Source organism: Moschus berezovskii, chromosome 19 (assembly GCF_049115385.1).
Source record: "Moschus berezovskii isolate FMDL1 chromosome 19, NW_MosBer_1.0, whole genome shotgun sequence".
In the NCBI taxonomy this organism is placed as follows: domain Eukaryota; kingdom Metazoa; phylum Chordata; class Mammalia; order Artiodactyla; family Moschidae; genus Moschus; species Moschus berezovskii.
Window position 1 is genome coordinate 25,318,772 of NC_142478.1, and position 72,089 is coordinate 25,390,860.

The window sequence follows — 72,089 nt, forward strand, 5'->3', positions numbered from 1 at the left end:
ACTTATTGTACTCAGTGTACTTAAAATTCCCTTCAGTTCAGTTCAGTCGCTCAGTCCTGTCCGACTCTCTGTGACCCCATGAATCACAGCACACCAGGCCTCTGTGTCCATCACCAACTCCCGGAGTTCACTCAAACTCATGTCCACAGAGTCGGTGATTCCATACAGCCATCTCATTCTCTGTCTTCCCCTTCTCCTTCTGCCCCCAATCCTTCCCAGCATCAGAGTCTTTTCCAGTGAGTCAACTCGTCGCGTGAGGTGGCCAAAGTATTGCAGTTTCAGCTTTAACATCAGACCTTCCAATGAGCACCCAGGATTGATCTCCTTTAGAATGGACTGGTTGGATCTCCTTGCAGTCCAAGGACTCTCAAGAGTCTTCTCCAACACCACAGTTCAAAAGCATCAATTCTTTGGCGATCAGCTTTCTTCACAGTCCAACTCTCACATCCATACATGACCACGGGAAAAACCATAGCCTTGACTAGACGGACTTTGGTTGGCAAAGTAATGCTCTGCTTTTTGATATACTATCAAGGTTGGTCATAACTTTCCTTCCAAGGAGCAAGCGTCTTTTAATTTCCTGGCTGCAATCAGCATCTGCAGTGATTTTGGAGCCCCCAAAAATAAAGTCTGACACTGTTTCCACTGTTTTTCCATCTATTTCCCATGAAGTGATGAGACCAGATGCCATGATCTTTGTTTTCTGAATGTTGAGCTTCAAGCCAACCTTTTCACTCTCCTCTTTCACTTTCATCAAGAGGCTTTTGAGTTCCTCTTCACTTTCTGCCATAAGGGTGGTGTCATCTGCATATCTGAGGTTATTGATATTTCTCCCAGCAATCTTGATTCCAGCTTAGCCAGGCACTTTCAAAATTCTAGAAATCTGAATAATGCTTGGTATTTTTAACGTGAAGTAAATATACTAGGCTATCTCAAATAAAGGCAAGATAAAGCATTAATATAGTCAGAAACATCATTTATTCTTTGCAACACAGTTTATATTATTCTGTTTGCTTTAATAAGAAGTATTCTTTAGACAGATTAGAAATCCAATGACCATTAAGGACAATTTTATTAGACTATCTTTTATTTGTTACTTTAAGTTAAACTTCTCCCTTGTATATTAAATGTAAGATGGTCTACCACTTTGCTGTTCTAATTTAGCCCCAGGTCATCTAATAATGTTTAAAGAAAGAAAATTATGGCATAATTTACATTTCATACAATTATACCCTAGATATTAAAAAGTAAATAGCTTTTACTTTTAGACCTGAAAATTTTAAAGTCAAGTGCAGTGTAAATTGCAGGAAAGTTCAAAGGATAAATCACTATTGATGGTAAAATATGCATGGATAAGAAAACCCTTCTGTAACTTAAAATTTTTTCATCACCCAACACCACTTAATCATTGCTTGGTGTTATTTATGTAAAGTGAAATTTAACATGATAGATATATAAAAGTTTTGTTAATACTTCCAACATTCAGTGCAAATCATAGAATAATAAAAGTATAAAACATAATTACCCTCATTACTAATTTAAAATAGTAAAATATTTTAAGATATTCTGTGTTCATTATCTGTATTTCTATAAAGTACCACCTTTTATCTGTAATGGCCAAAAACATGGTAGTTTCTATGAAATGAAATGAGTACTAAATTTGAGCATCAGTTGTAATATTGTATATATCTAATTTCTCTTGGATATTACTGGTCTGCATAACAAGTGAAGATATCTGTGTTCCAAGAAATAAGTATTTTTAACTAAATATATTTTAGCAACACAAATTCATTTGCCATGATTTCTCCTTTTTGTTTAACCCAGAGACAGTACTATTAACATATTAATCATCTCCTGTTATGACTGTGATTAATAAATTTACCTGATAAGAGTAATTATATACTTAAATGTTTCCAGAGTGTGTGTGTGCACATGTGTGTTTCTGAATGTACAAAAGACTATTTAATAACTATCTTAAAATCAAATGAGCATCAATAGCCCTTTCTAGGGAATGTAAACTGCACCCTATGCTACAATAATCAAATGTTCATTTTGAAAGTATTCTGCTCTATCTAGAACAATGATCTACTGCCAAATAGAGTTAAATACAGTGATTACATCATTTAAAAAAAAATTTAACACTTCAGAGCGGTTTTAGATTCACAGCAAAGTTAAGCGGAAGTTGCAGAGATTTCCCATAGACTTTATGCCTCCACATATGCATAGTCTCCCCCATTACTGAAATTTACCCACCAGAATGGTACATTTCTTATAATTGATGAATCTACTTGGCTCATTATTATCACCCAAAGTCCATAGTTTATGTTGAGGTTCACTCTTGGTGTTGCATATTCAGCGGATTTGAACAAATGTGTAATGACATGTTCCCATCATTGTGGCATGATGCAGAGTATTTTCGCTGACCTAAGAATTTTCTAAGCTCCACTTATTCATTTCCCCATCATGAACTCTGGCAACCACTGACCTTTTGTTCTTATAGTTTTGATTTTTCTAGTATGCTACATAGTTGGAATCATAGTGTATGTAGCCTTTTCAAATTGATATGTTTAACTGTGAAATATACATTTAAGTGTCCACTGTGTCTTTTCACAAATTCATAAAGTTATTCTATCATTCGAATGCTATTTATTCATTCACCTACTGAAGAATATCTTGGTTGCTTTCAAATTTAGGCCATTATGAATAATGCTGCTGTAAATATCCATGAGCAATATTTTTGGTATTTGTAAGTTTTGATTCATTGTGTAAATCCTAAGGAGTGCGGATACTGGATCGTGTGGTAAGAGTATGTTTAGACTTGTGAGAAACTGCTAAACTGGGTTCCAAAGTAGTTATGACATTTTTCATTCCCACCAGCAATGTACGGAGAGTTCCTGTTGCTTCACATCCTCTCCAGAATTTGGTGTTATGAGTATTATAGGTTTTGACATTTCAAGGACTGATGCTAAAGCTGAAACTGCAATACTTGGGCCACCTCATGTGATGAGTTGACTCACTGGAAAACACTCTGATGCTGGGAAAGGTTGGGGGTGGGAGGAGAAGGGGATGACAGAGAATGAGATGGCTGGATGGCATCACCGACTCTGTGGACATGAGTTTGAGTGAACTCCGGGAGTTGGTGATGGACAGGGAGGCCTGGTGTGCTGTGATTCATGGGGTCACGGAGAGTCGGACATGACTGAGCGACTGAACTGAACTGAACTGAATACATGTGTAGTGATATGCAAGTGTGACTTTAATTTGCAATTCTCTAATGAAATATGACATGGAGCATCATTTCATATGCTTATTTGTCATCTGAATGTCTTCTTTGGTGAGGTGTCTATTAAGATCTTTGGCCAAGTTTTAATTAGGTTGTTTTCTTACTGATGAGTTTAAAGCATTTCTTGTACATTTTGGATAATGATACTTTGTCAGATGTATCTTTTGCAGATATTTTCACCCAGATATGGATTGCTTTCTAATTTTGTTGAGAGTATCTTTCATAGCAAACATTTTTAATTTTAATGGAGTCTAGTTTATCAATTATTTCTTTCATGATGTTGCATCTCAGAAGTCATTGCCATACCCAAGGTCATCTATGCTTTCTTCTGGAAGTTTTATTGTTTTGTGTTTTATGATGAGGTCTATGATCCACTTCAAGTTAATGTTAGTGTGTAATGTCTGAGTGTAGACTTACTGTTTTGAATATGAAAGTTGTTCCAGCAGCATTGTGGAAAAGATTTCACTTCAGTTGCTCAGTCATGTCCAACTCTTTGCAATCCCAGGAACTGCAGCATGCTAGACTTCCCTGTCCATCACCAGCTTCCCAAGCTTGCTCAAATTCAAGCCCATAGAGTTGGTGATGCCATCCAACCATCTCATTTTCTGTTGTCCCCTTCTCTTCCTGCCTTCAATCTTTCCCAGCATCAAGGTCTTTTTCAATGAGTTGGTCTTTCATATCAGTTGGCCAAAGTACTGGAGTTTCAGCTTCAGCATCTGTCCTTCCAATGAATATTCAGGACTGATTTCCTTTAGGATGGACAGGTTGGATAGCCTTGAAGTCCAAGGGACTCTCAAGAGTCTTCTCCAACACTATAGTTCAAAAGCATCAATTCTTTGGCATTCAGCTCTCTTTATAGTCCAACTCTCACATCCATATATGACTACTGGAAAAACCAAAGCTTTGACTAGATGGCCCTTTGTTGGCAAAGTAATGTCTCTGCTTTATAATAAGCTGTCTAGGTTTGTCATAGCTTTTCTTTCAAGGAGCAAGCATCTTTTAATTTGATGGCTGCAGCCACCATCTGCAGTGATTTTGGATTTCAAAAAAATCATCTCTCACTGTTTCCATCGTTTACAGCCTTATAGTAAGTCTTAAAGTCTAGATGTGTCAGTCATCAATTTTTTCTTCTCCTTCAGTATTGCATTAATTCTTTTAGTACTGGACCTTTTGCTTCTCAACATATATTTTAAAATTAGTTTGTTGATACAAAACAACTTGCTGGAATTTTGATTAGGATTTCATTGGACAATTGATAGAGTTTGGAAGAAATGAGAGTTTAACATCATTGAGTATTCCCATCAATAAACATGAGTGGTCTCTCCATTTTATTTATTTTTGATTTATTTTATCAGTTTTATAGTTTATCTTATGTAGAGACTGTACTTATTTTGTTAATTTATACCTAAATATTTATTTGGGGGGATGCTAATGTAAATAGTTATGCAGCAGTAGTCACAGTACTAAAGAAGGTCAATTTTCATTCCAATTCCAAAGAAGGGCAATGCCAAAGAATATTCCAACTATGGTACTATTGTATTGATTCCACATGCTAGCAAGGTTATCCTCAAAATTGTTCAAGTTAGCCTTCAGAGGTATGTGAATCCAGAACTTTCAGATGTACCAGTTGGGTTTAAAAAAGGCAGAAGAACCAGAGATCAAATTGCCAACATTCACTAGATGATGGAGAAAACAAGGGAGTTCTAGAAAAATTTCTACTTCAAAAGCGATTGATTGTATAAATCATAACAAGCTATTGAAAATTCTTACAGAGAAGGGAAAACAAGAAGACCTTACCTATTTCATGAGAAATCTGTATGTAAGTCAAGAAGCAACAGTTAGAACTAGGCATGGAACAATGGACTGGTTCAAAATTTGGAAAGGAGTACAAAAAAGCTGTATATTATCACCCTACTTATTTAACTTCAGTGCAGAGTGCATCATGTGAAATGCTGTGCTAGATGACTCACAAGCTGAGGTCAAGATTGGTGTGTACTGGGATGACCCAGAGGGATGGGATGGGGAGGGAGGTGAGAGGGAGGTTCAGGATGGGGAACACATGTAAACCCATGGCTAATTCATATCAATATATGGCAAAAAACACTACAATATTGTAAAGTAATTAACCTCCAACTAAAAAAATAAATTAAAAAATAAAAAATTTTAAAAAAAGATTGGTGGAAGAAATATCAGCAACCTCAAATATGCAGATGATATCACTTTAATGGCAGAAAGTGAAGAGAGATGAAAGAGCCTGTTGATGAGGGTGAAGGAGGGGAGTGAAAGAGAAATCTTGAAACTCAACATTCAAAAAACTAAGATCATGGCATCTGGTCCCATCACTTTATGACAAGTGGAAAGGGAAAAAGTGGAAGCAGTGACAGATTTTCTTTTCTTGGACTCAAAAATCACTGTGAATGGTGACTGCAGCCTTGAAATTAAAAGATGCTTGCTCCTTGGATGGAAAGCTATAACAAACCTAGACAGAGTATTAAAAAGCAGAGACATTGCTTTGCCAACAAAGGTCTCTCTGGTCAAAGCTATGGTTAGTCTAGTAGTCATGGATGGATGTGAGAGTTGGATCATGAAGGCAAGGCTGAGCACAAAAGAATTGATGCTTTTGAACTGTGGTATTGGAGAAGACTCTTGAGAGTCCCTTGGACTGCAAGGAGATCAAACCAGTCCTAAAGAAAATAAACCCTGAATATTCATTGGAAGGACTCATGCTGAAACTGAAGGTCTAATACTTAGGCCACCTAATGCAGAGAGCTGACTTGTTGAAAAAGACCCTGATGCTGGGAAAGATTGAAGATAAAAGAAGGGAGCAGCAGAGGATGAGATGGTTAGATGGCATAATGGATTTAATGGACATGAATTTGAACAAATTCTGGGAGATAGTGTAGGACAGAGGAGCCTGGAGGACCCAAGTCTATGACCCCATGCACTACATCATGCCAGGCTTCCCTGTCCATCACCAATCCCAGAGCATCTAGGGTTCACTAAATTTACAGAGAACTTTAAAGTTCCTTTAAAATACTTATTTTTAGCCAGATTTTACTTAAGCCAACTATAGAGCCAGTTCAACTGTACATTTCTTAGATGGTTTCACATATATCACTGTAAGTATTATATAGTCAGTGAAACAATTGTAATGAATGAAATAAGTAATGAAGTCCTAAAGTTAAAAAATAATATTACAAACCAATCAAAATATAATGAAGTAAAGAAATTGATCACATTTCAATGAATAACTTTCCGTTTTTTCCACAATTCTCAAAAAGTAATAATACTTTTTTTATTCTGATTCCAAGTAAGTACATTTAAAGCAGAATGACTCAAAAGAGAGATTCAAGGATCTTTTGGGGAAAGATATGAACTGAAGATTTATCATTACTTCCATTTAGTTTCTCTATTGTCCTTTCTTTGTGGTTTAGTTGCTAAGTTGTGTGCAACCCTATTTGTGCCCCATGGACTATAATCCAGCAAGGTTCTCTGTCCTTGGGATTTCTCAAGCAAGAATATTGGAGTGGGTTACCATTTACTTTTTCCAAGGGATCTTCCTGACCCAGAGACAGAATCTGGGTCTTATGTGTTGGCAGATGGATTTTTTCCGGCGGCACAGACACCGGCTCTGGCGCAACCGACCACGTGCAGAATCATGGCCAAGAGGAGCTACCCCACGCCCAAGGTTAGGGCGGTGGCCAAGAGGAGCTGTCCCACGTCCAAGAGGCGGTGGCTGCTTGGGCACAAGAGGGCCGAGAGGAGCTACTCCACATTCAAGGTCAGGAGGGGCGGCCTTGAGGAGATACCCCCTCGTCCAAGGTAAGGTACAGCAGCTGCACTTTGCTGGAACAGCTGTGAAGAGATACTCCACGACCAAGGTAAGTGAAACCCAAATAAGACTGTAGGTATTGGGAGGCGGCATTAGAGGGAAGACACATTGAAATCATAATCACAAAAAACTAGTTGATCTGATCATATGGACCACAGTCCAGTCTAACTCAATGAAGCTAAGCCATGCTGTGTGGGGCCACCCAAGACAGACGGGTCATGGTGGAGAGGTCTGACAGAATGTGGTCCACTGGAGAAGAGAATGGAAAACCACTTCAGTATATTTGCCTTGAGAACCCCATGAACAGTATCAAAAGGCAAAATGATAGGATAGTGAATGAGGAATTCCCTAGGTCGGAAGGTGCCCAGTATGCTACTGGAGATCAGTGGAGAAATAATTCCAGAAAGAATGAAGGGATGGAGCCAAAGCAAAACAAATACCCAGTTGTGGATGTGACTGATGCTAGAAGCAAGGTCCGATGCTGTAAAGAGCAATATTGCATAGAACCTGGAATGTTAGGTCTGTGAATCAAGGCAAATTGGAAGTGGTCAAACAGGAGATGGCAAGAGTGAACATAGACATTCTAGGAGTCAGTGAACTAAAATGGACTGGAATGGGTGCATTTAACTCAGTTGACCATTATATCTACTACTGTGGGTAGGAATCCCTTAGAAGAAATGGAGTAGCCATCATGGTTGACAAAAGAGTCTGAAATGCAGTACTTGGATGCAATCTTAAAAATGACAGAATGATTTCTGTTCGTTTCCAAGGCAAACCATTCAATATTACAGTAATCCAAGTCTATGCCCCAACCAGTAATGCTGAAGAAGCCAAAGTTGAACAGTTCTATGAAGACCTACAAGACCTTTTAGAACTAACACCCAAAAAAGATGCCCTTTTCATTATAGGGGACTGGAATGCAAAAGTAGGAAGTCAAGAAACACCTGGAGTAACAGGCAAATTTGGCCTTGGAGCACGAAATGAAGCAGGGCAAAGGCTAATAGAGTTTTGCCAAGAGAACACACTGGTCATAGCAAACACCCTCTTCCAACAACACAAGAGAAGACTCTACACATGGACATCACCAGATGGTCAACACCGAAATCAGATTGATTATATTCTTTGTAGCCAAAGATGGAGAAGCTCTATACAGTTAGCAAAAACAAGACCAGGAGCTGACTGTGGCTCAGATCATGAACTCCTTATTGCGAAATTCAGACTTAAATTGAAGAAAGTAGGGAAAACCACTAGACCATTCAGATATGACCTCAATCAAATCCCTTATGATTATACAGTGGAAGTAAGAAATAGATTTAAGGGTCTAGATCTGATAGATAGAGTGCCTGATGAACTCTGGACGGAGGTTCGTGACATTGTACAGGAGACAGGGATCAAGACCATCCCCATGGAAAAGAAATGCAAAAAAGCAAAATGGCTGTCTGAGGAGGCCTTACAAATAGCTGTGAAAAGAAGAGAAGTGAAAAGTAAAGGAGGAAAGGAAAGATATAAGCATCTGAATGCAGAGTTCCAAAGAATAACAAGGAGAGATAAGAAAGCCTTCCTCAGCGATCAATACAAAGAAATAGAGGAAAACAATGGAATAGGAAAAACAAGAGATCTTTTCAAGAAACTTAGAGATATCAAGGGAACATTTCATGCAAGATGGGCTCGATAAAGGACAGAAATGGTATGGACCTAACATAAGCAGAAGATATTAAGAAGAGATGATGGCAAGAATACACAGAAGAACTGTACAAAAAAGATCTTCACGACGTAGATAATCACGATGGCGTGATCACTCACCTGGAACCAGACATCTTGGAATGTGAAGTCAAGTGGGCCTTAGAGAGCATCACGATGAACAAAGCTAGTGGAAGTGATGGAATTCCAATTGAGCTATTTCAAATCCTGAAAGATGATGCTGTGAAAGTGCTACACTCAATATGTCAGCAAATTTGGAAAGCTCAGCAATGGCCACAGGACTGGAAAAGATCAGTCTTCATTCCAATCCCAAAGAAAGGGAATGCCAAAGAATGCTCAAACTACCGCACAATTGCACTAATCTCACACGCTAGTAAAGTCATGCTCAAAAGTCTCCAAGCCAGACTTCAGCAATATGTGAACCATGAACTCCAAGATGTTCAAGCAGGTTTTAGAAAAGGCAGAGGCACCAGAGATCAAATTGCCAACATCTGCTGGATCATGGATAAAGCAAGAGAGTTCCAGAAAAACATCTATTTCTCCTTTATTGACTATGCCAAGCCTTTGACTGTGTGGATCACAATAAACTGTGGAACATTCTGAAACAGATGGGAATACCAGACCACCTGACCTGCAACTTGAGAAACCTGTATGCAAGTCAGGAAACAACAGTTAGAACTGGACATGGAACAACAGACTGGTTCCAAATAGGAAAAGGAGTACGTCAAGGCTGTATATTGTCACCCTGCTTATTTAACTTATATGCAGAGTACATCATGAGGAATGCTGGGCTGGAGGAAGCACAAGCTGGAATCAAGATTGCCGGGAGAAATATCAATAACCTCAGATATGCAGATGACACTACCCTTATGGCAGAAAGTGAAGAGGAACTCAAAAGCCTCTTGATGAAAGTGAAAGAGGAGAGTGAGAAGGTTGGCTTGAAGCTCAACATCCAGAAAATGAAGATCATGGCATCTGGTCCCATCACTTCTTGGGAAATAGATGGTGAAACAGTGGAAACAGTGTCAGACTTTATTTTTGGGGGCTCCAAAATCACTGCGGATGCTGATTGCAGCCATGAAATTAAAAGACGCTTACTCCTTGGAAGGAAAGTTATGACCAGCCTAGATAGCATATTAAAAAGCAGGGACATTACTTTGCCAACCAAGGTCCGTCCAGTCAAGGCTATGGTTTTTCCAGTGGTCATGTATGGATGTGAGAGTTGGACTGTGAAGAAAGCTGATCGCCGAAGAATTGATGCTTTTGAACTGTGGTGTTGGAGAAGACTCTTGAGAGTCCCTTGGACTGAAAGGAGATCCAACCAGTCCATTCTAGAAGGGATCAATCCTGGGTGTTCATTGGACGGATTTATGCTAAAGCTGAAACTCCAATACTTTGGCCACCTCATGCGCCGAGTTGAGTCACTGGAAAAGACTCTGATGCTGGGTGCGATTGGGGGTAGAAGGAGATGGGAACAACAGAGAATGAGGTGGCTGGATGCCATCACCAACTCGATGGACATGAGTTTGAGTGAACTCCGGGAGTTGGTGATGGACAGGGAGGCCTGATGTGCTGTGGTTCATGGGGTTGCTAAGAGTCAGACACGACTGAGCGACTGAACTGAACTGAACTGAACTGAGCCACCAAAAAAGCCCTCGTTTTACTTTTACTTGGTATCTTACTCTGGTTTTAGAGTAAAATCCTCTAGTTTTCAAGCTTGTCGTTGTTATTTAGCCACTAAGTTGTGTCCCACTCTTTGGGACCCCATGCACTTTAGCACACCAGGCTTCTTTGTCCTTCACTATCTCCTTGAGCTTACTCAAACTCATGCCCATTGAATCGACGATATCATCCAACCATCTCATCCTCTGTTGCCCCCTTCTCTTCTTGTCCTCAATCTTTCCCAGCAACAGGGTTTTCTCCAATGAGTCGGCTCTTCCTATTAGTTAGTTAAAGTATTGGAGCATCAGCATCAGTCCTTCCAATGAATATTCAGGGTTGATTTCCTTTAGTATTGACTGGTTTGATGTCCTTGTTCTCCAAGGGACTCTCAGGAGTGTCTCCAGTGCCACATTTTGAAAGCACCAATTCTTTGTTGCTCAGTCTTCTTTACGATCCAATTCTCATATCTATACTTGACTACCTGAAAAAACCATAGCTTTGACCATCTGGATCTTTGTTGGCAAAGTGCTGTCTCTGCTTTTTGATAGGCTGCTTAGGTTTGTCATAGCTTTCCTTCCAAGTGGCAAGAATCTTTTAATTCTGTGGCTGCAGTCACCATCTGCAGTGATTTTGAAGGTCAAAAAAATAAAATCTGTCACTCCTTCCAATTTTCCCCTCTCTTTGCCATGAAGTGATGGAATGAGATGCCATGATCTTAATTTTTTGAATAATGAGTTTCAAGACACCTTTCACTCTTCTCTTTTACCCTAATCAAGAAGCTCTTTAGTTCCTCTTCACTTTCTGCCATTAGAGTGGTATCAACTTCTTAGGTTGTTGATAATATCTCCAGGCAGTATTGACTGCAGCTTGAGATTCCTTCAGCCTACCATTTTGCATGATGTACTCTGCTTTGAAGTTAAATAAGCAAGGTGGCAATATAAAGCCTTGATGTACTCTATCCCAAATTTGAACCAGTCAGTTGTTCCATGTCCAGTTCTAACTGTTGTTTCTTGTCCTGCATACAGGTTTCTTAAGAGACCGGTATGGTAGTCTTGTATTCCTATCTCTAAGAATTTTCCATGATTTGTTGTAATAAACAGTCAGAGGTTTTCGCATAGTCAATGAAGCAGTCATGTCCAACTCTTTGCAACCCCATGAACTGTATACCATCAGACCCCTCTTTCCATGGGATTCTCCAGTCAAGAATACTGGAATGGGTAGTCATTCCCTTCTCCAGAGGTTCTTCCTGACCCAAGGATCCAACCCAGATTTCCCACATGGCAAGCAGACTCTACAATTTCAGCAACAAGGGAAGCCCAATGAAGCAGAAGCATATGATTTGTTGGAATTTCCTTGCTTATTCAATGCTCCAACAGATGTTGGTAATTTGCTGTCTGGTTCCTCTGTCTCTTCAAAAACCAGCTTGTACATCTGCAAGTCCTCGTTTTACATACTGTTGAAGCCTAGCTTGAAGGATTTTTAGCATTACTTTGCTAACATGTAAAATGATTGCAATTGTGTGGTAGTTTGAACATTCTTTGGCATTGCTTTTTGAGGAAACTGGAATGAAAACTGACCTTTTCCAGTCCTGTGACCACTGCTTAGTTTTCCAAATTTGCTGATATATTGAATGCAGCACTTTAACAACATCACATTTTAGGATTTAAAATAGGTCAGCTGGAATTTCATCATCTCCACTAGCTTTGTTCATAGTAACGTTTCCTAAGTTGGGTTTGACTTCACCTTCTAGGAAGTCTGGCTCTAAGTGAGTGATCACACCATCCTGGTTATAGGTCATTAAGATCTTTTTTGTATAGTTCTTCTGTGTATTTTTGCTATCTCTTCTTAATCTCTTCTGCTTCTGTTGAGTGTGATGTCCCTCAGTCGTGTCCAACTCTTTGCGACCCCATGGACTGTAGACTACCAGGCTCCTCCGTCATGGGATTTTCCAGGCAAGAATACTGGAGTGGGTTGCCATTTCTGCTTCTGTTAGGTCCTTGCTATTTCTGTGCTATATTGTGCCCATCTTTTCATGAAATAGTCCTTTGATATCTCCAGTTTTCTTGAAGAAATCTCTAGTCTTTCCCACTCTATCGTTTTCCTCTCTTTCTTTGCATTGTTCTCTTAAGAAGGCTTTCTTATCTTTTCTTGATATTCTTTGACACTGTGCATTCAATTGCATATATCTTTCCCTTTCTACTTTGCCTTTCACTTCTCATCTTTACTCAGCTATTTGTAAGGCCTCCTCAGACAACCATGTTGCCTTCTTTGATTTCTTTTTCTGGGGGATGGTTTTGGTCACTACCTCCTGTACAGTGTTATGAACCTCCATTCATAGTTCTACAGGCACTCTGTCTACTAGATCTACCCTTGAATCTATTCTTTGTATAATCATAAGGGATTTTGTTTAGGTCGTACCTAAATGGTCTAATGGGTTCCTTGCTTCTTTTCAATTTAAGCCTGAATTTTGCAATAAGGAGCTGATGATCTGAGCCATAGTCATCTCTGGGTCTTGTTTTTGCTGACTGTATAGAACTTCTCCATCTTCGACTATAAATAATATAATCAACCTGATTTTGGTAGTGACCATCTGGTGAAGTCCATATGTAGAGTCATCTTTTGTGTTGTTGGAAAAGGGTGTTAGCTATGACCAGTGCATTCTCTTAGCAAAACTGTCTTAGCCTTTGTCATGCTTCATTTTGTACTCCAAGGCCAATCTTCCCTGTTACTCCAGGTATCTCTTGACTCCCTACTTTTGCATTCTAGCCCCCTATATTGAAAAGGGCATCTTGGTTTTAGTGTTAGTTCTAGGAGGTCTTATAGGTTTTCATAGAACCATTCAACTTCACCTTCTTTGGCATCAGTGTTTGGGGAATAGACTTGGATTACTGTGATATTGAATGGTTTGCCTTGGAAACGAACCGGGATCATTTTTGAGATTTTTGAAGTTTGAGATTACACCCAAGTACTGCATTTTTTACTCTTTTCTTGACTATAAGGGCTACTCCATTTCTTCCAAAGGATTCTTGAACACAGTAGTAGATACAGTGGTCATCTGAATTCAGTTCGTCCATTTCTGTCCATGTTAGTTCATTGATTTCTAAAATGTCTGTATTCACACTTGTCATCTCCTGCTTGAGCAAGTTTAATTCCTTGGGCTTGCAAAGAGTTGTATACAACTGAGTGACTAACACTTCACTTCACATCAAGAACCTAACATTCTAGGTTTTTATATAATTTTGTCCTTTACAGCATCAGACTTTACTCTCACTATCAGCTGCATCCACAACTGGGCATTATTTTTGCTTTGGACCAACCTCTTCATTCTTTCTGAGATATTGCCCTACTTTTCCTGAGTAGCATATTGGACAGTGATCTACCTGGGGACTTATCTTCTAGTGTCATATTTTTTGCCTTTTCATACTGCTCATGATGTTCTTGAGGCAAGAAATACTGGAGTGGTTTGCCATTCTTTTGTCCAGTGGACCATGTTTTGTCAGAACTTTCCACCTTGACCCATTTGTTTTGGATGACCCTGAACAGGATAGCTTATAGCTTCACTGAGTTAATATAAGGCCGTGATCCATGTGTTCATTTTGGTTAGCTTTCTGTGATTATTGTTCTTGCTTTTTCTGTCTGCCCTCTGATGGGTGAAGATAAGAGCATTGTGAAGGCTTCCTGATGGGAGGTTTTGCTGTGGGGAAAACTGGGTCTTGCTCTGGTGGGCAAGGCCATACTCAGTAAATCTTTAATCCAGTTATTTCATGATGGGTGGGGCTATACTTCTTGTGTTAGCTGTTTGGCCTGAGGCCACCCACTCCTGGAGTCCCTAGGCTACATAGTAGGGCTAAGATCTACCTCCAAAAGGACTTATTCCAACATATGCCTCCCAGGAACATTTCATGCAAAGATGGGCTCGACAAAAGACAGAAATGGTATGGACCTAACAGAAGCAGAAGATATTAAGAAGAGGTGGCAAGAATATACCGAAGAACAGTACAAAAAAGATCTTCACGACCAAGATAATCACAATAACGTGATCACTGACCTAGAGCCAGACATCTTGGAATGTGAAGTCAAGAGGGCCTTAGAAAGCATCACTACGAACAAAGCTAGTGGAGGTGATGGAACTCCAGTTGAGCTATTTCAAATCTTGAAAGATGATGCTGTGAAAGTGCTGCTCTCAATATGCCAGCAAAATTGGAAAACTCAGCAGCGGCCACAGGACTGGAAAAGGTCAGTCTTCATTCCAATCCCAAAGAAATGCAATGCCAAAGAATCCTCAAACAACCGCACAGTTACAGTCATCTCACACACTAGTAAAGTCATGCTCAAAATTCTCCAAGCCAGGCTTCAGCAATATGTGAACCGTGAACTCCCAGATGTTCAAGCAGGTTTTAGAAAAGGCAGAGGCACCAGAGATCAAATTGCCAACATCCGCTGGATCATGGAGAAAGCAAGAGAGTTCCAGAAAAACAACTATTTCTGCTTCATTGACTATGCCAAAGCCTTTGACTGTGTGGATCACAATAAACTGTGGAAAATTCTGAAAGAGATGGGAATCCCAGACCACCTGAACTGCCTCTTGAGAAACCTGTATGCAGGTCAGGAAGCAAGAGTTAGAACTGTACATGGAACAACAGACTGGTTCCAAATAGGAAAAGGAGTACGTCAAGGTTGTATATTGTCACCCTGCTTATTTAACTTATCTGCAGAGTACATCATGAGGAACACTGGGCTGGAGGAAGCACAAGCTGGAATCAAGATTTCCAGGAGAAATATCAATAACCTCAGATATGCAGATGACACCATCCTTATGGAAGAAAGTGAAGAGGAACTCAAAAGCATCTTGATGAAGTGAAAAAGGAAAGTGAAAAGGTTGGTTTGAAGCTCAACATTCAGAAAACAAAGATCATGGCATCTGGTCCCATCACTTCATGGGAAATAGATGGAAAAACAGTGGAAACAGTGTCAGACTATTTTTTTGGGCTCCAAAATCACTGTGGAAGCTGATTGCAGCCAGGAAATTAAAAGACGCTTACTCCTTGGAAGGAAAGTTATGACCAACCTAGATAGCATATTAAAAAGCAGAGACATTACTTTGCCAATCAAGGTCCGTCTAGTCAAGGCTATGGTTTTTCCCGTGGTCATGTATGGATGTGAGAGTTGGACTGTGAAGAAAGCTGATCGCCAAAGAATTGATGCTTTTGAACTGTAGTGTTGGAGAAGACTCTTGAGAGTCCCTTGGACTGCAAGGAGATCCAACCAGTCCATTCTAAAGGAGATCAATCCTGGGTGTTCATTGGAAGGACTGATGCTAAAGCTGAAACTCCAATACTTTGGCCACCTCATGCGACCATTTGACTCACTGGAAAAGACTCTGATGCTGGGAAGGATTGGGGGTGGGAGGAGAAGGGGATGACAGAGAATGAGATGGCTGTATGGCATCACTGACTTGATGGACATGAGTTTGAGTGAACTCTGGGAGTTGGTGATGGACATGGAGGCTTGGCGTGCTGTGATTCATGGGGTCGCAAATAGTCAAACACGACTGAGCGACTGAACTGAACTGAACTGATGCCTCCCAGGACTGCTGCCGCCAGTGCCCTGGTCCCTTTGGTAGGCCACTGCTGACCCAAGCCTCTGCAGGTGACTTTCAAAGACTCACAGGCAGTTCTGGCTCAGTCACTGAGGTCACTGCTCCTTTCCCCTGGGTCCTGGTGCACACAAGATTTTGTTTGTGCCCTCCAAGAATCTGTTTCTCCCAGTCCTATGGAAGTTCTGTGATCAAATCCCACTGTCCTTCAAAGTCATATTTCCTATGGAATCCCAGTCCCTTTGCCAGATCTCCAGACTGAGAAGTCCGATGTCAGGCCTGGGACCTTTGCAACAGTTGGAGAACTTCTTTGGTATGATCATTTTCCAGTTTGTGGGTTGCACACCAGCAGGTATGGAATTTGATTTTATGGTGACTGTGCCCCTCCTATTGTCTCCTTGTGGCTTCTCTTTTTTCCTTGGATGTGGGATATGTTTTTTTGGTGGGCTCCAGCATTCTCCTGTTGATGGTTGTTCTGCAGCTAGTTGTGATCTGGTGTTCCCTCAGGAGAAGATGAGCACATATCCTTCAAGCTGCTGCTGTCATCATTATAGATTTGACATTGTGGGTGATAGTCTAGGGTTAAACACAAAGCAAAATTAGAAAATATGAGTATACGTTAGTGAGGCTAGTTCAGGAGAAAGTAGCATTCCAAAATATGTATTCATCTTTAACTTGGGGAACGTCATTTTTGTGCACTTTCTAGAATTATTATTTAATAATTAATTTATTAATACATAATTAACTAATTCTATTTCCATTAATAACTAATACTATTAATACTGTGCTACTATTATATACCATGGAAAAAAAAGTAGTATTTATATGTTTGATTATTCTTTTTTGCATTAATGGAAAATATTTTTTTTAACTGGGGGCAATTTTATTTTTCAACATTACACAGTTGTCTGTAATTTTTGAAGTTCTGATTTTATCCCTTGCGTGTGCTGATAAACAATGTCTCCATTGTGAAAAAGGAAAATATTCTATTGTTGTAATTTACCCAACTACTGAGGTTTGAAGCTTATTGTAATATCATTATTGCTGTCTACATGTTGACTGTGTGGATCACAACAAACTGGAAAATTCTTAAAGAGGTGAGAATACCAGACCACCTTACCTGCCTCCTGTGAAACCTGTATTCAAGTCAAGAAGCAACAGTTAGACATGAAACAGTGGACTGGTTTCAAATTGGGAAAGGAGTATGTCAAGGCTGTATATTGTTACCCTCCTTATTTAACTACATGTAGAGTGCATCATATGAAATGCCAGGGTGGATGAAATACAAGCTGGAATCAAGATTGCCAGGAGAAACATCAAAAACCTCAAATATGCAGATGACACCGCTCTTATAGCAGAAAGCAATGAGGAACTAAAGAGAGTCTTGATGAAGGTGAGAGAGGACAGTGCCAGTCCCATCACTTCATGGTAAATAGATGAGGAAATGATGGAAACAGTGACAGACTTTATTTTCCTGGGCTCCATAATTATTGCAGATGGTGACTGCAGCCATCAAACTAAAAGACACTTGCTCCTTAGAAGAAAAGTTATGACAAACCTAGACAGAATATTAAAAAGCAGAGACATTACTTTGCCAACAAGGTCTGTCTAGTCAAAGTTCTGTTTTTCCCAGTAGTCCTGTATGAATGTGAGAGTTGGACCATAAAGAAAGCTGAGCTCTGAAGAGTTGATGCTTTTGAACTGTGGTTTTGGAGAAGACTCTTGAGAGTCCCTTGGACTACAAGGAGATCCAACCAGTCCATCCTAAAGGAAGTCAGTCCTGAATATTCACTGGAAGGACTGATGCTGAAGCTGAAGCTCCAATACTTTGGCCACCTGGTGGGAAGAGCTGGCACATTAGAAAAGACCCTGATGCTGGGAAAGATTGAAGACAGAATGAGAAGGGGACGACAGAGGATGAGATGGTTGGATGGCATCACCAACTCTATGGACATGAGTTTGAGCAAGCCCCGGAAGTTGGTGATGAACAGGGAAGCCTAGCCTGCCGTCCATGGGATCGCATAGATTTGGACACGACTGAGCAACTGAAAAACATTCTGTAAGAGATCAAGTGTGCTCACATATAATCATCATAGTTTTATGAAAATACTTTTGAAAAAATGGCACATTACCCCTGAAAATATTTTCTAATTCCATTTTAACATTTCTCAGATAAGATAATAGGAAGGCTTTTCTATTATTACAGATAATGAATAAAAAAATGTGAACTGTAAGGAAATGTATTGATTTGCCCAATGAGTGTGTATTAATAACTGCAATTCAATGACATACACTGAGCCCAGTAAAATTTAAAGTATTAAGAAATAAGAGTTGTGTACATTCAGTTAACTGAAGAATTGGTTCTGACAAAAATTTCAAATAAAATTGCTTGGGAGGTTAACTATAAATATGAATTGTAACATGAACATGTAAGATTTTAGAAATTCCAGTTGAAAGATCCTTAAGTCTGCATAAGTTCAATGTTGTAGATTGTTAGAATTCATTTTATCAACTGAAATACTTAATGACAATAACAAACTGTAAGCTATTAGATCAACATGTACATTGACTAAAAAAATTTTAGGTTGTCCCCAATGCCTAATTCATTGCATATAAAATTTAGGCAATCAGAATATCAGTGGATTTCCTGAGTTATCATTAAGAATTGCATTTCAAATTTACCACAGAATGGAGAGTAATTTGCTTTCCATAAAAATGTTACAAATACATTTGGAGCTACCCATAAAATATAAATTTAAATTAAGTAATGCATTCATCTAAGCAAATTGCTAGTAATAATAACAAAATGACATATATTTTCAAAGACTGTGAATTTTATATTTTCTTAAAGAAGTTAATGAAATGATATCTAATAATTTTTTCCTATGGGAAAACCGAAAGTCTAATAAATAAGAACTAATTGGATTTTAGCCATAAGCCCACTGTTGCTTGATTTTGAGGCATGTTGGTAAAGAGATATTTTATGATGTATTTTATAAAATCTAGTTTATAATAGACCAAGACTCTTGTAAACAAATTCTAAAATACTATCAAATGATGGAATGCAGGTAAAATTAGGAATTAAAAAATCATCATGTATATCAAGTGAAATTAACAGTAAATATAATTATCTGCAGGAATTATTCTATTCTCTTTGACCATTCAGATTTTAAATGATTTAATGCTTAGTTTCAAATTAGTTTGGAATTGCCCTATTATTAAATTTTGGCTTCTGTTTAGTACCCATGTTAGTTCCAAAAACAAAAGTTAGGTTAAGAAGTAGGGCTTTTAAATTTGACTCCCTTTAAATAAAATTTTACTTTTTCTATAAAACCTGATATGTAATCAGTTCCTTCCCCTGTATTTATTTTGAATTCTTTTTTGTTCATCTGTTGGGAAAATAAGTTTTTTATTAAGAATATAATTTATATCGAATCTCTCCTAATAAATTAATCCATTAAGAATATCCAAACTAAACCCTAGAATTAACATTTCAGATCTTTTCATTTTAGCCCATTTATGAACTACACACAATACTTTAGTTGAACAAAATCACCCATCATTAGACTGTGGTGCAAATTTTAGAACTTACAAACTAAATCTAAGTTTGCATTTTCTCTCCAGATGCATGGTAAGCAATACCTTAGATTATTTTTTATTAGATTATTTTTATTATTTTTATACCTTATTCTTATTTTTGTTAAGTAGGGAGAACTATATAATTTAACCTGACACTAACGGAAGAGAATACTATTATTTTTAAGTGACTATATAAGAATCAATGATAATGGTGATACATATAAAATGCATTTCATTAGAAATTCATTTTGGAATTCAGCTGCTGCTGCTGCTGCTGCTAAGTCACTTCAGTCGTGTCCAACTCTGTGTGACCCCATAGACGAAAGCCCACCAGGCTCCCCCGTCCCTGGGATTCTCCAGGCAAGAACACTGGAATGGGTTGCCATTTCCTTCTCCATGGAATCCAGCATTATTATGAAAAAGTAAGTTACTCCATGAATAAGGTGTGTTCTCATGGTTTTATTAGGTGAACTTAATACATTTTCATCAGAATATTTACATTTTTCTGATGATAGTGGGATGACCAATCTCTATTGGTCTTCATCCACAATTTTGAGGGCTCTGAGAAGGAAACAGCATAATAGCTGAGGTAAATCATACTAAGAAATGTTTGGCTAATTCTACCCTATAATCTCACAGAAAACTTTTCTTGGAGAAACAAGACTGTTTAGAAGTTTTGCTTATTTAAACTACCTCTTTTTTTTCCAGCTGACTATCTATTATAATAACACGTATTATTTTAGACACCTTTGGTCTCCATTTCAATGGTTTATTTTTTTTTTTTTTGTCTTTTCTTTCTTGTGGCTCAGCTAGCTGGTAAAGAATCCATCTGGCTCAGCTGGTAAAGAATCCGTCTGCAATGTGGAAGACCTGGGTTTGAAACCTGAGTTGAGAAGATCCCCTGGAGAAGGGAATGGCTTCCCATTCCAGTATTCTGGCCTAGAGAATTCCATGGACTGTATAGTCCATGGGGTCACAAAGAGTTAGACACGACTGAACAACTTTCATGTTCACTTAAAGTATCGCTCCTATCACCAAAGAAACTCTAGTTAATTTTTTTCCTTCTCCCAAATCTTATCTCACGATTTAGGGCACTTGGGATAATATGTATAAATTTAAATAGACCATTATGTTTTAATGGATTTGTTTATATTATAACTTATTTATGTATGTTACATGATGAGCTTCCCTGGTGGCTCAGACAGTAGAGAATCTGCCTGCAATTCAAGAGACCAGTGCTGGATCCCTGGGTCAGGAAGATCTCTTGAAGAAGGAAATGGCAACCCACTCTAGTATTCTTGCCTGGAAAATCCCATGGACAGAGGAGCATGGCAGTCTATGGTACATGGTGTCACAAAGAGTCAGACATGACTGAGTAACTAACATACACACTTACATTAATTATGTTAAAAATTACCATGAAAAGGTAGTAAAGAACTCTGCATAAAATAATAGAAACAATAAAGTTAGATTTTTAGGTACTAATTTTGATGCACTAAAATGTTTATTCCTATTTATTAACATTCCAAAATGATTGTTTTTATTTAAATGTATTATTTTACATTTTAGAATTTCATTATTTGGCTCTTCACAAATATTTCACAATTAATTAAAAAATTTCATTATTCTAAGACAGTTGTATTTTAAGTATCTCATCTCTTTGTTATAGTGGAAATTTAAAGACATATAATCAACATTGGTTTTCTGCATGAAAAGTTTGTAATGAATTCCTTATGTACATAATTCTTCCTATTTTTTTTTTTGCATTCCACCTTAATTCTGACCAAGATACATAATATTGATCAATTTTAAACTTTCACTTCATTTAGAGCCATGTATTTACCCATATCATTTAAAGATATATATTTGTGATGTGTGAATGTACATGTGTGTAAGGGTAAGCACATACATATGTGCACTGATATAAGTATATATGTATGCATGCATCTATATGCCTAAATTGAAAAAAAATTTTCAAAGATATTTGTAGTGATATTTATCTGTTTAAATTTAAAATCCTTGTAAGCTGTATTAATTTTCTATCAAAGAATAAAAAGTCACTATAAACACAGCACTTACAACAACAGACATTTATATCACTACTTCTGAAGATAAGGAAATGGGGCATGGGTTAGTTGGGTCATTTGCTCAAAGTCTTTCCAGAAATACATTAAAGTATTGGCTTGGGCTGTGATCTCATGTAATGTTTGTGTTTCTCAAGCTCATTTAATTTTTGGCAAAATAATTTCTCTGCAGTTGTAGGAATGAAGTCTACATTATTTTTTTCTAACAGCCTGCTGAGAACTAGATCTTAGCTGCTTGACTTTCTCACCATGTGGCAGCTTCTTTAAAAACAGAATAATCTCTCTCCTGTCTTATACAATAGACAGAACTCTTTGTGATATAATAATGGGGGTGACTATACCATCATTTTTTCCATAAATGGTAATAATCAAAGGATATTCTATACCATTATAGTCATATGTGACCCTCATGTTCTAAAAGAGGAAATTATGCAGAGCATGTGCTCCAGAGGAGAGGAATCCCAGAGGCTACCTTAGAAGTCTGCATATTTGAATAGCTGGAGATGTCTTTTTGCATAGAAGCTGAGGGAAATGGTTAAGTTATTGAGATAATCTTAAAAAAAAAAAATAAACTCCCTGAAAAAAATTCAAGCCATTTTACAGATATTATTTAGTACTGTATTTGGCTGTATTATTGTACATCAGTCTATAAATCATCTACACCAAAGAAAATTAGTGATAGTTGGTAGTTTGGGCTCCTTGAAGCTACTCTTATTTTTCATGGATTCTACACCACAGATCAAGTGAATTCAAGAGAAGAGATGAATAGGGTTATTTTCCCTTGCTTTTTGTAAAAATGAAAATGCTTTCCAACATTTCTGTGGCAGATTCTGACTGTGTCTTTTTCTAAGCCTTCTGTAATGGAGCAGATTTAAAATTCTTTTGTAGCATCAAATCCCAGCTGCCTGAAACCACCTGCCTTTTAGAAGAAGAGAGCTTAGGTGAATAAGAGGATACCTGAAAGAAATGTTTTGTTATGAAAATGCCAATAATTTTAATGTAAAATGATCCAAAGCTATCAACCCAATTATATCATATAGAACATATGAAAAAATTTAAAAAGACAACTATAAAAAGCTTATTAATATGTAGATACTGTTAATTCATGCTATTCCAAGTGTAAAGCATCACATATTTCAATTTTGCACTGCTGTTTTTAAGGGGAAGGGAATTAGTTTCCTTATGACAAAAACTGACTAAAAATGCCACTATAAAAATAAGCCCAGTTATTAAAAATGTGTAATATGATTAAAATAGGATAATAGATTTAAAACATGGACCCTAATAACCAAAATGATTATTGAATAATTATTAATGAATAACCAAAATCTGCTATTTCTAGTGATAGAATGTCTTTTTTCAGAACTAATGTCCTGATTCATTAAAAAATGACCAGAGAATTCTAAAACTATTTGAGGCATTACTGACATGAAACACAGAGCAGATTTAACAGGTGGTAAAAGGTAAAAGCTGAATGAGAGCTTTAGATTTTAAAAACTAAATTAATAATCCAGAAATCCAGTTGTTTTCCTTGTCCATTTATTTATGTCATGAAGATAGGTAATGTAAGAGACAAAGGAACAGTCTGAGAAAATACTGTATGTTTGCATACATATGAATGGAATTGAGGATACTTAACTGCAGATGCTGATTGCAGCCATGAAATTAAAAGACGCTTACTCCTTGGAAGGAAAGTTATGACCAACCTAGATAGTATATTAAAAAGCAGAGACATTACTTTGCCAACCAAGGTCCGTCTAGTCAAGGCTATGGTTTTTCCCGTGGTCATGTGTGGATGTTAGAGTTGGACTGTGAAGAAAGCTGATAGCCAAAGAATTGATGCTTTTGAACTGTGGTGCTGCAGAAGACTCTTGAGAGTCCCTTGGACTGCAAGGAGATCCAACCAGTCCATTCTAAAGGAGATCAATCCTAGGTGTTCATTGGAAGGACTGATGCTGAAGCTGAAACTCCAATAATTTGGCCACCTCATGCGCCGAGTTGACTCACTGGAAAAGAGTCTGATGCCGGGAAAGGTTGGGGGCGGGAGGAGAAGGGGACGACAGAGAATGAGATGGCTGGATGGCATCACCGACTCTGTGGACATGAGTCTGAGTGAACTCCGGGAGTTGTTGATGGACAGGGAGGCTTGGCGTGCTGTGATTCATGGGGTCACAGAGAGTCGGACATGACTGAGCGACTGAACTGAACTGAGGACAGTACAAGGAGAAGGCAATGGCAACCCACTCCAGTACTCTTGCCTGGAAAATCCCACTGACGGAGGAGCCTGGTAGGCTGCAGTCCATGGGGTCGCTAGGAGTCGGACACGACTGAGCAACTTCACTTTCACTTTCATGCATTTGGAAATGGCAACCTACTCCAGTGTTCTTGCCTGGAGAATCCCAGGGACGGGGAAGCCTGGTGGGCTGCCGTCTACGAGGTCGCACAGAGTCGGACATGACTGAAGTGACTTAGCAGCAGCAGCAGGACAGTACAAACTTATAATTTCCACTGAAGTAGCTAAAGTTTATTTTCAATGTCTCTGCATATTATGATATATCATATCTCTCATAAACAAAGTATTGCTTCAGTTTATTATTGTATTCCTCAGACAGTGTTGTTATACATGATCAAAATGTATCTCATTAAAGAATGACAGTGCTTTGCATTAGTTGTACTCAAAGCCTCTTTGGGCATTACACCAAAGAAAAAGCAAATGACAGTTGGTGTCAACACTAAACAGCTTAGGGCAAACTGTTTTCTCAAAACCTATGTAATTTAATTGAAATGCAATATTTCATGAATATTAGAAAACTAGGCTTTATTAAAAATGGCAAGGAAAAGTGAATGCATGACTGTTTAGAGTAACAAGCAATACAAATTTATTCATTTGATGCATCACTGAATTATTTAAAACTCAGCCTAAGCACAAGGTCATGGAATAATTTTGGCAAGTAGGCATTTTGCGTGATGCATTTCCATAATCCCCCTGCATCTATAAGTTGATCACAACTTAGGCGTGGAGACTTTTTTTTGTAGTTACAGAGCCAGATAGTCTCTAATTCAAAATTAGTGCCAGGAAACTGTTAACATTTGACATAGAAAATGTATATATGGATGAACAAAGTTCTAAATTTTATGTTAGTTTTATGTTATTTTATGTTAGAATGTTATCCAGTAACCCTGAGACTTGTAAACAAATTAAAAAAAAATTAAAATCCCTACAACACAATTTTAATTTTATTCCAAAATAAAAGTGATATGTAGAATAAGCATTAAGTTCTCAGATCAGACAAACTTTCATACAAAAACTGTAAACAAAACCTACTAGTTAAGTAACTGAGGTGATAATTACAATTCTTCATTTCGGTTGTAGTATCTTTGACCCAGAACTTTTCCTTTGGATTCTTTCTTAATGTCTCCTTGTTGCTCTTCCTACATGGTGTCCACTTTTATCATTAGAACACTTAGATATTACTCAAAGTTATTTAAAATCCCTGGTCTGATATTTCTAACATTTCTGGCATATCTGTATCTGGTTCTGATGCTTGCTCTGTCTCTTCAAAATGTGCTTTTTTAGTCTTTCAGTGTGCCTTATAAATTTTTGTTGATAGCTAAATGTGACATATTGGGTAAAAGAAATGAAGGTAGAGGACTTGAGCATGAGATTTGTGTTTATCTGGCTAGAAATTGACTGTTTTTATTGTTTGCTATAGTGTACAGCAGCAGCAGCAGCAGCGGTCTTTATTCGAAGAAGGCAATGGAACCCCACTGCAGTACTCTTGCCTTGGAAATCCTATGGACGGAGGAGCCTGGTGGACTACAGTCCATGGAATCGCTGAGTCAGACACGACAGTGACTTCACTTTCACTTTTCGCTTTCATGCATTGGAGAAGGAAATGGCAACTCATTCCAGTGTTCTTGCCTGGAGAATCCCAGGGATGGAGGAGCCTGGTGGGCTGCCGTCTGTGGGGTCACACAGAGTCGGACACGACTGATGGGACTTAGCAGCAGCAGCAGCAGCGGTCTTTATTAATGGCACCCCACTCCAGTACTCTTGCCTGGGAAATCCCATTGATGGAGGAGCCTGGTAGGCTACAGTCCATGGGGTTGCTAAGAGTTGGACATGACTGAGCGACTTCACTTTCATTTTCATGCATTGGAGAAGGAAATGGCAACCCACTCCAGTGTTCTTGCCTGGAGAATCCCAGGGACAGAGGAGCCTGGTGGGCTGCCGTCTATGGGGTTGCACAGAGTCAGACACAACTGACGCGACTTAGCAGCAGCAGCAGCAGCCATCTTTATTATTTGCTATAATGTAGCTGTTAGAGGCTAAAATTTCCACGTGTCCTTTTTTTTTTTTTTAATCCCTGAGGTATTTAGGTAGTAGGAACAGTGTCAGACTTTATTTTTGGGGGCTCCAAAATCACTTCAGATGCTGATTGCAGCCAGGAAATTAAAAGACGCTTACTCCTTGGAAGGAAAGTTATTACCAACCTAGATAGCATATTAAAAAGCAGAAACATTACTTTGCCAACAAAGGTCCATCTAGTCAAGGCTATGGTTTTTCCTGTGGTCATGTATGGATGTGAGAATTGGATTGTGAAGAAAGCTGATAGCCAAAGAATTGATGCTTTTGAACTGTGGTGCTGGAGAAGACTCTTGAGAGTCCCTTGTACTGCAAGGAGATCCAACCAGTCCATTTTAAAGGAGATCAATCCTAGGTGTCCATTGGAAGGACTGATGCTGAAGCTGAAACTCCAATACTTTGGCCACTTCATGGCGATGAGTTGACTCACTAGAAAAGACTCTGATGCTGGGAGGGATTGGGGGCGGAAGGAGAAGGGGACGACAGAGAATGAGGTGGCTGGATGGCATCACCGACTCGATGGACATGAGTCTGAGTGAACTCCAGGAGTTGGTGATGGACAGGGAGGCTTGGCATGCTGTGATTCATGGGGTTGCAAAGAGTCAGACATGACTGAGCAACTGAACTGAACTGAACTGAGAGAGTTCTTCTCCAATAAAGTCTGAAATGTGTGGCTCTTTCAGTTGTATCCTCCCATTGTTATATAGGAGCACTGTTGATGTGGTGATGAGGTGTAGGGGAGGGAAAGCTTACTCTAATCCTATGATTAGGTCTCTTCTTTTAGTGAACCTGTGCCCTAGGATTGTGACCTTCAGAAGCACTTCTCAGCCCCACTGTGCCTCTCCTAATGTGAGATAAGAAGGTGAGATGGGGCTGGAGTTGTGTACTGCTCTTCCTCCAGGTTGTATTGTTGTTGCTTAGTCACGAAGTTGCGTCTGACTCTCTGACTCTTTTGCAAATCCATGGACTGTAGTCCACCAGGCTCCTCTGTCCATGGGATTTCCCAGGCAGGAATACCAGAGTGGGTTGGTATTTCCTTCTCCAGATCTTCTCAACCCAAGGATAGAACCCCTGTCTCCTGCATTGGTAGGTAGTTTCATTACTGCTGAGCCACCAGGTAGGCCTCCAGGTTGTTTATGCTTTGGAAAAAAATGTAGTTGCTTGGGTTCTGATAAAATAGTTTCTTTAGAGGGCAAATCTTGTTAAGAAAAAGAGCAAAATGCTCTAGACTTATTTCAAAATGGCTACTTTTCTGCTCCCTAAGCTGGAAGCCAGAGGTAATTCTTCTCTGATCTTTACCCTAAGAACCTGGTAGGGCTCCAGGAGATAAAACTCACAAAAGTCTGAAGAACATCTCTAAGACTGAATGCCCCGTGGGGATTTTACCTCTCAAATTTATTCACACTGGACCTCCAAAAGTTTATCCATTACAGATTATGTATTCCTGCCCCAAACGTTTTTGTGGAGATTTCTGTTCCTGGAATTCTGCTCTTACAAACTGTCGTTCCCTGTATCTGCATATTGGGGTGGGAGAGTGGAGGAAGGATTGCTCTGTGACCTCTATTCCCTGGTGAATCATAGAAATATTGATTTTCAGTTTTTCAACTTTTCTCCTGTGCAAATGGGAATGATGGCCTTTCAGTTCTTTGCAAGATGGACTGCAAACCACCAGAAAGGATTTTCTTAACTGATTTCCCTCCTCTCAGTTGAGACAACAATGCTAGAAGGGATGGGAATTGGCTAACTGTCCTTCTAGTAAATTAGATATTCAGATATTCAATATATTGGATACTGTTCTGATGAAGTAATTGCCTAGGACTGTTGGCCTTTGTTACAGAGAATGTTCTGAGAGTGTTTCAAAATGATTACTTTTGCCCTCCCCATACTGAAAATGTGAGGGGAGAACTTCAACATGAGAACCAGGTGGAATTCTTGGAGGTAAAATTAAAGAAAGTGTTGAGGCAATCCTGAAACTGGGATCAAGATTTTTTTTATTCTAAAACTAGTGCACACTTTGCCTCCTGCAAGTCCTTCAATCACCAGTGCTCCTATCCCTGGTGGTGTAGTGATAAAGAATCGGCCTGCCAGTGCAGGAGACTCAGGAGATAAGGGTTCAGCCCATGGGTCAGGACGATCCCTTGGAATAGGAAATAACAACCTGCTCCAGTATTCTTGCCTGGAGAATTCCATGGACAGAGGACTGGTGGGCTGCAGTCCATGGGGTCACAAAAAGTCAGGCTGACTGAGCAACTGAGCACACATGCACGCTCCCCTTTATAGTTCAAAGTGAAAGTGCAAGTCGCTCTGTCACATCTGATGCTTTGTGACCCCAAGGGCTATACAGCCCATGGAATTTTCCAGGTCAAAATACTGGAGTGGGTAGCCTTTCCCTTCTCCAGGAGATCTCCCCAACCCAGGGATCAAACTCAGGTCTACCTCATTGCAGGTGGAGTCTTTACCAGCTGAGCCACCAGGGAAGCCCAAGAAAACTGGAGTGGTTAGCCTATCCCTTCTCCAGCTGATCTTCCTCACCCAGGAATCAAAAGGGGGTCTCCTGCATTGCAGGCAGATGGGTCACAAAGAGTCAGACACAACTGAGCGACTTTCACTTTCCTGCATTGCAGGCAGACTCTTTACCAACTGAGCTATCAGGAAGCCCAGGATAGGGCAAGATGCTGCCTTTACCCTCGAAATATTTTTATACACCTCGGGAAAAGTTCTTTCTGTTCCTCTTTATAGATGTGATACATTATTTACAGATTTTTTAAAATAATTTTGATATATATAGTGAACATTTATTTTCAGTTACATATTAAACCAGTAATTATATCAGTGATTAATTACATAATTAGATGTTAATCAGCACTTTCTTAAGCTTTCTTATTGATTCCAATAATTTCCAGAAGGTATTTCAATGTTCTCTAAAAATATTAAATAATAACTTTAAATAGGCATCTAATTTTTGTTCCTAAGATTCAGGCCTCTTGTTATTTCATATTGAAATCAATACCTAAGCCATTATAAGATTGATAGAAAGATGGTAGATGAATGGATAGATTATGCCAAGAAAGATTACTCTTATTCACTGTATGTTACAGTAATTTAGAAATTAGAATTTAGTACTAAAAATTGCCAAAATATCTCATAAAATGTCTATTGATATATAGTTTTCCACATTCAAATATTTACATAGGCAAGGATATTCATTGTATTTTTACTAATGAAAAATCTTGGCATGGCTGGAATGAATTCTCATTAATAATAAAGTTTTTTAAAAAATATACTGGATTCTATTTTTGGAATTTCTGTTTTTATTTAGTATTTGTTTTAATATTTTATTTAGTATTTATTCATTGATTTATTGAATTATATTGAGAGTAAATGGAACCACATATTAACTTTGTCCTTGTTTATTCTACATTGGCTTCATAAAATCAATTGAAAGTCAAAAAATTCTGAAATAATTTAGTGACACTGATATTTTTATACCTTAGATATTTTGAAAGAATTTATGAAAGGACCATTGCTTTTTTATAGGAAAATGTTGAAGATATTTATAATTTCTTCTAAGACTATTCTTTCTGTTTCTCCTTTTCATGGTTTATTTATAAGAATTCTGTCTATCCCCCACACTCTTGCCAAATCTAGTCTTTCAATGAGGATATCCACTTTATAATAGTTATGTATCATATTAGAGGTATTTAATTTCTGTTCTCTTATTGCTTTTTGATTTTTAAGTATTCTATTGATATATTTCCTCTAGCTCAGAAGTTCTTCCCTCAGTAGTGTTCGGTCTACTAATAAAACCCATCAATGGTACTTTTTATTTTTGCCAGTGTTTTTTATTTCTAGCATTTCTTTTTGTTTTTTTCCTTAGGATTTCCATCTCTGTGCTTTCATTGTCCATCTGTTCTTGCACATTGTCCATTTTATCCATTAGAACTGTTAGTATACTAATCATAGATGTTTTAAATTCTCAGTCTGATAATTCCAACAATTCTGTGATGTCTTGTTCTGATGCTTGCTCTGTCTTTCCAAACTGTGGTTTTTGCCTTTTGGTATGCCTTATAATTTTTTTCTTAATAACTTAATCTGAGGTACCAGGTAAAATGAACAGCTATAAATAGGACTTTATGTACCTGGTGAGGAGGTGTGGTGGGGCGGGGAAGCATTCTTTTGTCCTATTATTAGACCTCAGTCTTTTAGTGAGCTGCCTCTGGACTGTGAAACTTCACAGGTTTCTCAGATTGTTCTCTTCCCCTTGGCTGGGACAAGATGACTCGAGTGAGCTGGAGTTGGGTATTTCCCTTCCCCATGTCATTTAGGCTCCAATAAATTAACTCACTGGAAAAGACTCTGATGCTGGGAAGGATTGGGGGTGGGAGGAGAAGGGGACAACAGAGAATGAGATGGCTGGATGGCATCACCGACTCGATGGACATGAGTTTGAGTGAGCTCCAGGAGTTGGTGATGGACAGGGAGGCCTGGCATGCTGTGATTCATGGGGTCACAAAGAGTCGGACACGACTGAGCGACTGAACTGAACTGAACTGAACTGAATATAGAATGAGCAGGTTGGGCTCTTGAGTAACTAGTTTTACATGAGGGCAGGGCTTGTTAAGAACACAGTGCTCTAGAGTGTTTAAAAATGGTTCCTTTCTTTCTCCTTGCTGAAATTCCTGGGGGATTCATCTCTAGTGTTTATTGTGGTAATTTGATTGAGCTGCCAGAGGTAAATTTCACAGTATTGTGGGCTCCTTAACCATTATTGGGCCACCATGAATTTTTTATTTCTTAGACTGTCCACACTGAGCCCCAAGCAATTTGTCAATTAAAGTTCAGGTTTTCCTACTCCTGGAAACTGGAGTTTCCATGAGTACTCATGGCACTGGCTCCATGGTTGCTTGTGTTCAACAGTGTCTCCTCCTGGTAAGCCGAGACTCCCTGTATTTGCTAATCCATTCAGTGGACCAGTGTATTTAAAGCTTACATGGCATCTTTTTTATTTTCATCAATTTTATTTAGTTGTTTTTCTAAGTAAATTCACTTAATAATCTGGCATGTTATATATTTTTGTGTTCTAAATATGTCATATATTAAAAATTTAAATGCTTTAAATTAAGGCAAAAAATAGAAAGGGTCCAAATATTCCAAAATAAATGATAGATATTCTTTTTCTTGATGACTATACATAATGAATATAAATATAGACCCAGATATATGCATACATATGAAATGGTATATAAATTATTATTTTTATACAGAATGCCAGTATTTATACAGAATGCCAGTAGATAAGTCGTAAGGATAAGCTCTTTAATTGCATTATTTTGTGTTATATTTTAATTATCTATTGTAAATTATTGCTTAGTGTTCTTGGAAATTTTTTTTTAAATTATCAGAATATTTTTCTGTCAAATGACAATGTTTATAAACTTCATAAATACGTCGGTATAGCACACTTCATATATTCCCTACTTTGTATATACCCAGAGCCAAATCACTCTTAGGTTGCTTTTGCCTGTTCTGGTGAATCTATGGGATTTTAATTACTTATAGACAATTATCTTGAATGATAGTACTATAGATTTCAGCTTAATTAACACTTTTGTTAATGGTATTTATATGTTTACAAACATTAGATGAAATTCTGGTTTTAATCTGACTATACAGATGTGTGTGCAAGAGTAAAATATTCCTCGTTTTTAGTTTTAGTAACAGTGAAAATTTATTTATTTTCACTTATCTGAACACAGAAATTAACTATTCATATCTTCATTTCCAATAATCACTCTCCAACTAATGCTATATAAATAAGCTGCTGCTGCTGCCGCTGCTGCTGCTGCTAAGTCACTTCAGTCGTGTCCGACTCTGTGTGACCCCATAGACGGAAGCCCACCAGGCTCCCCAGTCCCTGGGATTCTCCAGGCAAGAACACTGGAGTGGGTTGCCATTTCCTTCTCCAATGTGTGAAAGTGAAAAGTGAAAGTGAAGTCGCTCAGCCGTGTCCAACGCGTAGCGACCCCATGGACTGTAGCCCACCAGGCTCCTCCATCCATGGGATTTTCTAGGCAAGAGTACTGGAGTGGCTTGCCATTGCCTTCTCCGATATAAATAAGCACTTATCTTAATTATTCTTTGGCAAAAGATATTTCACAAGAATTTCAAAGAAACTGCCAAAATGACTCCATATGTTTGCAGCACCAAAACTGATTAATCTAAGAACTTCTGGAAGCCACAGCATAAGATTTCAATTGCTTGTGTATAGCTATTGCCAGAGAATGAGATTTCCTTCTCTTCCATCTTCTAAATCTTTCAGTCAGCTCCTATTTTGGAAATGTACTGGAAAGGGATTTTGGGAAATGCATTTTCAGGCTTCTTTCAGATGATAAAAGAAAGAAGGCAAAGGTGACAGAAATAATGTTGAATTGCCAACAATTTATGTAGCATAACTGTACCCTTTGTCAACCCATACAAATGTCTATCTATATCAGTGCTAATAAAAAATCAACAACCCTGTCATTCCTTTTCCTAATACTATCAGCTTATTTATTATACATATGACAATATGCTTTCTGTCTCTTTAAAATTATGGGCACATAATTTCATGTCTGGACATAGTTTCTCTATGTCTGGACATAGAGAACTCAGTCTCTCAGTTACTGAACTCAGGCTCAATATCTCTTTGATAATTTGTCTGAATACTAAAACACTAAATTAAATATTACAGACAAATTTTAAATAAAAGGATAGGATGAAGAGGGAATCAGTTCATACATACAAATATATACTTGTTTTTGTTTTATTTGGTTTTTTGTAAAGCTGCTTACAGGGAACTTTCTATGAGGTCAAAGGAAATATTGGGGGGGAAAGGAGCATTAAAACAGGGTTCATAGGAATCTTAACCACTCATCTAAGCAACTACTTGTTTCTTTAGGACCATTGAGAAGCCAATCTTCTATCAAAGATAGTCCTGCTGCTGCTGCTGCTGCTAAGTCACTTCAGTAGTGTCCGACTCTGTGCAACCCCATAGATGGCAGCCCACCAGGCTCCCCTGTCCCTGGGATTCTCCTGCTTCATGCCATAAATTTAGTGTAGTCTTGGGATTATACTATGATAGGTAGCTTAGGTTCATGGGTCTTGTACAGCATTCAGGGGCCATAGGAGCTCAGTGGTAAAGTGATTTCTGTTTTTAAAAAGGGGAATATTTTACTCAATAAAAGAACAAAAATCATCTCTAAAGCCCTCAAAGTCTGTGCCATGATACTTTCAGTATTTGGCAGAGGTTTCATGAAATTTTCCTATCTGCTCAAGTGACTTGAAATAAGATTGGATACACTGGATTATTTGGTTAAAGAAGCAAAATGACTCACACTGCACTTTGAAACTGATACAAATCTCTCTTTCTCCCCCCCCCCCACCCCGCATCTCATTCAATACTGAAAATCTAACAGTTCACTTGGTAAATCAGTTAAATCTGGGGAAGGACATCCCAGGCAGAAGAAATAACACATGCCTATTTGGTTTTGTCACTTCTACTACTGAAAGGGACCAATCAACAACCTTATCTCTTTTTCCCCTATATTACAATGTACATGGTATAGCAATTGGTTTTTAATTTTGAAGCAAACACCTCAACGTGCTCAAGATTGTGTATTAAGATAACTCCTGTTTTAGTCTAAGACCCTGTGTGACTATGCTAACAGAACTTTCCATAGACCTGTATTGAATATTTGATATAGACAAAAGATAAACCTTCACTATGTTAATTAAATAATATTTGAAGCAAAACTTAGCATATCCTGAGTGATCTAAGTGCAATAGTTACATTGAGAGCTTTCTCTGTTTTATATTTTACTAAAATGAATGTGTTCATTTATCTGCTGAATTTTTATCCAGAGCTTAGGTTCTCTTTTAGGGGACTGTGTTTGGAGTAGTTTAAAAAAAAAAAAAAGACAGCAAGAGATAGAGACAGTGAAAGAGACAGAAGCAGAAATATTTGCATTCCAGAGGTGGAAGACAAATATCAAAGCAAATGAAAAAAAAATGAAATTATACATGATTTTAAATGGTGATAAAAGCAGAGGAGGAAAAGTAAAGCAAGCAAGCAAAATAATGAATATTGCAATAGAATGTTACAGTGTTAGATGACCTCACAGAATAATATGAGAAAGACTTGAAATTAGCCAAGACATTCCACATATATGAGTTAATATATGATATTTGTTTTTCTTTTTCTGAATTTCTTTACACACAAATGTGGAATCTATAAAAATAGTATAGGACTTCCCTGGTGGCCTAATGATAAAGAATCTGCCTGCCAATGCAGGAGAGATGAGTTCAATTCCTGATCTGGGAAGATCCCACATGTCCATGGAAAAAAGCAAAAACGGTACAGATGGACCTAGTTTCAAGGCAGGAACAGAGACTCAGGTGTAGAGAATGGACATGTGGACACAGTGAGGGAAGGGGAGGGTGGGACGAGTTGGGAGATTAGAATTGACATATACACTACCATTGGTAAAACAGATAGCTAGTAGGAACCTGCTATAAAGCATAAGGAACTCAGCTTGACGCTCTGTGATGACCTAGAAGGGTGGGATGGGGTGGGTTGGAGGGAGGGCCAAGAAAGAGGGGATATATGTATATGTATGTGTATATGTATATAGCTGATTCAGCTCATAGTTAGCAGAAAATACCAAAACATTGTAAAGCAATTATATTCTCTCTCTCTCTCTCTCCATATATATATATGGAGAAGGCAATGGCAACCCACTCCAGTATTCTTGCCTGGAGAATTCCGTGGACAAAGGAGTCTGGTGGGCTGCTGTCCATGGGGTTGCACAGAGTTGGACACAACTGAAGTGACTTAGCAGCAGTGGCAGCATATATATATGAATATATATTTATATATGAATTTAGCCAAGAGAAAATGCTAGTTTTTACCACTCCAGTTAGTAGGTACAGCATGTCCAAAATCTCCAAAATAAGACAGTGCCTAATTCATTCAAAGAAGAGAGTTTTAGCTCAACTGGGGATGATTTTTCTCTGCTTTGAATGTTTTACCTCCATCTTCCTCTGTGTAGTTAACTATTCATTATTCAAATTAGACAAACTTCTCTGAAAACCTTGCTGTCCATTTGTTCAACAAATATTCATTTAGGTACTATGTCAAATTTCTTTGATTTCTCCCTAAATTGCAAAGAAAACTGCTTCAAATAATGCCAAAAAAAAAAAAAAAAACAACTATAACAAAAGCATGTTTCTTAAGGGACACAGTGAACTATTCAAAATAATAGAATATATTTCGTTATTTGCCAAAGACTGGCAGGATAGAAGGAGATGGAGCTGGAAATATATTTTTAGGGATTTTGTATGTCATCTCATTTTTATTGACTGAGGGCTATATAAATAAAAATGTCCTCTGCTACACTTTTTGGGGATTGAAAAGTATTTTGAATTGTCCTCATTCCCTACATCTTTATTTCTTAATACTGAATTTGTGAGTACATAGTAGATGACAAGTTCAAGTATGCAACTCTTTGTCCATGTTTCTATTTTCTAATATAGTCCACAAATCTTAAAATTCTAATATAAACATACTGTCTGTGGGCAGTCATATTTTCCAGTTAACTTTTCATTAAATTATGTCTTCATTTACCCAGAAATATAACCCTTGTTTCTCCTCTTCCTTCCTTCCTTCTTTTACTTTGTTATATTTCAAGAGAGGATATGTACCTTATTGGTACAGAGGATACATACGAATTGATGAAAAATTCGATTTTTCTGTTTGTTAAGAGATATTTTTAATTCTATATAAAATACACATTGAGGCTAAGTGATTCTTATTTTTTTTAATTATGCACTTTGAATAAGTAAAAGATTTTCTAGGAAAAATAATCTTTGGGATTACTCTCAGCATTGACAGAGAAATATTCAAAAGAGTTAAATTTCTCAATAAATTATATAATTTAAAACTCAGGAATATAGAAGACAGGTTTTACTTATTGACAGATAACTTTTACTGATTAGAAGAATTGGAAATATAATGAAATTATGAAAGAAAGAAATGATCAATTGTGAATTAAAGTGAAAATAAAGACAAGTGGGTTTGTGACTAATGCTGCAAACAAGTTGACTTTTATTTTATATAGTCCTTTGAGCCTAACCTGATGGGATTAATCCTAAATACTTGCTGAAAAGCATTCATAAGATTTAGTTATCTACTTATCAGGGGAATCAACTTTATTGTGTTTCTTTGAATAAATTTGGTGTATTGGCTGAATTCATAGACTATTAATACTAAAAGGAGGGTTTTATTTAATAATAAAATAAATCTGTAAAACTAGGTTTATATGGGACATTTCTCAATGTCATTCACAACAACGAAGGGGAAAGTGGCTGGATGGAGAATGAAAAGGATCAAGAACGTTTAAAATGGTCAAAGGAAGCTGAAAGAAAACACTGGAGGGAGTAGAAATGAGTAAAGGACATATCAACCACGCCCTAACTGAAACCCATCCAGAACACATTTGCACTGAAACAAATCTAGGTTTACTCAGTTCCTTATAGCAAGATGAAGCATACCCCAGGGTAAAACAAAGGCTATTTTAATAAAGAGAAGTTGGGAGGGGCTTAAAGAAAGAAAGAAAGAAAGGGAAGGTTCTCAGTCGTGTCCGACTCTTTGCGACCGTGGACTGTAGCCTACCAGGCGCCTCTGTCCATGGGATTCTCCAGGCAAAAATACTGGAGAATATTGGGTTGCCATTTACTTCTCCAGGGGATCTACCCCACTCAGGGATCGAACCCAGATCTCCAGCATTGCTGGCAGATGCTTTACCCTCTGAGCAACCAGGGAAGCCCTAGGAAAGGCTTAAGGAGAATTTAAAAAGAGGGAACCATTGCTGAATTTGAAGCAATGTTAATTTGATGATTAGGTATCTCAGTAATCTTTATCCAATGGCAAGATATTAAAGCCTGGCAAGGTTTGCCGTTGATAAAGTAGCAGGGATCAGTTAAAAATGAGGGTGATATACATTGGAAGAAGCCTTAATCACCTGATTTATCTGAAGATCATAAATTTACAGTTTCATATTCTACTTTTATAATGGTGGCAAAACACTGAAAATTATTTGATTACTATTAAATGAGTGTTTTTGTCAAGTGAAATCATGAAAATGAATGGGTGAAAGGAACTTAAATGTACTGACAAAATTTAGGTAGATTGATATACTGTGAAGTATTCATCAAATGTAGAAGAAAATGAAAACAGGAGGAATCTGACCAGCAGAAATATAAGAGATATTTGAGTTCTTTGGGAGTTTGACAATAAGTATAGCAGCAAAAATGATGCTGTTCAGGAATGAAATAACAGCATTAATATTTTACAAATGGGAACATTCTGGGTAATGGCTAGATCCATGCTGTAGCCATGATAATTAGAATAAATTAAGGAAAGTGAAGAGCACTAGAGATGATGTCCAGTCATATTCAACTTACCCAGTTTGATGTCAGTATGGAAAAAACAGATACAAGCCCAGTACTCATAGATTTAATGAATGAGAAAGCATAAGATGATCTCAGTAAAAGTATGAAAGTCATGGAAAAAAAAGATTGAGAGACTTTATCTTTTTAAACAAGTTTAAAGATGACAAAGAATGACATTGTGACTCTGAATGGATAAAAAGAAAATTAATGGGACAACTGATAAAAGTTAAATAAAATCTGTATATTACATAAATAATATTTTATCAAGGTTAATTTTTTGATATATATTATAGAACTGTGGCTATTTAAGAGAATGCCCTTTTAAAAAAGCACACAATTATATACACAATTATTTGGATATAAAGAAGCAACTCATTTACATCTTACTCGTACATGTATGTGTATGTATCTGTATGTATACATGCACACAAGTTTGTAAAATACATATGTAGAATAGGAATAAATTTGCAAGGATTTTATATTTAATATTTTTTCAAAAGTAATATAAGTTTAAGATATTTTTAAAAAGAGGTTAAAAAAATCTGAAGAGAACATGATGCATGGTATGCTGGCATGAGCTTCAAATTCAAATTCATTTACATAAGTGTGAAGAAGTCATGACTCAGAAAGAACATCATGGCAGCAGGGGTCAAAGGGATGCTTACATTTCTTCCTGACCTTTAGTTTTGTGGAGTGTGGAAAATGAGCAAACTCCAATAGAGAAAGCTTAAGATGAACTATTGTATTCAGGAAAACGGCAAACTAAAATTATTTTATTATTATTATTTTTATTGGACTGGAGACTGTTTTTCAAGCAAAGAAGGTAAGCTTATATATGTATAAGCTGATTTTTTCCAGTTAGTATTGAAATTAAAGATGAATTACATAGTTTTTGTTTCTGTGTGAAACTAAGTGGCTCCTACTGGAACTGGGCACAGATCCTTGGCCTCATTAGGGAAATATATCAACCGATAAAGCCAAATGCCCAGACCCAGTCAGCCTACACTCCACAAACTGAGTGATTAACAGTGTGGGACTGGGAAAGGGAAATTGATAATAAAATAGATCCCAGTTTGGAAAAAATAACCCAGTGAAAATAAAGTAAATAATATAACTCAAGTATCAGCTAAAAAACTAATAGGCTTTTCTGATTAATTTAGTTTTTCATCCAGGTTTTAATCATTCAATACCAAATTGACTGTGACATATCATAAAAATGAAACAAAAAGTATTTTAAGCATGTTTTTTCTGCTTTACTCCACAGTCTATTTTTGAGGACATCTAAATTTAATCTTATTATATAAAAAACAATGAGAGAAATTTAGAAATAGCACAACATCTTATTTGTCTGAATATAGGGATCATAGTTACATCAGTTCAGTTCAGTCACTCAGTCATGTCCAACTCTGCGACCCTATGAATCACAGCACACCAGGCCTCCCTGTCCATTACCAACTCCCGGAGTTCTCTCAAACTCATGTCCACCAAGTCGGTGATGCCATCCAGCCATCTCATTCTCTGTCGTCCCCTTCTCCTCCTGCCCCCAGTCCCTCCCAGCATCAGAGTCTTTTCCAGTGAGTCAACTCTTCACATGATGTGGCCAAAGTATTGAAGCTTCAGCTTCAGCATCAGTCCTTCCAATGAACACCCAGGACTGATCTCCTTTAGAATGGACTGGTTGGATCTCCTTGCAGTCCAAGGGACTCTCAAGAGTCTTCTCCAACTGGAGCTTATCCAGTCCTCCATTTCACATGATATACACTTCATACAAATTAAATAAGCAGGATGACAATATACAGCCTTGACATACTCCTTTCCTGATTTGGAACAAGTCTGTTGTTCCATGTCTGGTTTTAACTGTGGCTCCTTGACCTTCATAGCAGTTACTTAGGAGGAAGGTAAGGTGGTCTGGTATTCCCATCTCTTTAAGAATTTTCCACAGTTTCTTGTGATCCACACAGTCAAAGGTTTTAGCACAGTCAATGAAGCAGAACTAGATTTTTTTTTTTTTTTTTTGCTCTTGCTTTTTCTACGATCCAACGGATGTTGGCAATTTGATCTCTGGTTCCTCAGTTCAGTTCAGATAAGTTCAGCTGCTCAGTCATATCCGACTCTTTGCAACCTCATGGACTGCAGCATGCCAGGCCTCCCTGTCCATCACGAACTCCAGAAGCATGCTAAAACTCATGTCCATTGGGTCAGTGATGCAATCTCATTCTCTGTCGTCCCCTTCCCCTCCTGCCTTCAATCTTTCCCAGAATCAGGGTCTTTTCAAATGAGTCAGTTCTTCTCATCAAGTAGCCAAAGTATTGGAGTTTCAGCTTCAGCATGAGTTGTTCCAATGAAAATTCAGAACTGACTTCCATTAGGATGGACTGGTTGGATCTCCTTGTAGTCCAAGGGACTCTCAAGAGTCTTCTCCAACACCACAGTTCAAAAGCATCAATTCTTCAGTGTTCAGCTTTCTTTATAGTCCAACTCACATCCATACATGACTACTGGAAAAACCTCAGCTTTGACTAGATGGACAAAGTTATTTGTTGGAAAAGTAATGTATTTGCTTTTTAATATGCTGTTTAGGTTGGTCATCACTTTTAATCCAAGGAGCAAGCATCTTCTAATTTCATGGCTGCAGTTACTATCTACAGTCATTTTGGAGCCCAAAATGATACAGTCTGTCACTGTTTCCATTCTTTAACCATCTATTTGCAATGAACTGATGGGACCAGTTGAGCTATTTGAAATCTTGAAAGATGATGCTGTGAAAGTGCTGCACTCAATATGCCAGCAAATTTGGAAAACTCAGCAGTGGCCACAGGACTGGAAGAGGTCAGTCTTCATTCCAATCCCAAAGAAAGGCAATGCCAAAGAATGCTCAAACTACCGCACAATTGACTCATCTCACACGCTAGAAAAGTCATGCTCAAAAGTCTCCAAGCCAGGCTTCAGCAATATGTGAACCGTGAACTCCCAGATGTTCAAGCAGGTTTTAGAAAAGGCAGAGGCACCAGAGATCAAATTGCCAACATCCGCTGGATCATGGAGAAAGCAAGAGAGTTCCAGAAGAGCATCTATTTCTGCTTCATTGACTATGCCAAAGCCTTTGACTGTGTGGATCACAATAAACTGTGGAAAATTCTGAAAGAGATGGGATTCCCAGACCACCTGACCTGCCTCTTGAGAAACCTGTATGCAGGTCAGGAAGCAACAGTCAGAACTGTACATGGAACAACAGACTGGTTCCAAATAGGAAAAAGAGTACGTCAAGGCTGTATATTGTCACCTTGCTTATTTAACTTATATGCAGAGTACATCATGAGGAATGCTGGGCTGGAAGAAGCACAAGCTGGAATCAAGATTGCTGGGAGAAATATCAACCTCAGATATGCAGATGACACTACCTTATGGCAGAAAGTGAAGAGGAACTCAAAAGCCTCTTGATGAAAGTGAAAGAGGAGAGTGAAAAGGTTGTCTTGAAGCTGAACATTCAGAAAACAAAGATCATGGCATCTGGTCCCATCACTTCATGGGAAATAGATGGGGAAACAGTGGAAACAGTGGCTGACTTTATTTTTGGGGGCTCCAAAATCACTGCAGATGCTGATTGCAGCCATGAAATTAAAAGACACTTACTCCTTGGAAGGAAAGTTATGACCAACCTTGATAGTATATTAAAAAGCAGAGACATTACTTTGCCAACCAAGGTCCGTCTAGTCAAGGCTATGGTTTTTCCAGTGGTCATGTATGGATGTGAGAGTTGGACTGTGAAGAAAGCTGATCGCCGAAGAATTGATGCTTTTGAACTGTGGTGTTGGAGAAGACTCTTGAGAGTCCCTTGGACTGCAAGGAGATTCATCCTGGATGTTCATTGGAAGGACTGAGGCTAAAGCTGAAACTGCAATACTTTGGCCACCTCATGCGACGAGTTGACTCACTCTAAAAGAGTCTGATGCCGGGAAAGGTTGGGGGCGGGAGGAGAAGGGGACGACGGAGAATGAGATGGCTGGATGGCATCACCGACTCTGTGGACATGAGTTTTAGTGAACTCCGGGAGTTGGTGATGGACAGGGAGGCCTAGCATGCTGTGTTTCATGGGGTCACGGAGAGTCGGACACGACAGAGCAACTGAACTGAACTGATGGGACCAGATGCCATTATCTTAGTTTTCTGAATGTTAGGTTTTAAGTCAACATTCTCACTCTCCTCTTCCACTTTCATCAAGAGATTCTTTAGTTTTTCCTTGCTTTCTGCCATAAGTGTGGTGTCATCTGCATATCTGAGGTTATTGATATTTCTCCCAGAAAACTTGATTCCAGCTTTTGCTTTATCCAGTCTGGTGTTTCACATCATGTACTCTGCATATAAGTTAAATAAGCAGGGTGACAACATACAGCCTTGACGTACTCCTTTCCCAATTTGGAAACAGACTGTTGTTCCATGTCCTGTTCTAACTGTTGCTTCTTGACCTGCACACCGATTTCTCAGGAGGCAGGTCAAACATTCTGGTATTCCCACCTCTTGAAGAATTTTCTACAGTTTGTTGTGATCTACACAGAATGTGCCTTTGGCGCACTATGCCAAAGGCTTTGGCATAGTGAATAAAACAGAAGTAGATGTTTTTCTGGAACTGTCTTGTTTTTTGATGATCCAAAGGATGTTGGCAATTTGATCTCTGATTCCACTGCTTTTTCTAAATTCAACTTGAATATTTGGAAGTTCTAAGTTCATGTACTGTTGAAGCCTGGCTTGGAGAATTTTGTACATTACTTTACTAGCTTGTGAGATGAGTGCAATTGTTGTTGTTTGAACATTCTTTGGCATTACCTTTCTTTAGGATTGGAATGAAAATTGACCTTTTCCAGTCCTGTGGCCACTGCTGAGTTTTCCAGATTTGCTGGCATATTGAGTGCAGCATTTTCACAGCATCATCTTTTAGGATTTGAAATAGCTCAGCTGGAATTCTATCACCTCCACTAGCTTGTTCATAGTGATGCTTCCTAAGGCCCACTTGATTTCAGACTCAGGATGTCTGGCTCCAGGTGAGTGATCACACCATCCTGGTTATATGAGTCATCAAGATCTTAATTTGTGTGGTTCTTCTGTGTATTTTTGCCACTTCTTTTTAATATCTTCTGCTTCTGTTAGGTCCTGTCCATACCATTCTGTCCTTTATTGCACCCATCTTTTTTGTTGCATCATCTTGCATGAAATGTTCCCTTGGCATCTCTAATTTTCATGAAGAGATCTCTAGTCTTTCCCATTCTATTGTTTTTCTCTATTTCTTTGCAATGATCACTTAGAAAGGCTATTGTGCCTCTCCTTGCTATTCATTTTAACTCTGCATTCAGATGGATATATCTTTCCTTTTCCCCTTGGCCTTTCCCTTCTCTTCTTTTCTCAGCTATCTCTATGACCTGCTTAGACAACCATTTTTCCTTTTTGCATTTCTTTTTCTGGTGGATGGTTTTGATTATGGCCATCTGTACAATGTTACAAAGTTCTGTCCATAGTTCTTCAGGCACCTGTCTATCAGATCTAATTGCTTGAATCTATTTGTCATTTCCATTTAGGTCTATTGGTTTTGCCTATTTTCTTCAATTTAAGTCTGAATATGACAATAAAGAGTCTATGGTCTGAGCCACAGGCAGCTCCCATTCTTGTTTTTGCTGACTGTGTAGAGCCTCTCCATCTTCGGTGCAATGAATATAATCATTCTGATTTTGGTATTGACCATCTGATGATGTCCTCGTGTAGAGTTGTTTCTCATGCTGTTGGAAGAGAGTGTTTGCTATGACCAGTGCGTTCTTTTGGCAAAACTCTACTAGCTTTTGCCCTGCTTCATTTGTACTCCAAGGCCAAACTTGCCTGTTACTCCAGGTATCTTTTGACTTTTTACTTTTGCATTACAGACTTCTATGATGAAAAAGACACTTTTCTTTGGTCTTAGTCTAGAAAGTCTTGTAGATCTTCATGGAACCATTCAACTTCAGCTTCTTCGACATTAGTGGTTGGGACATAGACTTGGATTACTGTGATATTGAATTGTTTGCCTGAGAAACGAACAGAAATTATTCTGTCATTTTTGAGACTGCACCCAAATACTGCATTTTGGACTCTTTTGTTGATTATGACGAGGTACTCCATTTCTTCTAAAGGTTTCCTGCTCTCTGTAGTAGATGTGATGGTCATCTGAATTAAATTCGCCCATTCTGGTCCATTTTAGTTCACTGATTCCTAAAATGTCAATGTTCACTCTTGCCATTTCCTGTTTGACCACTTCAAATTTACCTTGATTCTTGGACCTAACATTCCAGGTTTCTATTCAATATTGTTCCTTACTGCATCAGCTTTGACTTCCATCACCAGTCACATCCACAACTGCATGTTCTTTTTGCTTTGGCTCAGCCTCTTTGTTCCTTTTAGAGCTATTTCTCCACTCTTCTCCAGTAGTATATTGGGCACTGTATGAACAGTATGAGTGAGAGGTAGTGGAACCAAAATATCAGTGCAGATTCCAGCACTGACAGAATGGAGAAATGAAGGAAGAGTGGGATTATGAATTATACAGCAAAATAATGGCATTGAGGATTTGTCATCTGTAGTCAAGGAATACAGTCAATGATACATTTGCTGCAATAAACATTGATAAATAACCAAGTAAGAATAATTTTCTCATTGCAGCTGAGTTTGAAATTTATTTGGGGATAAAAGCAAAGCATATTTAAATAAGGAAAAGCATCAAAAGGAAAAGCTCAGCTGCCTGTTTTCATTTAGATCTTGGTGTTAGCTGTTTTAGTTCATTGGGACTGCTTTAAATAAATACCATAGATTCAATGGCTTATAAAGAGCAGCAATTTATTACTCATAGTTATGAAGACTGGCAAGTCCAAGATCAAGACACTAGCAGGTTTGGTGTTGAATGAGAGCCTAATTTCTGTTAATGTCTGTCTTTTGGCTGTGTTTTTAGTGGCAGAAAGAGCAAAACAACTCTCTGCAGGCTCTTTTATAAAGACACTGATCCCATTCATGAGGGCATTGCTCTCATGATCTAAGAGAGAACCCATCTCCAGATAACATCCCAATGGGTATAGTTTTCAACTTATGAATTTTGGGAAACAGAAAAAGTCAATCTATAGGTATACCTAAATGAGAAATGAGTTTAAGACAAATGCAAGTTTCAACTATCTGGGTTGGAGTATGGGCGCCTGTGTGAAATCTTTCATAGAAAGTTTCATGTATTCCCCTAGGTACACACATTGTGTATATGCATACACACAGTGTGTGTGTGTAAAAAATATTATATATAATCCACACTGTGTATCACACATAATGTGCGTTTACACTGATTGTCACACAGTACTCAAGAAACAGAAATTCTGAACAATGCCTTGCAAGGAACCACAGTAATTAATCCTCCTATAGGAGGTCATTATTGCATGTGCTCCCATTAGTGCTGGTTATATTTGTTATCCTGTAGGTGTAGCCATAGATATTAGTGGTTTGATTTAAGACAGAGACAGTCATTCTTAACCTGTACCTACATTGTAGAATTCACAAAGCTGTCACTTCAGAAGCACAAAAGATATTCTCATATTTTCTATGGTTGGTGCTATATTAGTTACAGATGCCTCAGTTTGGATAACCAAGAAAGAAAATGACCATAAAGCAATAGACTCTTTTAAAATGGAAGAATAGTGAACATAGCAATATATTAGTATCAGGTGTGCAGTGTAGTATTCAACATTCATATCCATTACTAACTAATCACAAGTCTAGTAACCATTCTGTTACCATACATGTTATTGCAATATGATCAGCTATATTCCCTACAATGTATATTGCATCCTCATGACATTTATTTTACAATAGGAAGCTTGTACCTCTCATCTCCATCTGTTTTACCCAACACTCCACCCCCATCCTCTTTGTCAACTACCAATTCATTCATTGTGTCTGTGTATCTATTTATATTTTGTTTTGTTGTTACCTTGTTTTATTTTTTAGATTCCACATATAAGTGAAATTGTATACTTGTCTTCGTCTGACTTATTTCACTTAGCATAATACCCTCTGGGCCCCTCCTTGTTGTTGCATATGACAAGATTTCTATTTTTAAGGCTGAGTAGTAGTCCATTCGGGGAAGGCAATGGCAAGCCACTCCAGTACTCTTGCCTAGAAAATCGCATGGACAGAGGAGCCTGGTGGGCTGCAGTCAATGGGGTCGCTACTAGTCGGACATGACTGAGCAACTTCACTTTCACTTTTCACTTTCACACTTTGGAGAAGGAAATGGCAACCCACTCCAGTGTTCTTGCCTGGAGAATCCCAGGGACGGCAGAGCCTGGTCGGCTGCCGTCTATGGGGTTGCACAGAGTCAGACACGACTGAAGCGACTTAGCAGCAGCAGCAGTCCATTCAGAGAAGGCAATGGCAACCCACTCCAGTACTCTTGCCTGGAAAATCCTATGGATGGAGAAGCCTGGTAGGCTGCAGTCCATGGGGTCACTAAGAGTCTGACAGGGATGAAGTGACTTAGCAGCAGCAGCAGTAGTCCATTGTGTATTTATACCATATCTTTTTTATTCATTCATCTATCAAGGAACACTTAGGTTGTGTCCACATATTAGCTATTATAAATAATGCTAATCACAAGAGTACGCATATCTTTTTCAGTTAGTGTGTTTATTTTCTTCAGAAAAACACCCAGAAGTAAAGTTGCTGGATCATATGGTAGTTCCACTTTCAATTTTTTGAGGAACCTCCAAAATGTTTTCCATAGCAGCTGCACCAATTTACTTCCCCACCAACAGTGCATAAGGGTCCCCTTTTCTCCACATCCTGGGCAATATTTGTTATTTGTTGTCTTTTTGATAATAGCCATTCTAACAGATGTGAGGCAATGTCTCTTTGTGATGTTAATTTGTATTTCCCTGGTGATCAGTGATATTGAGCATCTTTACATGTGTTTGTTGGCCATCTGTGTGTCTTCCTTAGAAACATGTCTATTCAGGTTCTCTGCTCACATTTTAATTAGGTTTTTTTAAATAAAAAACTGTTTTGTGAGTTCTTTATATATATTGGATATTAACTGTTATTGGATATATCATCTGCAACAATCTTCTCTCATTCAGTAGGCTGACTTTTTGTTTTGCTGACAGTTCCGTTCCCTGTGTAAAAGCTTTTTTAATTTGTTAATTGTTAAATTAGCATTTTGGTGCTAGTCAACTTAACTTTCTAGTCACAGTTTGTAAACATTGAATGCATATTTCAAATGACTATTTTAAAATCATTGACGAGGTGTCATTACATCCATTATTTGATTACGATTGGTCTCACATCAATAATTTTGAGGAAAATTTTGTTTTCTTGTGTTTTTAAAAGAGGACATTTTAATTAGATTTAAAATAAATTAAAAAGTGTCAGTGTAATGCAATTATGTAAATACAAAAATCCCACAGTATAAAAATATAAGAGAATTCAGGCAGAAATACAGTAAAAAAAAAAAAAAAAAGAGTAGTTGTATATAATATGAAAAGGTTGGCTGAAAAACTCTTAGTGTGGATTCGACAATTGTGATTTTCACAAAACCTCTCATGTAGAGAAGCTAGGTGATTATGTTTTATAGATTATGAATTTAAAATACTCTGAGAAATAGATAGGGAAACAATGGAAACAGTGACAGACTTTATTTTCTTAGGCTCCAAATTCACTGCAGTTGATGACTGCAGCTATGAAATTAAGACACTAGCTCCTTGGAAGAAAAACTATGACAATCCTAGATAGCATATTAAAAATCAGAGACATTACTTTCCTGACAAAAGTCCAAATAGTCAAGCTGTGGTTTTTCCACAGTATGGTCATGTATAGATGTGAGAGTTGGACAATGAAGAAAGCTGAGCACCAAAGAACTGATGCTTTTGAACTGTGGTGTTGGAGAAGACTCTTGAGAGTCCCTTGGACAACAAGATTAAACCAGTCAATCCTAAAGGAAATCAGTCCTGAATATTCACTGAAAGGACCCATGCTGAAGTTGAAGCTCCAATACTTTGGCCACCTGATGTGAAAAACTGACTCATTGGAAAATACCCCGATGCTGGGAAAGATTAAAAGCAAAAGGAGAAGGGGATAACAGAGGATGAGATGGTTGGATGACATCACCAATTTGATGGACATGAGTTTGCACAAGCTCTGGGAGTTGGTGATGAACAGGGAAGCCTAGCATGCTGCAATCCATCTGATCACAAGGAGTCAGACATGACTGAGCGACTGAACTGAAGAAATTAGTGAGGATTGCTGGCATGAGAAAAATAAGCATGTACTGAATATCCAGAAGTTTTATTTATTACTGTGCATACTTTATACACCAGCTCCAGTGGCACCAGAGATCAAATTGCCAACATCTGCTGGATCATGGAGAAAGCAAGAGAGTTCCAGAAAAACATCTATTTCTGCTTCATTGACTATGCCAAAGAATTTGACTGTGTGGATCACAATAAACTATGGAAAATTCTGAAAGAGATGGGAATCCCTGACCACCTGACCTGCCTCTTGAGAAACCTGTGTGAAGGTCAGGAAGCAACAGTTAGAATTGGCCATGGAACAACAGACTGGTTCCAAATAGAAAAAGGAGTACGTCAAGGTTGTATATTGTCACCCTGCTTATTTAACTTATATGCAGAGTACATCATGAGGAACGCTGGGCTGGAAGAAGCACAAGCTGGAATCAAGATTGCTGGGAGAAATATCAATAACCTCAGCTATGCAGATGACACTACCCTTATGGCAGAGAGTGAAGAGGAACTAAGAAGCCTCTTGATGAAAGTGAAAGAGGAGAGTGAAAAGGTTGGCTTGAAGCTCAACATTCAGAAAACCAGAGGGATGAACCAAAATTTATTTAACCCACTATTTTTTGACAAGTTGAGATTATCTCCAATTTTTCACTACTATAATACAGTACCCTGATGCACACCCCTGAATAAAAGTCTTTGTGTACATCTCTGAAAAAAAAAGAAAACAAAGATCATGGCATCTGGTCCCATCACTTCATGGGAAATAGATGGGGAAACAGTGGAAACAGCGTCAGACTTTATTTTTGGGGGCTCCAAAATCACTGCAGATGCTGATTGCAGCCAGGAAATTAAAAGACGCTTACTCCTTGGAAGGAAAGTTATGACCAACCTAGACAGCATATTAAAAAGCAGAGACATTACTTTGCCAACAAAGGTCCATCAAGTCAAGGCTATGGTTTTTTGTGGTCATGTATGGATGTGAGAGTTGGACTGTGAAGAAAGCTGATCACCAAAGAATTGATACTTTTGAACTGTGGTGTTGGAGAAGACTCTTGAGAGTCCCTTGGACTGCAAGGAGATCCAACCAGTCCATTCTAAAGGAGATCAGTCCTGGATGTTCATTGGAAGGACTGATGCTAAAGCTGAAACTCCAATACTTTGGCCACCTCATGGGACGAGTTGACTCACTGGAAAAGACTCTGATTCTGGGAGGGATTGGGGGTGGGAGGAGACGGGGACGACAGAGAATTAGATGGCTGGATGGCATCACCAACTCTATGGACATGAGTCTGAGTGGACTCCGGGAGTTGGTGATGGACAGGGAGGCCTGGTGTGCTGTGATTCATGGTGTCTCAAAGAGTCAGACACGACTGAGAGACTGAACTGAACGGTGCATACTTTATATTATGTTTGTGTGTTCGGCCATGCAGCTGTGTCCAACTCTTTGTGATCCCATGGACTGTAGCCCACCAGGCTCCTCTGTCTATAGAAGTTTCCAGGCAAGAATAGTGGAATGGATTGCCATTTCCTACACCAGGATATCTTCCTGACCCATTGATCGAACTTGGGTCTCTTGAGTCTCCTGCATTGGCAGGCAGATTCTTTACCACTGTGCCATAAAATTCCATTTTATATGGTAGCTATTGCTTTCATTATTCTAATTGTATCCCTGTTTTGATTCAAAATACTTATTTTCAGCATTTGATTAACCAGGGAGGAGCTCTGTACTTAATTAAAGTTTAGGTATTTATTTAATATAAAGAATTTCAGACACCAAAAACCAAACTCATGTATCTGTTTTTAAATAGATTATACTTTCAGTTCATTTCAGTTCAGTTCAGTCGCTCGGTCGTGTCCAACTCTTTGCGACCCCATGAATCACAGCACGCCAGGCTTCCCTGTCCATCACCATTTCCCGGAGTTCACTCAAACTCATGTCCATCGAGTCGGTGATGCCTTCCAGCCATCTCATTCTCTGTCGAAGGAGACAATTACTGATCAATCATCATCTAATGAAATTCAAGTATGCTCTCCTTTATGTTCTAATCATCATGCAAGAGGAAAAAGCAGTATATGTGAAGGATTTCCAGAAATGAATGTGGAGATGAGTTGCAGACAAAGTGGAAAAATTCATAGTAAATTTAAGGAGAATCCTGAAAATATAGTTATTTAATACTTCAGGGAATCTTTTTCTTTCTATAATGTGAGTTATCCTTTTATAGATATTGATTAATTGATGTAACTATTAAGAAATCCGAGGAGAAATAATAAACAAAAATTGTTGCATACATTAGAAAATTATATATAAAAATATTTTCATTATTTTGTGCTTTAAAGAACCAAGATGATAAGTAAGTACATACTATAATATAATTCGAACACTGTATCATTTCTCATTGGCTCAAGTCTATATAGAATATAAAGAATCTAATGCCATAGATATTAAGTAATTATTAAAGAAAAATAATAAAAAATGTTTATGACTAAATATTTATGACTAAACAGAAAACAGTTTATAAACTAAATATTTATGACTAAACAGTTATAAACTGTTTTATAAACAGTTTATAAAACTTCATATAAGTAGAAATGATGTTTGAATGTAAGAATCAGAGCATTAGATGTTGTTCTATATTTAGAGATTGAGAAAATATTACATTAGTATCATCAGTTTATAAAAATCATTAAAGTCATTTGCCTGAAACAATTCTTAATAGACTTTATTAATTGGTTTTGGTTGGTTAGTTTGTTGTAATTTCATGAGCTGGTAAATCTCCTTTAGAATTTGGTGATTTGCCTAACTTTTTAGCTTTTTATTATCTATTGACACAGTTTGAAGGGAAGGTTCTCTGACAATGTACCTATTTACATTGGCTCTGCTAATTATCTTTATCATTATTCTATTATTATTAATTTTTTATGTTTCCTGATATCTTACTTTGTTAATTTTTTAAATAAAATATCTCTTATCTGAATGTTTCAAAAAATTAGTAGCTTTTTACATTTTGTGTAACAGTATTTATTGTAGGAACTTAAGCCAGAGCATAACCAAAATGGAGGTTGTAAGATAATTTAAATACTTAAAAGTGGATCAGTTTTTGCTTTTGTTTTCAGGGATAGATGTGGGCACCATTAGAGGACTTTCTTACACAGTAGTAGCCACAGAGCAGGTGGTCAAAGAGATTTCTCTGCTTATAAATACTTCTGGATTTTAGATTTTTACATACCATTACTTCTATGGCAAATGATTCATTCTCTTCTTTCATCTCTCCTTTTCTTTTTCCTAAATATATCATATAACAAATAATAACCTTTAGCAAATAGTTTCACACTATACAGGCAGAAAGGCAAAAAAATCTATGACAAAGTAGGTTAACTTTTATAAGAGTTTAGATTGATACAGCAGAAAAGAAAAGGGATACATTATTTAATGGTATCTGAGAAAAATAGGGAGTCTGATTCATGCAGGAAATTAATAGCATTTATTACCAATGAAAGTCTGCAACGTTTTTTCTCCCTTCTTAAAGATGTTCTACCCAGATCATGGGGATGCTCATGAGCATCACGAATGTGGGGATCCCTTTTCTATGCCAGGGTTGCAGAAATCATTCAAGGTGTTGGAGTTTAAATATTAAATGGGACTTTCACAGGAAGCTTACCTGTTTTTATAGCACTGTTAGAACTAATATTCAGTTACAGATGGAAAACAAATTATGGTTTTGTCTAGGACTATAAGAATAATAATCATTCTGTGTGTTTTTTAATATGAAAAGAAATCTGAGATCCAAGACCAATTAAGAAAGGATATTTAGGGTATAGCCTAAGTTTGGACTTTGGGAGTCAATCAGTATCCACTTTCTTTTTATCTACTAAATGGTCCAAGACTACTGGTTGAAACTGTACAATATCAAAATAAGAACTTGAAAAGTAATAAAGATTACTCTTATAGATATTTTATATGTATACGTTTTTAAAGAATTTACTGTTATCTTAAATATAGTGAATTTATGAAAATATATGTATATAAAATATACATATACCTCTGAAATTATTTTCCTTATTTATTAATAGTCATTTTTATAAAAAAGAAGAAATAACTTCCAAGGATTTTCTTCAAATATGGTGAATATTCCAGACAATGACATAAATGTATAGTTCAGTTCAGTCGCTCAGTTGTGTCCGACTCTTTGCGACCCCATGAACCGCAGCACACTAGGCCTCCCGGTCCATCAGCAACTCCTGGAGTACACACAAATCCATGTCCATTGAGTCGGTGATGAAATCCAACCATCTTATTCTCAGTCGTCCCCTTCTCCTCCTGCCCTCAATCTTTCCCAGCATCAGAGTCTTTTCTAATGAGTCAGCTCTTTGCATCAGGTGGCCAAAGTATTGGAGTTTCAACTTCAACATCAGTCTTTCCAATGAACACCCAGGTCTTATCTCTTTTAGGATGGACTGATTGGATCTCCTTGCAGTCCAAGGGACTCTCAAGAGTCTTCTCCAAAACCACAGTTCAAAAGCGTCACTTCTTCGGTGATCAGCTTTCTTTATAGTCCAACTCTCACTTCCATACATGACCACTGGAAAAACCATAGCCTTGACCAGATGGACCTTTGTTGGCAAAGTTATGTCTCTGCTTTTTAATATGCAGTCTAGGTAGGTCATAACTTTCCTTGCAAGGAATAAGTGTCTTTTAATTTCATGGTTGCAATCACCATCTGCAGTGATTTTAGAGCCCCCCAAAATAAAATCAGCCACTGTTTCCACTGTTTCCCCATCTATTTGCCATGAAGTGATGGGACCAGATGCCATGATCTAAGTTTTCTGAATGTTGAGCTTTAAGCCAACCTTTTCACTCTCCTCTTTCACTTTCATCAAGAGGCTCTTTAGTTCTTCTACACTTTCTGCCATAAGGGTGGTGTCATCTGCATATCTGAGGTTATTGATATTTCTCCCAGCAATCTTGATTCCAGCTTGTGCTTCTTCCAGCCCAGCGTTCCTCATGATGTACTCTGCATAGAAGTTAAATAAGCAGGGTGACATTATACAGCCTTGACATACTCCTTTTCCTATTTGGAACTAGTCTGTTGTTCCATGTATGTATAGGGAAAAATATACACAATATATTATATATTCATATATACTTTTCTGCATATAAGGTGGAAATATTCCCTAAAATTCTCCTAAGAAAAAATTCTTAAAAATAAAATTTTAAGTATGGTCAACTTTCTTTTGAATAGTTCACAAAAAATTAATGAAAGATTCAAACCTATTTGTAATCTCCTATCAAATCTTTGGCTAATTCCTAAATGAGATGTCATGGATCTCAGTGGAAAACCATATCTCAAAGCGTGAACAAGCTGAATAGAAATTTAGCAGCTACTTAATACAAGGGTAGTTCAAATATCTTAATCATAGAGGGTCAATTATCTTCAACATGGAAGGTCTTAGAAAACACATCAGCTTTGAGAATTGAATTTCAAATTTAGCTGTTAATGAATCAATCATTTTATCTTTAAGGAAATTAAATATAGTCCTATCAATATGTAACATACATAGTTGAAATTATAACATTACTTTGAGTAGAACTGAGAAAATATCTTAATAGATTGCTTAATTCAAAAAATTACCTAATTTACTGAATTTTTTGAATTTTATACTCAGATTGGATGATTTTACTTAATTGAATTTTCTTTCTTGACTAAGGTTCATTATGATAAAAAATATTACAGGTGTTGTTGGCACCAATTTGTGAAGCATGTGTCTCAGCGCCCAGCATCTGCTGAAAGAAAATGCTGATGTGAAGGTACTGATGGCACATAATGAAGGCACATATTAAGAGAACATAGGTGATCCAGACCAGAATTCCCTATGAGATGGAGCATGCAACAGCTTCCATTTGCCATAGGGCAGAGATATCATTTCAGCCTGAATGAGTATTAACATAATCTTCACCCCCATTTTTTCCCCATGAAGAGTCTCAGGTGTGGGGTAGATGTAAAGCACTTTGAAATGTGCTATGGAGCACAAATACAGGGTTCATGTCTGCAAAGAGGGATACAGACAAGAATCTGAAACCTGTGTCATGATTATTCACCTTGTGGCCTTTGGATAAGGCATGTCAAGGCATGTCAAGGCATGTCCTTCATCTTCAGTACCCTAAGTACTTTTGCACATGTTGGCAGGATTAGGAAGAAAGAACATGACTGGCAGAACACATTAAAAAACATATCAATTCATTGTTATTATCACATTCACTTTATAAGATAGTGAGGGGATGAAATATATCTCATGAGGAGAAACAATAAATAGAAATATCTGTTTTTTAACAAGTTCAGTGATGGACCATTTCTTTTCAATCCTATCAGACCCACTCTCACATGCAGTGAATCTCTTATCGTGCAATGATAACCAGAGAAATTATAACCTAATTCACAGCTACAAAAATAATATAACGATCTGTGTGTACATCAGTAATCAGATTCTTGGCCATATCTTTGGTAAAAGACGGAATGGAAAAACCCAAGACCCTTGCATTATATTGAATAGGCCATTGAAACTTATACATGTAGTTCAATAACAAGAGTGACAGTGCCATCAGTGATGTGAGTTTGGGGAAGTATTTACCAATGATTATTTATTATGCTAAAAATATTACTTTTATTTATTTGCACAATTGTCACATTATTGGAAAATTACATCAATAAAAAGTACTTCCAAAAACATTGTTTATGCAAAAAGTTTAGTTATAGGTTGACATATTTATAAGTTTTATCTCATGTAAATACATTAGTGTGCATACCAGATCATTTTACTATGAACATGACCAACATCTGTTTTTGACCTGCAGGAGGGTCAAGCCCATATATATTAAGTACCAGTGATTCCTCATCCTCATAAGACACCAAAAAGATCCCACAAATTTCCAAATGCCTCATTGGATACAAGTTTCCTCTTTTGGTTAATTTAGTACTTTTTGGTTAATTCCTACCGTGATAGTTTAGCAAAGAGGACTCTTTTTGTTGTTTGAATTTCCTCAGTTAGAGCCATGTTGAAATAAAGCCCGACATTTGGAAACATCATCATACCACAGAATTCCAATTTTGCCATGCATTCCTTCTTTTTCTCTCTTCTTATTTTTCTCTCCTTTAGTTGTTTTACCCCTTTCTTTGAATAAATATTTATAATGCATTTACTAGATATAGGTGTAAAACACTATCCTGGTGATAGAACAAAGAACAAGTAAATCAAACTCCTTGTCATAAAGCTTTTTTGGATGGCGAAGCTGGAAATGAATACAAGTAACTCCAAGGTTGTGTGTGTGTTAAATCAAAGTTAAAATAGCAAATCTGAACACTTGGGTCAGTGTTAGGAGAGTAGGATCTGAGGGTAAAATGGGAACTAGAAGAAAAAAATATGAAAGAAGTTTGAGGTGAGAGAGACAGATAAGGCTGGTGACTATTTTACATGGGAAAGTTACGAAAGACATCTCTGAGAAAACACCATTTGAAAACTACTTATGTGAGACAGTGAGAAGATCTTTGGGAAGAGTTTCTCTGGTGAAAATAATCTCAAGAGCAAAGTTCTTATGTAAGGTACATGCAGGGCACTGTTGGAGTTTAGACCTTATTCTAACTTTGATGAAAAGCTATAGGAGAGTTTTGTACTATAAAAGGATCACTCCAGATAAGGAGTTGTATAGAACTCCCTGAAATGAGAGATTGTGTGATTGAGGGTGTATTTTGAAGGTAGAACTGACAGTATTTGATGATGGATTGGAGCTTTAGAAGGAGGAAAATCAAAGATTCTCATGTTTGGGAATGAGCCCCTGGATGAATAATGGTGCAATTTACTATGATACAAAAGAAAGGAAGGAGCAAGCTGACACTGAAACATGGTAGAATTGAAACAAGACATTTGGAGACATTGTATTTGAATGTCCTATTAAATATCCAAAAAAAAATCAAGAGAGAAGTAAGAGAAAGTAGAATATATGAATTTCAAACTCAGAAGAGAGTCATTACTAGAGAAAGAAATGCATTTGTCATCATCAGCTTATCTATGTCATGTGGAACACAAGTGAAGATAAGGGTAGAAATTAGTGAAAGACTTTGAATGGAAAAATAGTTATTTTAGAAAACAGAGTTATTAAACAGATTTATTTATTATTATCAATAAATTAATAATTTATTAACAAATCATTAATTCAGGTTTTAAAAGCATACAAAGTTAATAAATATTATAATGATTTTCTTAAGCATTTATCACTACATAAACAGTATTAATTTCTGTCACTGAAATTATATATTTCCACAAAATTATGTGGAAATTAACATGAACAAAGGAGGTTCAAAACTCTCTGCTAATAGGATTTAAAGCAAAGCTTCTTGTAATTTTCTCTTTCATGTAAAGACATGTATGATTTTTCAACTGGTAAATAATAATATTTGTAAAATTATGCATTATAGGGATTAATTTGCTAGCATAAATTAGCATCAGTGGGCTTCCATCTATGGGGTCGCACAGAGTCGGACACGACTGAAGCGACTTAGCAGCAGCAGCAGCAGAGGCAATGCGAGATACTAGAACTAGACCATCATTTGGAAGATATTTCTATCCCTGGATCTTTCAATGAAATGGAAAAAGCTACCAGTTATGTAGGAAGGCTTTTATTGGATGTCAAATTTAATAAATTATACCTGGAGAAAATCACCACACAGGTGTAAGTTTTGATGGTGAATAAATACACAATACTGGCTCTTGTTTCCTCTGTACTTTGCTTGCTGCTGCTGCTGCTGCTAAGTCACTTCAGTCGTGTCCGACTCTGTGTGACCCCATAGACGAAGCCCACCAGGCTCCCCCGTCCCTGGGATTCTCCAGGCAAGAACACTGGAGCGGGCTGCCATTTCCTTCTCCAATGTGTGAAAATGAAAAGTGAAAGTGAAGTCGCTTAGTCGTGTCCGACCCTTAGCGACTCCAAGGACTGTAGCCTACCAGGCTCCTCCATCCATGGGATTTTCTAGGCAAGAGTACTGGAGTGGCTTGCCATTGCCTTCTCCAATACTTTGCTTATATATTGGCAAACTAAATAAAACCCTGATTAAACACACTTAATTCACACTTTTTGCACATGCAAATGTGTGACTAAAAGTGACTGAAAAGATATATATATATATATATATATATATGTTGATTGGTATCAATTCATAATAATAGTGTAAAAAAAAACCATAAAAATATCAGACCGAGATACAGGTTTTACTTGTTCAATCACCAGCACCGCCCCCCCAACTATGGGACTCTTTTATACCTGTTTCTTTATCATCTAATCTCGTATTTATTCACACCAACTCAATTCAGTCGGTGTACACACTTCTTTCAGCGTCAAAACAAAAGCAATAACAAAGGAATATACACCCTCCCACAGCCACACATTCCTACTTACAGGTATCTGACGATATTGTGTTCTTGCATAGTAGTATACTTAAAATATCCATGATGATTCTGCCTAAATTCAATAATTTCTGTTTTGGACACACTTCCTTCCCTTTCCCCTTTGTATTTCAATACATAACCCCAGAAATACTTTTGAGTTTTCTTCTACATCAGCAACTATTTTCTGTCTATGAGCAGTTTTCATCATTATAAAAGCATAAAGTTACAGTCACATCTTTTTAAAACGTTATTGTTTTTGAACTGGTAGCTGCCATAGCTGTTTCCATTTACTGTAAAAATCTAAAAAATAACTGCTCAGTTCAGTTCAGTCGCTCAGTCATGTTTGACTCTTTGCCCATGAATTGCAGCATGCCAGGCCTCCCTGTCCATCACCAACTCCCGGAGTCCACCCAAACACATGTCCATCAAGTCGATGATGCCATCCAACCATCTCATCCTCTGTCGTCCCCTTCTCTTTCTGCCCTCAATCTTTCCGAGTGTCAGGGTCTTTTCCAATGGGTCAGCTCTTCGCATCAGGTGGCCAAAATATTGGAGTTTCAGCTTCAAATCAGACCTACCAATGAACACCCAGGACTGATCTTTAGGATGGACTGGTTGGATCTCCTTGCGGCCCAAGGGACTCTCAAGAGTCTTCTCCAACACTGCAGGTCAAAAGCATCAATTCTTCCGCGCTCAGCTTTCTTCACAGTCCAACTCTCACATCCATATGTGACCACTGGAAAAACCATAGCCTTGACTAGATGGACCTTTGTTGGAAAAGTAATGTTTCTGCTTTTTAATATGCTGTCTAGTTTGGTCATAAACTCTCTGCTAAGCATCTACAAATTCTCACATTTTCTTCTCTTTTAAATCCAGTCCAACTAAGGTTTTGCTCCTAGAGTTCCACAAAAGTACCCACAATTATTTCTGCACTGTCAAATTTCATCTCAGCTTTCCTTCTTAATTTAATTGATTTATTAATATTTGACACAATTTAACATACTCAGCCCTGATGCACTACTTCCCTTGGATGTCAGGACATCTCTCTCTCCTATATTTTTTCCCTCCCTCACTAGTAGCTCCTCCTCAGTCACCTTTGAAGTTTCCACTCTTGCCCTTCCCTCTTAGCATTACTGCAACCCAAAGCTCTGTGCTTGGTCCACTTTCCTCTATACTGGTTTTGAATACCATGTATTTGCTGACAACTGCCACATTTTAATTTCCTGCTTAGATCTTTTATTCTGAATTCCAGGTCCATATATGTATTTGCCTCTGTAACATCCCCATATCTCACTGGCATCTCAAATCTAGCATGTCAGAACTAATGCACCCCCTCTAAAATATCTGCTCCTCCTGCCTTTTCCCCATCTTATAAAGGGTAGGGTTCTCCTGATTATGCTTCTAGTTGCTTTCACTAAAAATATTTAGACAACGGATTACCTTTTCTCTTCTCATGCTGCACATCCAATATCTTTAATATATATCTAGAGTTATAAGTTCTCACCACTTCCATTGCTATCGTTAAGGTCTGAACCATTACATTTCTGGACTCTTCTTTTTTTGTTTTGTTTTTGTTTGCTTTTTTGACCATCATCCTTCCCTTTTACTTTTGTCTCTTCACAAATAAGCTATTAGAGAGTTTGATTTGAAATGTCAGTTCCGCGATGACTTATTTAATGTCAGAGTGAAACCACGAATCTTTTCAAGGACCCTGAAGACTAAGAAGGACTGGTTTTGCATTACTTTCCTGACCTCCTCTACCCCTCCCTCTCTCTCAAGTATCCTCCAGCTGTTATTCCCTCCTTGCTCTTCAGAAAAATTTGCACGCATACTCCTAGCTTCACACTTTGGCTACTGCTTGATTTTGGCTTTCATACTGTAAACAAATGTCCTTTCTATGTTATTATTACTGCCACATTTTTGTGTGCTTTTTTGTTGATGATTTTCCTGCTTTACATTGCCTTCAAACATAGTGAAGATGTGCATTCTAAATGTCCTTAAGTGTTAGTATGCAGTGATGTGCCTTATGGAGAAGATTTGTGTTAGATAATGTTAATTTTCAGGCTAGAATGATGGTGCTGTTGGTCATAGGTTTAGTGTAAATGAATGAATGATATATAGTAAATAAGATGTCTTTAAACAGAAACACTTACAAAAGAGGTTATGTATTGATCAATTGTCAGAACTGCGACAGAGGCTCAGAGGAAACTAACTTTGTATTTTCTGTAAGAGCAGTAGTTAAGTATTCACTACTTCAGTGTTCCTAGTGACTTTATCGAGCTTAATTGAGCTTACCTTGACTAATGAGAATTCTTTGTGTTTGCTTTTTTATTGAATAGAATGTAAGCTCCTTGATGGTAAATCACAGAAATCATGGAGCATTATTTTATTTTCATAATTTGGTTACAAATTTTAAAATGTGATATATATACATATACTCATAGACACACAGCAGAGAAAACCTATGCAAATTATATTAATCATAGTTATTGTATGAGGTTAAAAATGTAAACTCGCTCAAAATAATCTATTTGGTTGAATGTGTGATGTGTTTCATAAATTCTAATTTTTGGGCATATATGGTAATATATGGAGAGACTAACCTCATCTATCTTTTATTTATCTACTGATGAAATTCTCAATCCAACATTGCCTGACATAATATATGCTCATATTTTTTAGAAAGAAAGGAATAAATTTGTTATTTCTCAAACTCACTGGGATTGGAATAAAGAAACTTGATTTCATGAAAAAAAAATCTGTTATTTTGTTATGCTTTAATAAATTTAAAACATTTCAAAGGAATAAAAGTGAAAACAAAATGAAAGTATTGCCTTATCACTTGTCTTTCAAAGCAAGCCTCAGCATATCTAATCAAAATGCTTCCCTTCTCATAGCACTAACAAATAGTGTTCTAAAGTAATCCAATAACTGTTCTAAACAGCAGACATGCTACAAAGAAAATATCTCCATGATATCTTTTAAGAGCACTGAAAAATTAATCAAAAAATAGTAGGCTGTCGCAATGACAAGTGCATTAATCTCTAAGAGGCAATATTGATATTTCAAATATGTTTTCTAAATATCTTTCCATGATGTTATACATTTATCTTTTTTAAAATTCATTTTTTGCTGTTGTTAAACAAAAAGGAAATAAACTGATTTAATGAATTAACTGGGCTGACTAAGAGCATTCAGGAAATGCCACAGGGACCCTGCCACAGGGACCTCAAATACATATTATCAAAGATGACATCTGTAGTCAAAAATATAATGCACAGCATAAAATGTGTAATTGATTGTCACCTAAATACTATTTTCTTTGAAAATAAATTTTCTTTAAATGTTCCAGCATATAAAGCAAAGTATAATAACTCATAAGATTTTAATGGATTTAGTATATGCCATGATGTCCATTAATCAATGATGAACTTTCACACTAATTTTGTGACATAGTTGATCCTATTTTTTAAATCCTTTTACAGTTCAAGCAAAGAGGAGTATATTTAATGAAGAAGTGGGTATACTTTTAATGTTTATTGTGAAGACAGTGGGAACTCCAAGAATCAGATGCTGGATCTGGAAAGAGCTGAGAGCGTCCTACCCTGCAGTCCTGTCCTGGGAGGAGATCAGCTCAGCTCTGGTCTCTCCAGACCCTTTTTTTTTTTTTTTGCCACACCACACGGCATGTAGGATCCTAGTTCACCAACCAGCAATTGAACCTACACCCACTGCGTTGGAAGCACAGAGCCTTAACCACTGTACAGTCAGAGAAGTCCCAATCTTAAATTTAAAAGTACTTTTCATATTATCTTCTATTTTGTTTCTACTAGAGGAATGCTATTATTATTTTCCTTATATAATTCATGGAAAATTGTATGCTAATTTATATTGATAATCTAATAAGTTTATGTACCATTTTGACTAATTTTTCAGAGTTCTTTAAAAAAAAGCAAAGATATTTTGTGTACTTAATAAAGATTACACATAGTTTGTTTCACAGTGCATTAAAGAACAAGCATTGTTTCATTCTTTACTAATAAAAATGTAAAATTCTGTTAAAATATCACATACAAAATTTAATATGTCTGAGAGAGAGATGTGATATATTTTTTATTTATATTAACCACTGAATTAAATTTGAATCTTAGATTAATTCACTTTTACCTGATCTAAAGCACGTGTATACTCTTTATTTGTCCTTTATTTGGGTTCAAAGCAGGACTCATAACCGACCAAATAGCTAGTAGTTATCAATGACTGCACATGTTACTATCAGAGTGGGCATCATGTCTACATTAAGCACTATTCTAGACAGTGTGCTATTATCACATGTATGAATCATAAGCGCATGTTTAATGTCTATTGTTTCAAAGACTTGTGACATTATAAGAGATGCTTCGTTATAGATAAATACATAGTATTGAATGGTGGAAGGGCTGAAATTTAATTTATATCAATGGCAAACTTGGACAAATGCCAGTGTGGAACTTCTATTGTATCTGGTTCAAGAAAAACATTGTATATTGCCTATAAGAATTATTGTAGTCTTACTCAGCTGAAAAATAACATTCCTTTTTGGTGCTTGGGTATGACAAAAATTAGAATGCTTTTAGAAACTTACTTAAATGATTCTGATTAAAATTTTTTGCTAAATATTAGCCATAAATATGGGAAATAAATATATTTTAGGTGCATTTTCTATATACTGAATAATTATTATGAATATATCATTTGTCACAAATTTTTTTAAAGCAGTAAAATGTTTGCTTTCTATTCCAGCCCCATTAAAAAATTTTTTTCCTCTGGTTTGTGAAATAATTTATACTATACAAATAGTACATAACACGAGGAAAAGGCAGTGAGTGAAAATTTCTTTTCCATTGTGACTTTTAAGTAATTACAGTATAATGCATAAAAGCATTTAAGTTGGTAGAAGAATGTATAGAAGAATAGAGTGACAGAGATAAAAAAATTGATATAATGATGAATGGGTGCATGGATGGTTATAAACAAATAGAGAAGCAGAGTTTTAGATGACTATATCTGTTAAGTATTTAACAATGTTGTTCTGTGGGCAGAAATATTCATTACAATTTTGGTTTTTACATGTGTATTTTTGTAGTTTTATAATGCTCATTATTACTTTGGCAAGCACATATATGCAAATGTATATGTATTTATAAAATATACATATGAATGTAAGTATATTCATTATACCTTTTATATATATAATACATGATATCTGCATATATATGTATAAATTATTATATTAATAACTCTTATTTGTACATATTTACTGAACAAATATTTAGTTAAAAATTGATGATTATCCATCCAGTGTTTTTTAAAATTAGATTTGGACTGTAAGCAGTTGTGAGAGTTGATGATGCTGTCATATTTGTGTCTGATGATGGAGCTAGAAGTCCACAGGGCAGGCAGTCAAGAAGAGAAAATGAATGTAAAGTGGGTAGAGCAAGAAAAATCTTTAACCTGCAAATGCAAGCTTGTGTCCCAGAAAATGGACTGAAACCTAAGCTTGTCACCTCTTGTTTTTGAAATGTGTCCTGCAGAAGCAATTTGCTCTTCATCACAAACTGCATAGGCACACACACACACACACACACACACACATGCTCATGCACACAGACATGTAGATACATTCTCAGGAGTCAGAGAATTTGAAAGAGAATCTAAGGGAGAGTAGGGGAGTTGTTGGGCTGACCACTGCCTAACACCAACAAAGTGAAACAGCAGGTAAACAGCAATGTATGTGAACTACAGAGTGACTGTGGCTTCACCTCCAGACTCCAAATCTCCCAAAAGAGTATTTCTTACAGCACGCAGTAGCTGAAAACATATAGGTCAGTTCCCATATTGGTAGGAAAGAAACCGAGGGATCACACACACCTGCACTAATGGAAACAGAAGACAGGACCAAAGCATATGCTAGACTTACAACAGAAAGGAAGCATCTACAAAAAGAGTGCCAGCTGTCCTGGAATTGTGTTCCCACTCGCTGCCCCCAGCCACTTGCCTTACTTTCTCTCCTTGACATCTCTACTCATTCCTCCCAACAAGAGCTGTGCTGACCTCTCTGCTGTTTCCAGGAGCTCTTCTTTTATTGGAAAATTAATATTGTTGTCTTTCTTTCTGGGAACATTCTTAGCCCAGATACTTTGAAGTTCCTTTCTCACTTCTTTCAGACCTTTTTGATGAGACCCTGCCTAGTAACCTGACCTGTAGAGTGACTCCTCAACATCTGCATTTCCTGACCTCCATTCTTAATATACTTTTTCTGTAAAACAGTGATCACCATCTAACATATATTTTACTTAATTTTCTTGTCTAGTGTCCATCTCTACTCATTAAACAATGAACTCGATAAGAATGATGTCCTATTCTTTTTTAGTTCACTTCTCTATACCAATTTCTATAAGAGAGCCTGGCATTTAGTACTGGAATAATGTTTTTTTGCTGTTGAATGAATATATGATTTAACAGTACACAAAATATAATTCCTAATACAAGTAATATCACATGAATTTAATTTTAGAAAATAATTATATTCTATGAAAGTGGAAATTGTGATTGTATAGCTTCAGTCACTGTGTGTTATTTGTGTCAAGTCACTAAAGCAAATTATAACCAGATTTGGTTGTATATTTGAAGTTATAACTTTATGTGTGTGTGTAGTGAAATTCAGTATTCTAAAGAATTAGATATAATTAAAACCTGTAATTGTTTGGACAAGAATTCCTTTTTTTAAAATTTAGTATTATTAGTGACACTTGTGCATATCTATATGCCTGCAATTTCATTATTATATGTTTAATTTCATTGTAGTTACTGTCTTACTATGTATAATATATTTACTTATGCCAAAATTTATACTCACTTTAACATGGAGGATTTTTTTGTATGCAGCACTATTTAACCAATATTATTTACTCTTTACATTTTATTATATATTCTACAGAAATTATTGGATATTCAGCATAACAGACTGAAAAAAAATCGACCTCATTAATAACCTTATAGGGCTTCCCTAGTAGCTCAGTGGTAAAGAATCCACCTGTCAATTCAGGAAACATGAATTCGATCCCTGGGTCAAGAAGATCCCTTGGGGTAGGAAATGGCAACCCATTCCAGAATTCTTGCTTGGGAAATCCCATGGACAGAGGAGCCTGGCGGGCTACAGCCCATGGGGTCACAAAAGAAATGGACATGACTTAATGACTAAACAACAACAATAGCCTTACATTTTCTGATGTTTAATCAAAATGAATTATTGTCAAATGCACACCTATCTTGAACACCTTGTTGAAAACGTGTGTGTATGTGTGTGTTTTCAAGTATGTTGTAAAGCTGAGGTTAATCTGTGATGGTTCCTTAACCAACATTTCACCACATATGTATTGCATTAGTGATCATTGAACTAAATCTCCTGAATTTGATTTTTGATTCTTTAGACATAGTCTTAAATATAAGATGGGATATAAAATATTTTGAAGAGCTAATATACATGTCTATCTACCTATGTATTATAGGAAACTTGAAATAGTTCTCTATAATAAATATTCCACTTTCTCCTTTCCAAAACTGGAAACTTAATTAAACTGTGTTAAAAGATATGATCAAATTTGCTTTTACCCAATATTGCTTTTAGTGTGGGATAGAGAAAATCCTATTGTTTCAGATACATAATGGAGTGGCAAGAACTAGAGTAGTTATATAATCTTGTCCTTTTGCCTATACAATATTCTATTAAATTTTTATTGTTTTTAACAATATCTTTGCTTCCATCCTCAAGCTATCTTTTCTCATTTTAACATGAGGGAAAAAATACCTAGCTAACAACACTGGGAACAAAAAGTTATTAAACGAGAATGTAATACGGCACCTTTCCATATTTCCTACAGAGACATGTACCATGGAAGCAAAATCAATTGTGAGATACTCAAGAATTGTTATACAACTCCATAATTTCTGAAGCTTTGTTGTTTATTTGTTTTCAGCAGCAAATTCAGTAAAAAGTGCTCTCTGAGAAACAAGAATGCCAGTGCTATAATTACACCTGAATAAAATTGGGTACTTGGACTGAGAGTTGTCCAAAGATAAATTGATAGAAATCAACTTCAAAAAGGAAGAAAATATGCTATAAAGGAGAATTAGAGAAGTAGACTTTTATTCCAAGAAGTCAAACCACTTACTAAAAAGAAAATAAAAACGAAACAGTATCAGTTCAGTTCAGTTGCTCAGTCATGTCTGACCCTTCGCGACCCAAGAACCAAAGCATGTCAGGACTCTCTTCAGTTCAGTTCTCTATCCATCACCAACTCCCAGAGTTTACCCAAACTTATATCCATTGAGTTGGTGATGCCATCCAACCATCTCATCCTCTGTCATCCCCTTCTCATCCTGCCCTCAATCTTTCCCAGTATCAGGGTCTTTTCAAATGAGTCAGCTTTATGCATCAGGTGTCTAAAGTATTGGGGTTTCAGCTTCAGTATCAGTCCTTCCAGTGAACACCCAGGACTGATCTCCTCTGGATGGACTGGTTGGATCTCCTTGCAGTCCAAGGGACTCTCAAGAGTCTTCTCCAACACCACAGTTCAAAAGCACCAATTCTTTGGTGCTCAGCTTTCTTTACAGTGCAACTCTCACATCCATACACAACTACTGGAAAAACCATGGCCTTGACTAGATGGACCTTTGTTGACAAAGTAATGTCTCTGCTTTTTAATATGCTGTCTATGTGGGTCATAACTTTCCTTCCAAGGAGTAAGTGTAATTTAATTTCATGGCTGCAGTGATTTTGGAGCCCCAAAAAATAAAGTCTGCCACTATTTCCACTGTTTCCCATCTATTTGCCATGAAGTGATGGGACCGATGCCATGATCTTACTTTTCTGAATGTTGAGCTTTAAACCAACTTTTTCATTCTCCTCTTTCATTTCCAAGAGACTCTTTAGTTTTTCTTCACTTTCTGCCATAAGGGTGGTGTCAAAGATAGTGTAGAATTGAATAGAATCTGAATAAATTAATTCAAGAAAGTTGTTTTTAACTTGAGAAGATAAGGTAGTATGAAGAAGGTAAGATAAAGAGTAAGAATATGGATGCAAATTTCCTATTCCTCCCCATAAATGAAGACATTTTCCCCCAAAGATATGTAGTTACTATTTTTTTCTTTCATGAATGGATGCGCAACACAAACATTTGCTGAGTGCTAACTGTGACAGATGTTGGGTTATGTGGTGGCCATAATGAAAAGAAAAAAAAAAAATAAGGCCTCCCTGGAGGTTCTGTGGTAAAGAATCTGCCTGCCAATGCCATGAGACACAGGTTCCATTCCTGATCTGGGAATATCTCACATGCCTTGGAGCCCCTAAGCCTGTGCACCATAACTACTGAGCCTGTGCTCCCGAGCCCAGGAGCCACAACTTCTGAGCCTGTGCACCATAGTGCCTGTGCTCTGCAGCTAGAGAAGCCACCGCAATGAAAGGCCACACTAGAGAGTAGCTCCCGCTCTCCACAACTAGAGAAAAGCCTGCTCAGCAAAAAAGACCCAGCACAGCCAAAAATGAATAAATAAAGCTTTGTTTTTAAAGAAAAAAAAACAAACAACCAAACATCCTGTTGCTTGACAAAGTAGTGGGGAGAGTGATAGAAAGAGTAGGTGGATAAATGAAGGGTGAACACTTTACAAGTGATAACTGTGTAAAGGGTGGAAAAGTAGTGAAAGTGTTAATTGCTTTGTGAGCCCATGTACTATGGCTTGCCAGTTTCCTCTGTTCATGGAATTCTCCAGGAAAGAATACTGGAATGGTTGCCAAGCTCTCCTCCAGGGGATCTTCCCAACCCAAGGATAGAACCTGAGTCTCCTGAATTGCAGGCTAATTTTTTACCATCTGAGCCACTAGGTTATTGGGATGCAAAGCGTGAGAGAGTCAATTCTTAGGCAGGCTGATAAGAAGTCCGGGGGTCCCCAAGGAGAAAGAGGTTTGGAATTCTCAAGGAGGAGGAAAGGACAAATGTTTTTTTTCCTTCTACATTCCTAAGGATTATATAACAATAATGTATCCTGCTTGAGGACAGTTTCTGGGAAAAAACCTTCTGGCTAATCCTGTTATCTTAAGATGTAAATTATGGGAATGGGCCTAGTAAGGTCTTTACAACCTCCAGATATTCTTTTGATTCACTGTTATAACTAATTAAAAGTATCTAACTCCATTGCTAACACTAGTGAGGGAGCACTCTTTCTGCCCACTTCTGATGTCTATGTCAGAAGCTTTCTGTATCTCTTTATACTTTAATAAAACTTTATTACACAAAAGCCCTGAGCAATCAAGCCTTGTCTCTGGCCTTGGATTGAATTCTTCTCCTCTGGAGGCCAAGAATCCCTGCCTCTTTCATGGTTCAGCAACAACTTTTCATCTATCTATCTATCTATCTAGACACATATAAAGTTATGTGTGTATATATACTGATACTAATGTACTGACCTACAGTTTGTATATTTATAACATTGATTACCTTATCAATTAATTTGTATACCAATCGTAATAGCATAGGATATAAAAAAAAAATTAAGAACTCAGGAGACACACATATGTGACATCAGAAGTTAAGAACTCAGCATTTCAAGTAAGGTTGTCAACTTTTTCGGTAAAGGTCCAGATACTTAGACATTTCAGGCCATATCTTTGTCACAGCTACCCAACTTTGCTTTATATGAGCTATAACAACTATAAATATAAAAATTAATGAGTGTGCCAATATTCCAATGTACCTTTACAAAAACAGGTCTAACCAGACTTTACAATAATTTTTTGAGGTCTGGTTTAAAGCTATTGCTACTATTTAGTCTCTTAAGTTATGTCTGACTCTTTTGCAACCACATGAATTGTAGACAGGCTCCTCTGTCTTTGGCATTCCCCAGGCAAGGATATTGGAGTGAATTGCTATTTCCTACTCCAGTGGACCTTCCCAACCCAGGGATCAAACCTGGGTCACCTGCCTTGGTAGGCAGATTCTTTAACAGTGAGCCACTAGGGAATCACCTTAAAGGCTGTATTTCCCCCCCAAATAATTTATATTTTGTGTTCCCTATTTCTTGGTGACATTAAATGCCTATGATCACTTTATATAAAAAATATGCCCTAGAGTTCTTCATAAACACATATAAACTATGAGTTTAGATATCATGTGCATGTAAATGTTTTTGATTCTGAATTCCTAAAGGAGAAGTTTTACCATGGCATAAATGTAAAGTTTGAAACAAGCATGTTTTCTTGACATCCTCTTTTGTAGGTTGGGTTATTTACACAAATTCTAAGAGAAGAACCATTACTTCACTCAGGTTTATCTGTTGAGGCTTCTATCATTTCTCCCACAAAATCAGACACTGCACTTTGTCTTTTGCAGTTCAGTTCAGTTCAGTTCAGTCGCTCAGTCATGTCCGACTATTTGCAACCCCATGAACCACAGCACGCCAGGCCTCCCTGTCCATCACCAACTCCTGGAGTTCACTCAAACTCATGTCCATCAAGTCGGTGATGCCATCCAGCCATCTCATTCTCTATCGTCCCCGTCTCCTCCTACCCCAATCCCTCCTAGCTTCAGACTCTTTTCCAGTGAGTCAACTCATAGCATGAGGTGGCCAAAGTATTGGAGTTTCAGCTTTATCATCAGTCCTTCCAATGAACACCCAGGATTGAGCAGCATGGTAGCATAAATTGAAGGTCACAGCAAAAGGATTTAGTGAATGACCCTGCTTGGCTCTCTGGATTTCTTTCACTTTGCTTCTTGTCTCTAAATAAATTTTTATGAATCTATTTTCCACTTTATTGATGCATTTCAAGAGATGCTTTTACACATATATGGTTTCCTGGCATTTAAAATGTGTTTTGATATAGATAGGCTTATCATTATTAACAAAGTGTTGAGCAATTTTCCTTTCCATTGTCACTATTTTTTAAGTATGCTGCTGCTGCTGCTAAGTCACTTCAGTCGTGTCCGACTCTGTGTGACCCCATAGATGGAAGCCCACCAGGCTCCCCAGTCCCTGGGATTCTCCAGGCAAGAACACTGGAGTGGGCCACCATTTCCTTCTCCAATGTGTGAAAGCGAAAAGTGAAAGTGAAGTCGCTCAGTCATGTCCGACCCTTAACGACCCCATGGACTGCAGCCTACCAGGCTCCTCCATCCATGGGATTTTCTAGGCAATAACTGGAGTGGCTTGCCATTGCCTTCTCTGATATTTTTTAAGTATAATTTGATGTAATTAATTAAGAGAAGATCTTACTGGAATAGACAGGGTCGCTAATATGCCTGGTATCTTTATAAGAGACATGGATACACACAGGGTGAAGACTGCAGGATACTATGGAGGCAGAGATTGGAATGATATATCTACGAGCCCTAGGTGAGTGATCACATTAGAGTGAATATCTAGGTTGTGAAGATCTTTTTGTATAGTTCTGTGTATTCTTGCCAATGCTTCTTAATATCTTCTGCTTCTGTTAGGTCCACACCATTTCTGTCCTTTACTGAGCTCATCTTTGCATGAAATGTTCCCTTGGTATCTCTAATTTTCTTGAAGAGCTCTCTAATCTTTCCCATTCTATTGTTTTCCTCTATCTCTTTGCATTGATCACTGATGGAGGCTTTCTTATCTCTCCTTGTTGTTCTTTGGAATTCTGTATTCAGATGGATATATCTTTCCTTTTCTCCTTGGCTGTTCATGTCTCTTCTTTTCTTAGCTATTTGTAAGGCCTATCACTGTGGATGCTGATTGCAACCATGAAATTAAAAGACGCTTACTTTTAATGATGACCAACCTAGATAGTATATTAAAAAGCAGAGACATTACTTTGCCAACCAAGGTCCGTCTAGTCAAGGCTATGGTTTTTCCCGTGGTCATGTATGGATGTGAGAGTTGGACTGTGAAGAAAGCTGATCACCAAAGAATTGATGCTTTTGAATTGTGGTGCTGGAGAAGACTCTTGAGAGTCCCTTGTACTGCAAGGAGATCCAACCAGTCCATTCTAAAGGAGATCAATCCTGGGTGTTCACTGGAAGGACTGATGCTAAAGCTGAAACTCCAATACTTTGGCCACCTCATGCGACGAGTTGACTCACTGGAAAAGACTGATGCTGGGAGGGATTGGGGGCAGGAGGAGACGGGGACGACAGAGAATGAGATGGCTGGATGGCATCACCGACTTGATGGACATGAGTTTGAGTGAACTCCAGGAGTTGGTGATGGACAGGGAGGCCTGGCGTACTGTGATTCATGGGGTTGCAGAGAGTCGGACGTGACTGAGCGACAGAACTGAACTGAACTCAGACAACCATTTTGCCTTTTTGCATTACTTTTTCTTGGGGAAGTTTTTGATCATGACCTCCTGTACAATGTTATGAACCTCTGTCAATTGTTCTTCTGGCACTCATTCTTTTTTTTTTTATTTATTTTATTGGAGGCAAATTACCTTACATTAATATATTGGTTGGTTTTGCTATACATTGACATGAATCCCCCCTGGGTATACATGTGTTCCCTTTCTTGAACCCCTCTCCCACCTCCCTCTTCCCCATATCCTCCCTCCATGTCATCCCTGTGCACCAGCCCCAAGCATCCTGTATCATGCGTCGAACCTGGACTGGTCAATTATGATAATATACATGCTACAATGCTGTTCTCCCTAATCATCCCACCTTCACCCTCTCCCACAGAGTCCCAAAGACTGTTCTATATACCTATGTCTCTTTTGCAGTCTCATATCCAACCAGTCCATTCTAAGGGAGATCGATCCTGGGTGTTCATTGGAAGGACTAATGCTAAAGCTGAAACTGCAATACTTTGGCCACCTCATGCGACGAGTTGACTCACTGGAAAAGACTCTGATGCTGGGAAAGGTTGGGGGTGGGAGGAGAAGGGGACGACCGAGAATGAGATGGCTGGATGGCATCACCGACTCTGTGGACATGAATTTGAGTGAACTCCGGGAGTTGGTGATGGACAGGGAGGCCTGGCGTGCTGTGATTCATGGGGTCGCGGAGAGTCGGACACGACTGAGGGACTGAACTGAACTGAACTGATACAGGGTTTAGGTTACCATCTTTCTAAATTCCATATATATGCATTAGTATACTGTATTGATGTTTTTCTTTCTGGCTTACTTCACTCTGTATAATTGGCTCCAATTTCATTCACCTCATTAAAACTGATTCAAATGTATTCTTTTTGATGGCTGAAAAATATTCCATTGTGTATATGTACCAAAGCTTTCTTATCCATTCATCTGCAGATGGACATCTAGGTTGCTTCCATGTCCTGGCTATTATAAACAGTGCTGCAATGAACATTGGAGTACATGTGTCTCTTTCAATTCTGGTTTCCTTGGTGTGTATGCCCAGGAGTGCAATTGCTGGATCATATGGCAGTTCTATTTCCAGTTTTTTGAGGAATCTCCACACTGTTCTCCATAGTGGCTGTACTAGTTTGCATTCCCACCAACAGTGTAAGAGGGTTCCCTTTTCTCCACACCCTCTCCAGCATTTATTGCATGTAGACTTTTGGATAGCAGCCATTCTGACTGGTGTGAAATGATATCTCATTGTGGTTTTGATTTGCATTTCTCTGATTATGAGGGATGTTGAGCATTTTTTCATGTGTTTGTTAGCCATCTTTATGTCTTCTTTGGAGAAATGTCTGTTTAGTTCTTTGGCCCATTTTTTGATTGGGTCACTTATTTTTCTGGAATTGAGCTGC